This window comes from Heterocephalus glaber, unplaced genomic scaffold (genome assembly GCF_053883595.1).
Source record: "Heterocephalus glaber isolate CG9 unplaced genomic scaffold, H.glaber_assembly_v1.0 deba00001733, whole genome shotgun sequence".
Classification (NCBI taxonomy): domain Eukaryota; kingdom Metazoa; phylum Chordata; class Mammalia; order Rodentia; family Bathyergidae; genus Heterocephalus; species Heterocephalus glaber.
This window is the reverse complement of record NW_028258444.1, coordinates 11,773,243-11,845,331: the sequence shown is the minus strand read 5'-3', so window position 1 is coordinate 11,845,331 and position 72,089 is coordinate 11,773,243. Positions and strand designations below refer to the sequence as shown.

General features: G+C 37.9%; 2 pseudogenes; one reads left to right on the top strand and one right to left on the bottom strand.

Annotated features, from left to right (window-relative positions):
• Positions 1-23,930: 23,930 nt before the first annotated feature.
• LOC101720742 (calcyclin-binding protein-like) lies at positions 23,931-31,026 on the bottom strand (annotated as a pseudogene).
• Positions 31,027-32,364: 1,338 nt separating this feature from the next.
• LOC101721086 (general transcription factor IIE subunit 1-like) lies at positions 32,365-52,027 on the top strand (annotated as a pseudogene).
• Positions 52,028-72,089: the final 20,062 nt, after the last annotated feature.

Genomic DNA, 72,089 nt, shown 5'->3' with positions numbered 1-72,089 from the left:
TTCCTAAAACCAAGCCTCATCTTCACACATGAACTCAGGATTCCTAAACTCCACTTAAAATCTCTTCCTGAGTGCACAACAGGTGCCTCAAACCCACTAAGTCCAAAATTAAAATCTTCATCTCATTTCCTAAACCTTGTACAAATATCTATCCAAACATCCTACCTAGAAAGAGTGCCTCACTGTTCTATCTGCAACTGCTCACTCACCAAGCTGTTCCTTTCCAAATATTTATCTAATTCATTCTTATTCCACAGTCCTCAAAAGAGCTCTGTGGATTCCCTGAGTCCTTGAGTCCCTGGCCCTGGCCCTACAACGTTGCAGTGACCATCTACACCTATGCTCTCATAGTCCATTTGTCCCACAGAATCTACTTCAAAACACAAATATGTCTCTCCCATCTTAAAGCACATCAACGCCTCCCTAACATGACATAGTAAAGAACAAGACCTTTATACAATATTTAAAGTCCCTCATGATCTGGCTGCTACAGAGCAAGTAATATTTAGTGAGCTGCTTTCTGTGCATTTCTTCAGCCTCCTTCCCCACTTCTCATTCTAGTGAAGTGCTCGTAACTTTGTATGCTGTTATCTGTCTCCATACCTTTGTTTATTCTCTTCCTTGTCTTTTTCTTTGCCTTTATTTTTATTCTAATTTTTATTATTGGAAAGGCTCAGCTTATTCTAGGCCTCCTTCTTCTCAATTTGTAGAACAAACTTCACCTTGACCCTAACGTATTACATTAACATCATCTGTTTATATTTGAATTCCAGGAGTATCAGAACTCTGTTTTAACTAATATTTTTATCTCCAGCACCCATAATTTGCTTAGGTTATTTGTGATGAAGAAAAAACACTGAAAACTTTTGATGTAACCATAGATGGCATGTAGCAGCACCCCTTCTCACTGGAATACATTCTAAGGCAATGGATAGGAGGTACCAATACCTCAAATAGTACCAATCCCTATGTATTTGTTATGGCTTGTATCTAGATAAACCCCCAAAGCCTCATGTAGTCATAGGTGGAGCTTTTTGGAGGTAAGTGTGAGTGGCACCCATCAATTGACTTATAGCCTAGATAGAACATAACAGGACAGAAAGAAACTACTGAGGCCTCTACCGTTTCTGCTGCAGCTTCTCTAGCTGCTGCTGCTGCTGCTGCTGCTGCTGCTGCTGCTGCTGCTGCTGCTGCTTATTGCTTTGCTATCTCCTGCCTGCTTTCCATGGACTGTTTCTCCTCTTTGATGCCCCTCTGCCATGTCACCCTACCTTGGAGCCAGCTGACTATGGATTGAAGCCTCTACAAGCTGTGAGCTGAAATAAACTTTTCCTCCTTTAACTTTGGGTGTTGAGTATTTTGTCTCAGCAATAAGAAAAACAACTAAGATAGTATTCTATATTTTTCTATATGTATATACTTATGATAGTTTACAAATTAGGCACAGTACGAGATTAGCAACAGCTAACAATAAAATAGAACAACTGTCATAATTTACTGCAATAAAAGTTATATGAATTCAACTTCTTTCACTCTCTCAAAATATAATTTTTGTTTTCATTCTTGAGAAGGGGTACATCCTTCCACCTGTACACTACACTGACTTTGTCATAAACCTTACAGCATTGCCACTTAGTACCAGAGTTCATTTGTCATTACATGTTTTATGCCCTGGAGTCTCCGTGAACTTTTATAAGCACAGGTTCTATTGGTTTCAATTGATGATTTCTGTGGATGGTGTCCTTTCTCCCTAGTCAACTTCTTCAACTCTGCAGGAAAAATGGCAGCATCAACTTCATCAGTAGATGCTGCCTATCAGCAATTTTTGTATTTTTCCATGCAAACTTATTCCCCAAATTGTGTGACCATCCCTTACTTGCCCCAAATGGCTTGGTGTCACTCATTTTAAGGGTTCCCTTGTTTAAATTTTCATATAGGCTTGATGCTTTCTGGCACCACACATTGCCATCCATTGGAACATGTTTCAGTTCATGCCTTCTACCCATAAATTTAATGTCTTCCATCTTAACTAAGCACTTATCAAGCTCTGTGGCCATAACTGATGTAGTTACCAGTGTGACAACAAAACCAGGACAAATTTCATTTTCCTTTCTCACTATTTCAGATAAAAGTTTTATTCTTACTGTACATTTCACCAACTCCAGCATACTACTTTCTTTCCTTCCTCATTGAGAAGGAAGTACTTTACAGCAGCTCTTTGACATAAAGTGACAGTATTACTAGTTTTTGAGGCCATTATTAAGTTAAAAATGGTTGCTTGAGCACAAGCACTACAACATTGTGAAAGTCAGACTGCTAACGGAGTCAAACACTGAATGACTAACAGGCAGGTGGTGTATATAGCATGGATACACTGGATAAAAATATGACTCATGTCCCAGGTGAGACAAAGTGGGGTAGGGTACTGCATGATTTTTTTGTGCTATTCAGAAAAATTTAAAACTATGAATTGTTTGAGGTTTTTCCTGGAATTTTCTACGCAACATTTTCAGACTACAATTAACTTCAGGTAAAAACTGCAGAAAGCAGAACAGCAGAAGAGGAGGGACCACTCCAATAAATATCAATAAAAATGATCCAACTATGGTTATGAGTAACTGTTAAAACTATAAGAAATTATAAGAAAAAGAGGCCAGACCCAAAACACTGTATACTGTATCATTCCATTAACAAGACTTTTCAGAAAAGGGAAAAACCACATGGGTAGAAAGAAGATTATTATTTGCCAAGGTCTTGGAGTAGAGGAAAGTGAATAACTCCAAAGGGGATTGAGGGGAGTTTGGTGGATGATTCAATTGTTCCATATCTTGAATGTAGTAACAATTATATAAATGTGTATGTCTGATTAAAATGTATCAAAGAAAGCACTTTAAAAGAGAGAAATTTATTATATATAAATTATACCCCAGAAAATGCTATAATAGAGAAAAAAGCAATATATTTGGGGGGACTTAAAAGAAAAGACAAAAAACTATGATTTGAGAAATCAGAGAAGTCCTCACAAAGGAAAACAAATAGCTTTTGAATAGTTGGAAAATGGGAGGTAAGATACTGTGTGCTGTTATTGAAAATATCACCATTTGGTTGGGGAACCATTATATTAATACCTTTATTCACTTGATTTCCTTGTGATAAGTTCAAAACATAGTCCCACCCCATGCACATATATACTTACTAACTACAATTAACTGATGTTTCCGGATTCTTTTCTTGGCTTTGAATCTTGATGAGGTAAGTGCTGGTTAGTTTCCAAACCAATGTTCTTAGATCATTTTCTAAACTTCTCAGTAAACAGAAGAATACCCAGGCAAGTCATAGTTTCAACACAGATCTTATTAACTGATTAAAGAGATGCCTTAAAATAAAGAAGTAGAGTATAAATTTTCTTTAGTTTTACAGAGAACAATCTGTGCAAGGCACAGCTAAATACACCACAGATGGCCCCAAACTATGACTCTTTCATTTAGAAAGTTGAATGCCTCAGAAGAACTACATCAGGGAAGAATTAAAATCCTGGGACACAAAATTTAAACAAAGCATTTTATGAGAGTAATACTGCCTAGGCAACCAAAAGTCTTATTATACTGGATGATATTTTCTAAAGGGAACACAAGGGTGAAAAAATGCCTGATTGCTCTTAGGATCTTCCAAAAACCTTAAAGGAACAAAATATTGTAATAAGTGCTGCTTGGCCCAGGAGTCATTCTTTCTTAGGAACCAGCAATGTGTTCTACGCTGATCAGATTAAATCTAAACTCTTAACCCCAGAATTTGTGGCGTCCCTTCAGTGACCCCTATAGTATATCTAACATGATTGCTGTCTAGTGAGTTATACTCATAGGCACCATTGGGCACCAGGAAATGGATGAATCCCTGCTCCCGCTCTTGGATCAGGTTTCTCCAAGACCTGCTCATGTGAGTATGAAGTAGCCCAGTTGTAAACCCACAGAGGCCCCTATTATGAACTTGTTGAGATGACTCCAGCGGGTGCTGGTGATGCCACCATATGGTTCCTATTTTAAATCAGACAATCTAAACAAAACCTAGGATTGGTGAAAATGTGTCCAGCGATTTCAATATAAAATAAGAGTGAAGTTTTTAATTTTAGCTATGTAGATCATTCCTCAGATTAACCCCCGTTCACTACCTAATAGAATTTTTTTCACTCCTACCTCTACATTATTTACTACAACCCTTCTGTCATATCTTCATATGCTTATCTTATGTTGTGATACGGATTATTTTAAAATTGTAAAATTGTAAACAAAACTGATAATGTTTTAAGAAGCATTCAATTTTCTTATATTACTATTAAAAATAGGTAAGAACTGTTTCATTATTTGATGTTAAAATATAAAAGTTGAAATTTGTTACTGAAATGTTTAAAAGTAGCTATTACTTACATAAGTATAGACTTCATAACAATGCCACAAAGAAAAAAAAAGAATTACTAAAAGTCTGATCAATACAGCCAAAGTGAGAAAAGAACCAAAGGGAAGAGAGCATGCAGACATAATTAAGATGTCAGAAGTGAACCCACGTATATCAGTTACCCTGAGAAAAGTGAATGAGTTAAACTCCTCTATAAAGTCAAATTCTCTCTCCTCTCTCTCTCCCTCTCTCTCTTTCTCTCTCTCTCTCATTTAGACAAATACAAAACAAACCACAATCACATGGCATTTACAAGAGACACTCAAGATATACCATTACAGTTACAAATTCCCTATGAGGAATGTGATCATTATGTATATCAAAATTGTACCAATAAAATTTTAAAATAAAAGAAAGAAATACCCATATTAATACCAGAGTGAGCAGACTTCAAGTTAGAAGTATTAAATGAAGAAAAGAATTATTTTATGCCAATTAAAGGAATAGTTTACATTGAAGATGTTACAGAACTAAATGCTGATGGGAATGAAAATGTTCACATGGAGACATGTAATGCAGGGCATATCACAAAGAGATATCTACAAAAATCCTTGCATGACAGCAGAAAAGATAGCCTTCCCATCTGAGCTGCAAACCTCAACAGACACAACTAAAATAAAACATAAGGCAATGAGAGACCTCTAAAAATACATAACTCCCCCAAAACTAACCCCACAAATATTAAAGTTGATGTAATTCCAGACAAAAATAACCTAAACTAATCAATGACTTCAAAGAAGATACAAATAAGCAGCTGAATGAATTAAAGAAGATAATGAAGATATGAAAGATCACTTTAATAAGGTGGGAGAAGTTCTGAAAAAAGAAGCAAGCAGAAAATCTGGAAATGAAAACCTAAAAAGTATCAAACGAAAACACTCAGTTGAAGGTGTAGGAAGGAGTTGATGACAAGGTGGAAGTGCTAGAACACTCACACAAGGTTAAAGGAAAAATAATAAGTACTAAATGGTCTATGCAAGCATCCTTGAACAAATATGACAGAAGTAATTTAAGGCTATTAAGCATAGAAGAAGGCACTGAAAAGCAGGCTAACATCTTCAAAAATCTATTCACTGAAATTATAGCAAAAACCTTCCCCATACTAGAAATTAAGATGGATATGCAGGTCAAGAAGGCATTTAGAATTCCATATAGACACAACCACTGAAAAGAATTTCCCCACAACACATCATAGTCAAAATGCCAGAAATTCAAAACAAAGAAACAATATTAAAAGCTGTTAGAGGCTCCCAAACCACCTATAAAGGAAAATCCACCAGAAAAATGGCAGATTTATCAACAGAAGCTTTAAAGATCAAGAAGGTCTGGAATAAAGTCTTTCAAACCCTGAAAGAAAATAACTGCCAACCTATATTACTGTACCCTGCAAAGCTATCCTTCAAAACTGAACAAAAGATACCTTTTGTGATAAGTATCAACTATAGAAATTCATGACCACCAATCCAGCACTGCAGAAAATACTTAGGAAATCCTAAATAGGAACCAAGAAGATGACAACTACAAGACAAGGAGAAAGAGTAAACTCACTTAGAGAGAAGATAAAAAAAACAATAGAAAGAAATCAAACTTCAAAACAGCAAAATGACAGGAATTTAATACACCATTTAATAATAATGTAAATCCTCTCAACTATCCAATTAAAAGACACAGATTAGCAGACTTGATCAATAAACAAGACTCACTTGTATGTTGTCTGGAAGAAACACACCTCATCTGCCAAGCACAGACAAAGTGAAAGAATGGAAAATGATACTTCAATAAGCTAGATTCCAGACATAAGCAAGAGTAGCTGTATTCATATCTACCATGGTAGAATTCAAACCAAAACTGGTCAGAAGAAACAAAGAAGGCCACTATATAATGATAAAGGGAGACTTCACTGAAAGATAACAATCATAAATATATATGTTCCAAACATCAGCACATCCAACTTCATAGAACAAATATTACTGGACATTAAAGGACAGATAAATACCAAAACAATCAGAGTGGAAAACTCAAACACTCCACTATCATAAATAGGTAGGTCAACTAAGTGAAAAAAAACCCAAAAATCAGAGTTAAACTACACTATAGATCTGTTATTGTTTAGGTTTAAAATGTCCATCAAAAGTCTCATGTGTTTGAAAGGTGATTGTACAAGGGGGACATTAATCAGTGGCTTGATCCATTGATGAGTTCCTGCCTAAGTGTGCTGTTAGGAAATGGAGCCTAGTTGGAAAAAGTATGTCAATGGGAGCATGCCTTTGAAGAGTATATCCCCCTCCCAACTTCTCTGCTTCCAGAATGCCATGGTTGACCACCTTTTCCTCTACCATGCCCTTCTGCCATTCTTCTTCTGTCTTGGAGCCATATGACCGTGGACTGAAACTGTGAGCCAAAATAAATTTCTCTTCCTTTAAATTGAGGGGATTGTGTATTTTGCTTCAGCAACAGGAAAGTGACTAAGATAAGATCAACTGGACTTAGCTGATATATATGTTTCATCCAACATCAGCAGAATACATTTTCTTTTCAACATCCCACAGAACCTTCTCCAACACAGACCATATTTTAGGCCAAAAGTAAGTCCCAATAAATAGCAAAAAAAATTCAAATATTCTCATTCATCCTATCAGATAACAATAGAATGAAATAGAAATCATTAGCAACAGAAACTAAACAAACATATAGAGATTGAATAATATACTCTTAACAATCAATGGGTCACTGAAGAAATCAAGGGAGAAATTTTTAAATTCCTAGAATCACATGATATTAGAAATACTACATATCAAAATCTTGGTTCTGCTGCCTGCCTTGCAAGTGCAAGGTCCTGAGCTCAATCCCCAGTACAAAAAAAAAAAACAAAAAAAAAAACAATGGGACACGATGAAACCAGTTCTAAAAGGAAAGTTTATAACTCTGAGTGCCAACATTAGAAAGACAGAGCAAGCCCAAATAAATAATCTAATGATGGATCTCAAGGTCCTAGAAAAGCAAAAACAAACAAAACCAAAACAAGTAGAAGGAAAGAAATAATAAATGTCACAGTGGAAATTATTGAAATTGACACTAAGGAAACAATACAATGGATTGGTAAGAGTTTGTTCTGTGAAATGATAAACAAGATTGACAAACCCCTAGACAAACACACAAAAAGAGAAAAGGCTCAACTTAATAAAAATAAGAGACAAAAAGATGAAATTACAACAGACAGCACTGAAATCCATATTGCAACAAATCAGAGAATCTAGTAGATAAATTCCTAGACATTTATGACCTACCCAAATTGAGCCAAGAATATACAAAATCGAAACAGATCACCAACAAGCAATGAGATTGATGTTTAAAATTTTTTCAAGTAGGAAAAGCCTAGGATCAGATAGATTTACAGGTGAATTCTATCAGATCTTAAGAGAAGAATGAATTCCAGTGCTCGTCAAACTCCCAAATTCATCCCATGAAGCCAGTATTACATTGATATTGAAACCAGATAAAGACTCATTAAAAAAGTAAAATTGCAGACCAGTATCTTTAATGGTCATAGATGTAAAATTTCTCAATAAAATTTATACTAACAGAATTCAACATCACATTAAGACAATAAAACATTATTACCAAGTTATTTCTATCCCAGGAATCCAAGGATGGTTCAACATACATAAATCAATAAATGTAATACAACACATAAGTGGAATAAAAGATTTTTTAAATCACACAATCATCTTCAAGAGATGCTGAAAAAATCTTTTAACAAAACCCAACACCCTTAGGGCTGGGGATTTAGCTCAGTGGTTCCACCACCTGCCTCACAAGCATAAGGACCCAAGTTCGATCCCCAGTACCAAAAAAAAAAAAGAAAGAAAGAAAGAAAACCCAACACCCTTCATAATAAAAGTCTCAGTTTTTAAAAAAATTGCACAACTAAACAAGGAGATTAAAGACATCTAATATGAAAATTTAAAAATTGAAAAAATAAATTGAAAAACATTAGAAAGGGAAAGACATCCCTTGTTCTGGGGTTGGAAGAATTAATATTGTTAAAATTGCCATACTACCAAAGGCAATCTATAGATTCAATGTGATCCTTATTAAATAACAAAAACATTCTTCACAGAACTAAAAAAAGCAATCCAGAATTTTATTTGAAATCAGAAAAGACCCAAAGCAACTGTGAACAAAAAAAGCAATGCTGGAGACATCACTATACCAGACTCCAAGCTATATTATAAAGCCATAGTAACAAAAACAACACAATATTAGCACAAAAACAGAAATGCAGACCAAAGGAATAGAAGACAATGAAATCAACCCAAGCACCCACAACCATCTGATTTTTCACAAAGGGGTCAAAAATATAAGCTGGAGAAAAGATACCTCTTTAACAAATACAGATAGGGAAACTGGATATCCACATGCAGAAAATTGAGACTAGATATCTCTCTTGGACCTTGTACTAAAATCAAGTTAAAATCAATCAAGGACCTAACTATAAAGCAAAAACTTTAAAATCTCTGTAAGACAGTGTAGTGTAAATACTTGAAGCCATAAGCTCAGGCAGACTTCCTGAACAGGACTCCAAAAGCAAAGGAAATACTATCAAGAATCAATAAAAGGAACTACTGTACATCAAACTGAAAAGTTTCTGCATGGCAAAGGAAGCAACAGAGTGGAAATAAAACCCACTAAATGAGAGAAATTCTATACAAGCTACCCTTCTAATATAGGATTAATATCTAGAATATATAAAAAAACTTTTAAAAACTAATCCCTGTAAAACAATGAATCCAATAAAAAATAAAATGGGCAAAAGAACTGAATAGGTGCTTCTCAAAGAAGGTCAAATGGCCCAAATTTATATGAAAAAGTTTAACATCTCTCACCAACAAAGAAATGCAAATTAAAACTGCACTGAGATTCCATCCATCAGAGTGGCTTTCATCAAAAATACAAAAAAACAATGAATACTGGCAAGAATGCTGGGTAGGGAGAGGGATTCCTACATTGTCAGTGAGAATGTAAACTAGTACAACCACTTCGTAAATCAGTATGGATATTTCTCAGAACGCTAAACTAGAAATACCATTTGATCTAGCTATAACACTCTTAGGCATATTGTCAAAAGAATTAAGGACTGCATAATACAGGATGCATGTTTGTAGCAGTGCAACTCACAATAGCTAAGCTGTTAAAACATCAATGGATGAATTGATAAAGACAAATGTGCTGGGGCCAGAGATTTAGCTCAGTGGTTCTGGTGCCTGCCTCACAAGCGCAAGGTACTGAGTTCAATCCCTGGTACCAAAAAGAAAAATGTGCTACATATACACAGTGGAATGTTACTTAGCCATGAAGAATGAAATCACACCATTTGCAGGAAAATGGATGGAAACAGAAACCACCATGTTCAGTGAGATTGGCCAGACTCAGAAAGTTAAATATCAAATGCTTTCAGAAAGTTAAATATCACATGAGAAACCTAAAAATATATAAATTTATACATAAATTATTAAAATAAAGGAGAGAAAACAGGAAACAAGAAGATAGACTATTGGAGATGAGAAAGGAGGAAAGTAGGGGATGAAGGGAGGCAGGTGAGTGAAATTAAGATATATTAATCATACCAATTTCCCAAAATAAATCACATTATCATATAATGTTACTATGGACTAATAAAATAATTAAAAAGAAAAACTTTGAAAATTTCAATAGCTACATAAATTGGCCTCATTATGTGACTTTGTTAAAAAAAAGTTTTAAAATGTTTTATCATTGAGTAAATATGGCATTGTTTCTCTGGTGTGAGAAACCAAAAATTTAGATTAAGCCAAAAATGTATAATAGATATTGTGAAATAGAAATAAAATGTTCAGGGCCACTGAAACGCAGCCAGTCCCAGCACCCACAAGGAAGCTCCCCGCCTCCATCCGAGGCTCCTAGGGCAGAGAAATTCAGCCAATCCCAGCACCTGGAAGGAAGCTCCCTCACCGCCATCCCAGGCTCCGAGGGCAGAGAAGCTCAGGCAGTCCCACCACCTGGAAGGAAGCTCCCCACCTCCATCCCAGGCTCCGAGGGCAGAGAAGCTCAGCCATTCCCAGCACCTGGAAGGAAGCACCCTGCCTGATCCCAGGCTCCAAGGGCAGAGAAGTGCAGCCAGTCCCAGCACCTGGAAGGAAGCTCCCCCGTTGTGATCCCAAGCTCCTAGAGCAGAGAAGGTGAGCCAATCTCAGCACCTGGAAGAAAGCTCCCCACCTCCATCCCAGGCTCCTAGGGCAGAGAAGCTCACCCAGTCCCAGCACCTGGAAGGAAGCGCCCCTGCTGCCATCACAAGCTCCTAGGGCAGACAGGGTGAGCCTCGTGGGCACCAGAAGCAACCCCCCACCGCCCCGTGGAAATGAGAAGACACATAAACAAGCCTCAAAAACAGAATTCCAGATCACGAACAGCAACCCCAAAGGGAAACAAGATGGAACAATCTGATACTCAACCACCTGGATTCTCTGAACTGGCAACAAAAGAGGATCTGGGAAAAATGAAATCAGAAATAATTACTCAGATAACAGCAAAGATTTTGCTCATGCTGCAAGACATGATTAATAAATCTAGAGGACACAGATAAAAAAATAGAGGATCTGAGGAACATGATGGAATCCCAAAATAGGAAACAAATGGAATCCATAAAACAGATGCAAACAGATTTCAAAGAGATTAAAAACTCCATCAAAAGTCTGCACAGCAGAATGAACCAATGTGAGGATAGAATTTCACATATGGAAGATAAGATTGCAATTAGTGACCAGGAAAAGAAAAATTGCTTTAAAATTGCAAGGGAACACGAGAAATCAGTCCAGCAGCTGTTAGACAATGCAAAGAAGAATAACATAAGACTGATTGCAGTCAATGAAAAAAGAGGAGAGAGTGCAGATGTCATAAAAAAAACTGTTCACAGAAGTGATGGCAGAAAACTTCCCAAGGAGGGGAAAAGAACTTGACATACAGATAAGTGAGGCATATAGGACGCCAGCTAACCTTAATCAAAAGAAATCTACACATAGGCATATAATAGCTAGGATTCCAGAAATCCAACAAAAAGAACAAAATTCTACAAGCAGTGAGAGAAAAGAAACAAATCACATACAAAGGAAAGCCCATCAGAATCACAGCAGACTTCTCAATGCAAACCCCCAAGGCAAGAAGAGCTTGGAGTGATGTATTTCAAGCCCTAAAGGAAAACAGACTCCAACCCAGACTGATGTACCCTGCAAAACTCTTTCAAAATTGATGGAGAAATAAGATACTTTCATGATAAAGAGCACCTCAGGAACTTCATGAATACCAAACAAGCACTCCAAAAAATTTTAGACAATACCCTAGGAAAAGACAATGAGGATCACAACCCCAGGAAACCCAGCAGAATGAATCCACTGGGTGTGACAAATTAAAAACAAAGGGGGAGAATCCAAAAAAAAGAAAAAGTCATGACAAGGCTTTTAAAACTTTTATCTTCATCTCCCTAATGAGTGTATAATTTAATCTTATTATTGTACTGATTAGTAGTTTTCTGATTCTAGAGTTGCACACCATTCCTTGTGCTATACTGGCTATTTATCATCTTCTTATGCCTACATTTTAATTGGGTTGTCTATTAATGAGCTCTAAGAATTCTTTATATATCCTGGTCATAGGTTATATACATTGCATATACGGTCTGTTTAAGGATTACTTTTCATTTCAATGATGTCATTTAAAGTTCTAAATTTTCATGGAATCTCAGTTATCAATTTTTTTCTTTTATACATCATGTTTTTTTGTATCCTAGGTAGCTCTTGCCTACCCTGAATTCATAAATATTTTCCCTTATAATTTCATCTTAAAGTTTTATACTTTTAGGCTTTCTTATTTGGGTTCATAGAACCCTTCAAGTTATTTTCATGTATGGAAAAAAAAGGGTTGAGGTTAATTTTTTATATACAGATACCAGGTGTTCTAGTGTCGTTTGCTGAAAACACTATCTCTTCCTCGGCTCTTGAATTGAGTTTATATTCTATAAAATGCTAATGTTAAATAATCTTTCAAAACTCAGTGGACCATATATGTGTGGTTCTATTTCTAGATTCTCTGTTTTATTCAAATGATCTATATGTCTTTCCTTACATCAACACTGCCTTGATTACTGTAGCTTTAGAAGAAGTCTTAAAATTAGGTACTAAATGTCTTCCAAAACTGTTTTTGTTTCTGTTTTTGTTTTTAACTTTTCTAGGTCCTTTGTACTCCTACATAACTTTTAAATTTCAATATCCAATTCTTCATTTATAGCAAGTATACACAGACCTGAATTTTTATATATACCTCGTGTTTTCTAATCCTGCTAAATTCAAATACAAGTTCTACGGGCTCCTAGAGATTTCTTAGTATTTTCTCTGTAGATGATCATTTCATCTACATATAAAGATTTTGCTTCTGCCATGCCAATCCTATCCCAGGTGTGTCATTTTATTTCCAGACTATTTTGGTGGGGCCTAGGTTTCAAAGTTTAATGGACAGATAAAGAGTAAGCATATCTGCCCTTGTTCCCCACCTTAAGGAGAAAGCATTGTATCTTCTCCATTCATATAAGCCATTCCCACTGGAAGTATGGAGTACATGTCTTTAATCTGTTGAGAAGGTTCTGTTCTACTTCTAGGCTCCTGATAGCTTTTACCATGAACAGCTGTAGAATTTAGTCCAATATTTTTTTTTTCCAACTACTGACGGGATCATATAGTTTTTTCCTTTCTTCTGTTAAAATGATGACTTTTAGGGGTGGATCTTCCAATGCTGAACCAATACTGCCATCCCTATAACAAAACCACTTTCTACATACTGCCAGATCTGACTTCTAATAGTTCATTTTGTTAAATAAATTTCTATCTATGTTCATACTTTTTTTCTTCTATTATCTTTATCCAGTTTTAGGATTAGCACAATGTTGAGTTCCTAAAATGAGGGGAAAAGTGTTCCTTCTGTTTTCTGCTTTAATTGTTTGATATAATTTATCAGTTAAAATGTTTATGAGCCTGCTGTTGTCACATAGGTAGGTTTTCAAGCTAGGAATTACTTTCTTTAATAGGTGCTATTCAAATTTTGTATTTCCTCCAGGATCAGTTTCATTAATTTGTCTTCCAAGGTACTTCTTAGAAGTTGTCAAATTTCTTTCAAAAACAATTTTTGTAATATGGTTTCTATACCCTTTTAAATTCTGTAAAATCTGTGGTAATGTCTCCTAGATCTTAATATTTTAATTTTAAAAATGTACAACTGAAATTGTGTAACAGGAAGAAAAGGTCTAAAGGAGCAGGGGAATTGGGAGGGGTAGGGGAAGGGAAAAAGGGGAAAGGAAAAAGTATGAGAAGAGGAAAAAAATGGAAACAAGGTCTTTGCAAATAAGGAAGGGTGGAGGGAGTGAAGAGAGGCCAAGGGAAGGGGAAAAAAATAAGAAACAAGATACTCATGTAAAGGTACAAGATCCCAATGATGAATGTAACTGTATTTTATACCTAAAATGTACCAATAAAGTTAATGGGGGAAAAAAATAAAATGTTCCAATGGGAACTGGAACCAGGGAGGAGGAAGGGAGAAAGGAAGAAAGGGAAAAGAAAAAATAAGAGAAAAGAAAGAAAAAATGGAAACAAAGCTTTTGTAAATAAGGAGGGAAAGAGGGGAAAAAAGAATCAAGTTACATCATGTACAGGTACAAATTCCCTATAATAAATGTAATCACAATCTATATCTAAAATTTATCAATAAAAGAGTAGCAGAGCCCTGCCCAGCAACCAGGAGGTGAGCCTTTTGGCACACGGTACTCTAGCACCGAATCACCTCCCTGCAGACAGGCAGTCACCTGGTTCCACACTACAAAGACTCAGAGGACGCCAGACCACCAGACCAAGGTACTGAGTCCCGCTGCTCCCAGCTCAGAGGTAGGGGCTTCTGAGCCGTCGTCTCACTGCTCCTGGTCCAGAGGAAGGGGCTTCCCAGTCACCATCCCTCCCGCTGCTCCCAGCCCAGAGGAAAGGGCTTTTGGGGCACCTTCCGTCCAGCCGCTCCTGGCTCAGAGGAAGGGGCTTCCGGGCCACCATCCCTCCCACTGCTCCCTGCCCAGAGGTAGGGGCTTCTGAGCCACCATCCTACTGCTCCTAGTACAGAGGAAGGGGCTTCCCAGCCACCATCCCTCCCGCTGCTCCCAGCCCACAGGAAAGGGCTTTTGGGTCACCATCCCTACCACTGCTCCCGGCCCCTGTCCCACCTCTCCCACCTCAGAGGAGGTAATCCCTGTAGGTGCTAACAGCCTCCCGCCCCAGTTGAAATGAGAAAACAAGTAAATAAGTCTCAAAACCAGACTTTCAGATCACCTACAGCAACCCCAAAGGGAAATGAGATGGAACACTCTAATACTCAACCACCTGGACCCACTGAACTGGCAACAAAAGGGAATCTGGAAAAAATGTAATCAGAAATAATTTCTCAGATGAGAGGAGAAATTGTGCTCTTAGTGCAAGACATGATTAATAAATCTAGAGAGGAGCTCAGGAACATGATGGAATCCCAACATAGGAAACAAATGGAATCCATAAAACAGATGCAAATAGATTTCCAGGGCATGAAAAACTCCATTGAAAGTCTACACAGCAGAATGAGCCAATGTGAGGATAGATTTTCAGATACAGAAGATAAGATTGCAATTAGTGACCAGGAAAAGAAAAATTGCTTCAAAATTTTAAGGGAGCATGAGAAATCAATCCAGCAGCTGCTAGATGATGCAAAGAAGAATAACATAAGACTGATTGGACTCAATGAAGAAACAGGAGAGAGTGCAGATGACATAAAAAATTTCTTCACAGAAAGAATGGCAGAAAACTTCCCAAGCAGGGGAAAAGAACTTGACACACAGATAAGTGAGGCATATAGGACTCCGAATAGGCTTGAGCAAAAAAAATCTACACATAGGCATATAATTGTTAAGATTCCAGAAACACAACAAAAGAACAAAGTTCTCCAAGCAGTCAGAGAAAAGAAACAAATCACATACAAAGGAAAGCCCATCAGAATCACAGCAGACTTCTCAACACAAACCATCAAGGCAAGAAGAGCTTGGAGTGACATATTCCAAGCCCTAAAACAAAATAGCATCCAACCCAGATTGATGTACCCTGCAAAACTATCTTTCAAAATTCATGGAGAAATAAGATACTTTCATGACAAAGAGCACCTTAGGAACTTCATGAATACCAAACCAGCACTCCAAAAAATTTTACACAATATCCTAGGAACAAACATTGAGGATCACAACCCCAGGAAGCAAAGCAGAATGAACCCATCTGGCATGACAAGAAATTAAATGTAAAGAGGGAGAACACAACAAAACGAAAAAGTCATGGCAATGACAAGTCAGTAAGTTTCAGTTATAACCATCAATGTGAATGGTCTCAATTCACCAGTCAAAAGAAATAGACTGGCAGAATGGGTCAAGAAGCAAAATCCAACAATATGCTGCATACAAGAAACACACTTAATTCAAAAGGAAACTCATAGACTGAAAGTTAAAGGGTGGAAAACAATACTCCATGCAACAGGAACCCGAAAAAAAGCAGGAGTAGCTATCCTCTTTGCAGATCAAGTAGATTTCAAACCAACACTGATTAAGAGAGACAAAGAAGGACACTACATCCTTGTAAAGGGAAGAATCCAAGAGGAAGAGATGACAATCTTAAATATCTATGCACCAAACACTAGTGCACCCAACTATATAAAACAAATACTAACAGACATGTAAAGTCATATATGCACTAATACAATTGTAGTGGGGGAACTCAACACCCCACTGTCACAAACAGATAGATCAACTAGACTAAAAATAAGTAATGAAATACTAGAACTCAATCGAACTCTTGAACAAATGAACTTAACAGATGTTTACAGAGTCTTCCACCCCACAAAATCACAATACACATTCTTCTCAGCTGCACATGGGTCATTCTCAAAAACAGACCACATACTCACACACAGAACATGTTTAAATAAGTGCAAAGGAATTGAAGTTATCCCCTGTATATTATCAGACCATAGTGTGATGAAATTGGAGATCCATAGCAAAAGAAACTCAAAAAATTTCATAAACACGTGGAAATTGAACAACACACTTCTGAATAACCAATGGGTCACAGAGGAAATTCAAGAAGAAATCAGACAGTTCCTTCAATTAAACGATAATGACAATACAACATATTGGAATCTATAGGACACAATGAAAGAAGTTTTACGAGGGAAATTCATAGCAGTGAATATACATATTAGGAAAACAGAACGAGCCCAATTAAACAACCTGATGCTGAACCTCAAGCTTCTAGAAAAAGAAGAGTAGGACAACCCCAAAGCTCATACAAGGGAGGAAATTAAAAAGATCAGAGGAGAAATCAATGCAATGGAGACTGAGAGAATGATACAAAAAAATCAATGAAGTCAAGAGTTGGTTCTTTGAAAGTATCAACAAAACTGACAAACCTTTAGCCAACCTTGTCAGAAAAAGGAAAGAAAAGGCCCAAATCCATGCAATTAGGAATGAAATGGGTGAAATTACAACAGACCCAGAAGAAATCCAGAGGATCATCAATACCTACTTCCAGAACCTATACGCCAATAAGATGGACAACACAGAAGAAATGGACAGATTCCTACACACACATGAATTACCAAAGTTGAACGAAGAAGACCAAAAAATTCTGAACAACCCAATATCAACCAATGAAATTGAAAATGGAATTAAAAACTTATCAACTAAGAAAAGCCCGGGCCCTGCTGGCTTCACTGCTGAATTCTACAAGACATTTAGAGAGGAACTGCTGCCACTACTGTTTAAACACTTCAATGAAATTGAAAGGGAAACAATACTCCCAAATTCATTTCTGGAAGCAATCATCACCTTGATCCCCAAAGCAGAGAAAGACCCAACTGAAAAAGAGAACTACAGGCCAATCTCACTAATGAACATAGATGCAAAAATCCTTAATAAGCTAATGGCAAACAGAACGCAGAAGATCATCTCATCAAGAAGATCATACACCCTGATCAAGTGGGATTCATCCCAGGGATGCAGGGATGGTTCAATATACACAAATCAATCAATGTAATACACTATATCAATAGAGTCAAGGACAAAAACCATATGATTCTCTCCATAGATGCAGAATAAGCATTTGACAAAATCCAACATGCATTTATGATAAAAACCCTACAAAAAATTGGAATAGATGGTCTCTACCTCAAACTGATAGAAGCCATCTATGAAAACCCAACAGCCAATACCATACTAAATGGTCAAAAATTGAAATCGTTTACACTAAAATCAGGAACAAGACAAGGATGTCCACTATCACCACTCTTGTTCAATATAGTTCTGGAAATATTAGCCATGGCATTTAGACAAAAGAAAGAAATAAAAGGAATAAAGATAGGTAATGAAGAAGTCAAATTGTCATTATCTGCAGATGACATGATACTCTATATAGAAGACCCCAAGAACTCCACCAGAAGTCTTCTAGACTTAATAACCAAATTCAGTCATGTAGCTGGTTACAAGGTCAACACACAAAAATCAATAGCTTTCCTCTACATCAATGACAGACTCACTGAGAGAGAAATAGGACAAATAATTCCTTTCGAAATAGCATCCAAAAAACTGAAATACCTAGGAATCGTGCTAATGAAAGAAATCAATGACCTCTTCTCTGAAAACTATGGCACTCTGAAAAGAGAGATTGAAGATGATATCAGAAAATGGAAAGACACCCCCTGCTCCTGGGTAGGAAGGAATAATATAGGGAAAATGGCCATACTTCCAAAACTGCTATATAGATTTAATGCAATTCCAATTGAGATCCCAGCAGCATACTTCATAGACCTAGAGAAAACAATCCAAAAATTCATTCAGAACAAGAAGAGACCCAGAATAGCAAAAGCAATTCTAGGTAACAGAGACATGGCAGGGGGTATCACAATCCCCAACCTGCAACTACACTACAAACCTACTGTGATAAAAACAGCTTGGTACTGGCAAAGAAATAGACCTGAGGACCAGTGGAAAAGATTAGAAGATGCAGAAACAACGCCAGACACACTCAGGCATCTCATCTTCGACAAAGGAGCCAAACACCCTCAATGGAGGAAAGATAGCCTCTTTAATAAATGGTGCTGGAAAACTTAAGCTTCAACTTGCCAAAGATTAAAACTAGACCTGTATCTTTCACCATGCACTAAACTAAAATCAAAATGAATTAAAGATCTAAATATTAAAATAGAAACTCTGAACGAGTTGGAACAGAAGTTAGGCAGAAGCCTTGAAGGCATTGGTGTAGGAAAAGATTTTATGAACAAAACCTCAGTTGCCCGTGTACTAGCACAAACTATCAACAAGTGGGATCTCTTCTTATTAAAAGCCTTCTGCACAGCAACAGAAACCACCAGCAGTGTGAAGAGACAACCCACAATGTGGAAAAAAATCTTCACCTGCTCTTCCTCACACAAAGGTCTACTATCTTGAATCTATAAAGAACTTAAAAAGATCAGACCTCCCAAATTTAAAGACCCAATCCCAAAATGGACATCTGAATTGAACAGACATTTCTCACACAAAGAAGTAGAAATAGCAAATAAATACAGGAAAAAATGTTCAACATCACTGGTCATTCAAGAGATGCAAATGAAAACAATGCTGAGATTCCACTTCACTCCAGAAAGAATGGCTGCTATCATGAAATCAACCAATAACAAATGCTGGTGGGTTGTGGGGAAAGAGAAACCCTGCTCCACTGCTGGTGGGAGTGTAGACTGGTGCAACCACTGTGGAAATCAGTATGGAGATACCTCAAAGAACTAGGACTAGAAGTCCCATTTGACTCTGCTATTCCACTGCTGGGGATCTTCCCCAAAGAATTAAAAGAATCATACCACAGTGATATATGTGTGCCCATGTTCACAGCAGCACAGTTTGTAATAGCTAAAACTTGGAAACAGCCCAAATGCCCATCAACTGGAGACTGGATAAAGAAAATGTGGTTTTTTTATAAAATGGAGTACTACTCAGCCACAAAAAATGAGAAATTAGAGACATTTATAGCTAAGTGGATGCACATTGAGGTCATACTCTTAAGTGAAATAAATAGGACACACATGAATAAATACTGAATAGTTTCTCTGGTGTGAGAACCTGAAAGTGTAAATAACGACTAAATATAAAATAGGTAATGTGAAATAGGAAGAAAAGGGGCAAAGGGGAAGGAAGTGGGAGGGCTAGGGGAAAGGATAGAAGGGAATGGGATTAAAATGGAAAAATAGAAACAGAATCTTTGTAAATAGGGAGGAGTGGAGGGTTTGAAAGGAGGGCTGGGCAAGGGTGAAAAATAAGAACCAAGAGAGACTATGTAAAGGTGCAAATTTCCAATGATGAATGTCATCATATTGTATACCTAAAATGTACCAATGATTAGAATGAATAATCGATAATGTAAAATAGGAAGAAAAGGTCCAAGTGGGTAGGGGTAGTGGGATGGGCTGGGGAAAGGAAAGAAGGGAAAGGAAAAATGATGAGAAATGGAAAAACTGGAAATAAAGTCTTTGTAAATAGGGAAGGGTGGAGGATGTGAAGGGAGAGCTAGGAATGGGGAAAAAATAAGAACCAAGATGCATTATGTAAAGGTACAATTCCCAATGAGAAATGTAACTGTGTTGTGTACCTATAATGTACCAATAAAAGAATTTAATAAAATAAAAAAAAGAAAAACCAACAGCCAATATCATACTAAACGGTCAAAAACTGAAATCCTTCACACTAAAATCAGCAACAAGTCAAAGATGTCTTCTATCACCACTCCTGTTCAATATAGTTTTGGAAACATTAGCCACAGCAATTAGACAAGAAAAAGAAAAGGAATAAAGATAGGAAATGAAGAAGTCAAAGTGTCTTTATTTGCAGATGACATGATACTCTATATAGAATGCTCCAAGAACTCCACCAAAAGTCTTCTAGACTTAATAACCAAATTCAGTAAAGTAGCTGGATACAAGGTCAAAACACAAAAATCAATAGCTTTCCTCTACAGGAACAACAGACTCACTGAGAGAGAAATAGGGCAAGCAATTCCTTTCACAATAGCATCCAGAAAACTGAAATACCTAGGAATCACCCTAACAAAAGAAATCAAAGACCACTTCTCTGAAAACTATAGCACTCTGAAAGGAGAGATTTAAGACTATATCAGAAAATTCAAAGACATCCCTTGCTCCTGGGTAGGAAGAATCAACACAGTGAAAATGGTCATACTTCCAAAACTGCTATATAGATTCAGTGCAATCCCAATTGAAATCCCAGCAGCATACTTCACGGACCTTGAGAAAACAATCCAAAAACTGATTTGGAACAAAAAGAGATCTAGAATAGCAAGAGCAATTCTAGGCAACAGAGACTTGGCAGCGGGTATCACAACCTCCAATTTGAAACTATATTACAAAGCTACTGTGACATAAACAGCATGGTACTGGCAAAGAAGCAGACCTGAGGACAAGTGGAACAGATTAGAAGATGCAAAAACATCTCCAGACACACTCAGCCACCTCATCTTTGACAAAGGAGCCAAACACTCTCACTAGAGGAAATATATCCTCTTTAATAAATGGTGCTGGAAAAATTGGGTTTCAACTTGCCAAAGATTAAAACTAGAACTAGATCTCTCACCATACACTAAACTAAAATCAAGATGGGTTAAAAGATCTAAATATTAAAACAGAAATGTTGAACCAGCTGGAGCAGGGGTTAGGTAGAACTCTTGAAGGTACTGGTATAGGAAAAGATGTTATAAACAAAACCTCAGTTGCCCATGAAATAGCACAGTCAAAAAGAGGAATCCCTTCTTATTAAAAAGCTTTTGCACAGCAAGATAAACCACCAAGTGTGAAAAGACAATCCACAATGTTGGAAAAAATTTTCACCTGCTGTTCCTCAGGCAAAGGTCTACTGTCTAGAATTTATAAAGCACTTTAAAAAATCAGACCTCCCAAATTTAAAGACCCAATCTAAAAATGGGCATCTGAAAAGAACAGACATTTCTCAGACAAAGAAGTAGAAATAGCAAATAAACATATGAAACATGTTCAACATCACTGGTCATTGACAAGATGCAAATGAAAACAACTCTGAGATTCCACCTCACAAAAAAAAAAAGGCTGCTATCATGAAATTAACTTGTAACAAATGCTGGCGGGGCTGTGGGGAAAGAGGAACACTGACTGCTCCACTGCTAATGGGAGTGTAAACCTGTCCAACCAGTGTCCATACTGTGGAAATCAGTATGCAGACACCTGAAAGAACTAGGACTGGAAATCCCATTTGACCCAGCTATTCCCCTGCTGGGTATCTTCCCCAAAGAATTAAAAGAACCGTATGACAGAGATATATGTGCACTCATGTTCATAGCACCACAGTTTGTAATAGCTAAAACTTGAAAGCAGCCCAATTGCCCATCAACTGCAGACTAGATAAAGTGTGGTTTTTTATAAAATAGAGTACTACTCAGCCATAAAAAATGAGAAATTAGAGACATTTATAGCTAAATGGATGCATATTGAGGCAATACTCCTAAGTGAAATAAATAGGACACACGTGTAAATACCGAATAGTTTCTCTAGTGTGAGAAACTGAAAGTGCAAATATGGACTGAAAGGTTTAATAGATAATGTGAAATAGGAAGAAAAGTGGTGAAGGGGAAGGGGAAGTAGGAGGGGTAGGGGAAAGGAAAGAAGGGAATGTAAATAATATGAGAAAGAGAAAAAATGTAAACAAAGTCTTTGTAAATAGGGAGGGATGGAGGGGTTGAAGGGAAGGTACCAGAAGGGAGAAAAAATAAGACCCAAGAGAGATTATGTAAATGTGCAAATTTCCAGTGATGAATGTCATTATATTGTATACCTAAAATGTACCAATAAAATTAATTTTTAAAAAAATAAAAATAAAATGTACCAATAAAATTAATTAATACATTTTAAAATGTTTAATTATAATTAGTAACATCACAGCAATATTAAATAACTTGAGCTATAAAGAAATAAAAATTATTAATATAATCTGTTTAGAGAAGCAGTATATTTTCTGAGTAGGAACCTATCAAAAAGTATGACAAAAGCTACCCTCAGAGGAAAATTTGTGGCCTTAAATCTTCTATTAATAAATAAATATAAATGAACAAAGTGTTTTATTCAAAAGCTAAAAACTTAAATTATATATCAAATCTTTGATCTCTCGCATTGGCAAATATGGAAAAGAATTAAAGTACCTATTATTGGAAACTATAAAAGTACTATTTGTGAACATATAATTAGGTACAACTATACTGTATTATAATTTGCCAATGAGCATCAAAATCCCTAGCAATCCACTGTTATAAATTTACTCTAATGTTGTATTTGCTTAGAGATATAGCTTAGTATTTAAACCATAAAGCCTACACCTATAAAGAGTTAAATGCTTAACAGGAGAAAAAAGCTAATGCCAAGAACAAAAGAATAAGGCAACACTGTTCAATGATTCAGGGACCTATTATTATAGTTGTTAATGTACCATGGTTATACTCACATTCCTCATGGAGCCAGGACTACAGAGGGAAAGTTTTTGTTGTTTGTACCCATAAGATTTTTTTTTACATAAAAATCCAACTTTATTGAACACAGAAATAGATGGATTTTCAAATTAATTATTTTTGCTTTATGGTTATTAGTATCTCATCCATGGTAGAACTTACTAACTGCTACTATATGAAGATGCTTGTCTATTCTTAATTCTATATTCATAAAAAATATATTTAAATCTAGAGGGAAACATTTGTGATTGGCTTATTGGTGCATGGTAATCCCTGGTATCTGCACTGCTCAAACTAGTAATAGGGGATCATCCATGCTACAGCAAATTTGAAACCCAGGCACAAATTTGAATTTTATACAAAAATTCAGTTTTACTCTTATTCTTACATTAGTGGGACCTGACATCTGTAACTTACAGGCAAGCAAATACCTTGGTTTTCTACCTCCTACCTGAACAAAAACAAACATAATGTATTGTTTTCTTTAGACAAGACTTGGGGGGTTTTTTGGGTTTTTTGGTTTTTTTCACCAGGGATCAAACTTGGATCCTTGCACTTGTGAGACAAGCAGCAGAACCACTGAGCTAAATCCCCAGCCCCAAGACTTGGTTTTTATATTTCAATGAGAATACCATATAACCCTTCCTTAAATAAAATAACCAGGGTAAAATGAAACCATCTTTGGAGGAAATGTTTAATATGCACATCTTATTTAAATAAATCCTCCAATAAGAAATGGAGAATTCATTGCCTTTACTTTGAAGGCTTTGTAGTTCTCAGTCAAATTTATATGTGCAGCTCGCCAACATTCCCTTATTGGAAATAGCAGTATTTCCATATAATAGTTCTCCAAAAGGACTTAAATGTCTCAAAATTCTGTGTCTCCTTTGGCTGCTTCTCTCTGGATTCCACCCAGGCTTTATTAATGGTTTGCTTCATATCATCATCTCCATTTTCATAAATTTTCTTTAGAACATTCATTAATCCCTCACTAGGATCTGTTTCAGCATCGTAGGATGGCTTGTCCTTTTCTTTGCATTCTTTTTCAACCTGAGTCAAGTATTCCCATCGTGTGTTTTCTGCTTTCTTTCTACATAGATAAGAACTGTATCAGTCTTGATTTTTTTGAACTGCCTTCCACTGAGATGGGTTTTAAGAGATTGTTCACAATCCTAGAGTAACTCTTCCCATTTAGATTCTTTACCAAAAGATCAAATGACCCCTCTGTGAAATGCACCTGCACATTCTCAGCAGGAACTTGATGAACTCCAGTTAAGTTAATATAGATTTTCACAAACTTATCTGACTGATCCATCCATAATCACTGATTTTCACAGTATATCCTGTTGTGACGGGAGCAACCACAGCAGCTGGGTTTTCATTGCCAAGAAATTCTGGTTTCTTTTGTGATTTTTGTTGCACCTTATTCTTTATTTCTGTTTTGATCTTGGATTTTTCAGCTGTCAGGGCATCTCGTACTCTCTTCCTAGTGGCCTTTTCCAACAACATCTTTACCTCTTCTAGATCATTCTGCAACTAGTTATGTTAAAATGAGAAAGGATGATCTTGGTAACAGTGGAATGTTCCTGGAGATAAGTTTCTCATTAAGTTTTGACATGCTGCAGACATCACGCGCCTCTGTAGACATAAGATTTTTAAGACTGACCCCTGTCCCCTGCACGCCCGACCTCAGTCACTCTAATGGTGACAGAAACAAGGGCTAGAACATTGTTCTTTTATGAAAATTCCTTCCTATCTTAAAACCAAGGCTTGTCTTAGCAAAAAAAAGTCTCCCAAAATCACATTAACCTATGGTAGGTTCCACTAAAAGTAGTACCTCACATATCACTGGGCACAAAGAGGCGCATGACATCATCTATCACTGGGCTTCCTTCTTTATCCTCATCCAAGATAACTCCAGCGTCAGCCGTTGACACAGCTCTCCAGTGGAATCTCACAAGACCCCAATTTCTATTTCTTTATGCCTTCCCCTGGAAACCCCATGCCTCCAACAGACAGTCTACTCTTCTTATTTCCAATCCTGCTCTCTAGATACTTCTTATTAAACTCACACTACTGTGAGCATAATGAAGTTATCTTATAGACTGCTTTGTGACAGTGGTCAAAGTGATTACTGGCCTTTAAGGAAAGAATGGAAATATTCTTAGGTGCCTGAAAACCTAAAACATAGAACATGGAGTAATGTCATGCCAGTTACATGCAGTTATAGGAAATCTTTTTTGTTTTTGTTTCTTTTATTTTTTTTTTTTGGAACCAGGGATCCAACTTGGGACCTTCCGTTTGCTAGGCAGGCAGCAGAACAACTGAGCTAAATCCCCAGCCCATGGAAATCACTGAAATCTTCAAGCATTATAACTTCACAGCAGAAACTGAATCAATAGCTCAACAGACAGGTGGATGGGTGGATAGATAGATGAATTCTATAAAAGAAAATAAATTTGATCTCATTATTCATGTTTTTTTCTCAAATTTTCCAGCATGTTTCTATTACCTTCCTAAAGTGGAACTGTGATTAAATACACAAGATAATTTTAGATGAACTTTCAAAATTGTATAAAGTGTGTTCTGGCTTATTTATAGAGTTCTGTTTAAGGATATAAGCAGAGGCCTGAAAGAGTCCATTGCATTAAGAAATACTCATTTATATCTAGTGAAACTCTTTTTTTTTACTTTGGTATTACTTAATTGTGCTTCTCTTTCAGCTCCACCAATGGGCTGTTTAGCTCTCTCAAGCCATCTTCCTTTCATCTGCTGCAAGACCTTGAGTTAACTGAAGTATTGCAAAGGATATTGTAGGCATAAAATTCTAGTCATTCATAATAAGGCATACATTTATTTTGAAAGATCACAAGTTTGAGCCAAACCTGGGCAACTAGTAACTAAAGGAGATCCAGCATCAATATTAAAAAAAAAATTTTAAAGGGCTGGAGATGTAACTCAGTGTGAAAGCCCGGGGTTCAAGCCCCAACACCACCAGAAAAAAAAACAAAACTTATAAACACTTTATGTTTGGGGCCATACACTAAAGGGACCACAAACGGGCTTGTTCTCACCCACTTGTGTGGAGATGTACATTCTGGAGAAAGACTGAAAAACCAGCAGAGCTAATAATGTGAAGGAAGTGATCTACTCACACTGGAGGCAGAAGAAAAAAAAAAAAAGACAAGTCATTGCCAGTTCCCTTCCTAAATCATCTGATAAAGGATTCCAGGTCAGGGCCGGGGATTTAACCCAGTGGTTCCAACGCCTGCCTTGCAAGTGCAAGGTCCCAAGTTCGATTCCCGGTACCCAAAAGAAAAAAAAAAGGGCTGGGGAATTAGCTCAGTGGTTCCACCGCCTGCCTCGCAAGTGCAAGGACCGGAGTTCGATCCCCGGTACCAAAAAGAAAAAAAGATTCCAGGTCAAGGAATTAAAGAGAAAGATCACCATCATAAATCCTTTCTGAAGGAAACAGATTAGAACAAAGGGAAAGAGAAGGAGGAAGGGAAGGGGAAGGAGAAAGGAATGATCCCCTCTTGCCTGCCTTTGACCAGGACTTGGTGCTGTGGGGCTTCCTAGAAGTCACTAAGCAAGTAAGATGCTGTGCAGGGACTTTGGAATTCATGAAAGAACAACTGCACAAGTACTGGTAGTGGGAAAGGCAAGCTGTTGGATAAAGATAACAGCAATGGCTGGGAGCCTTTAGGGACAAACGGGCTTTGTCATCACCCGTGGGGCACAGCCAGGTTGCCCGCTCACTAGACAGCTGCTGTGTCACAAGGCTCTCCCTGCTTCTCTTCAAAGATTGTCATATACCTCCTGTGGTCCAACCAAGCAATTCTGTGAGTTTTACAAGGAAGACATAAGATATATTTCATACTCACAAAGAATTTAAGAGTCTAATTTTCCACAGCGGAAATCTCTTAGACTTTGAATTCTACCTGATGTACCAGAAAAACTTTTTCGACGATTTGTAACTATTTTCTCTAATATTTTGTTTTTTCTCCTGCCTTCCAAGAAATTAAACACTCACCTGATCCAAAGGTTATGTTAACTTGGACCCTGAATCTTCAGATCAACACTTAGGAATTTTGCTCATCTTGCTTTTATAAAAAGTAATAGAAGGAAAACCTCAAATCTCACACAAGGCTTTTACTAGTCCCATCCTCTGTCTTTAAATCACTTATAACTACTGCTTAAGTAAGTATCTGGATGCAGAAGTTTCAAACAATGGGTCTTTTTAATTTCCAGTGTGTGTGTTCTGTGATATGAAACCCTAACATTTAAAAAGTTACCATGTATTATAATACACAACTCAGCTTTTTTATGTTTAAAACATTCCCCACATTCCAGAGTGCTAATTTGAGGCTAAAGGCCTGGAAAATGACTCCGTTAACCCTTTCATTGACTTGAGCCTATTTGATATTTCTGGTGTCTTTAACTGTATTTTCATCACTGCATCAAAATCTTTAAAAACTAAAGTGGGATAAGGAAAGAGTACTAAGAGTCAGGCACGCTGGTGAGCTGTGTTCCCAGAGGACATGGCCCACTGCTGCCTTGTGAGGCCAACCGAGAGGAGCTGGAAAGCAGGGCTTCGGGCTGGGAGCACTGCAGAAGGACACTGCTGGGACTCCTGTGGAACAGCAAACAGGATCCCTGACAGGTGACCACTCTGGCATCATCCAAGCTTCTCCTTCCTGAAGGTTATCACGATGAGAAGAACCTACATAAGTAGCTAATTTGAAGTTACTTGGTTAGATTTACTGACTTTTCTGTCCAGAGCTTAATGATGTTACCTTTCATCCTTTAAACAGCATTTTTAATTTTTAAAGTAGAGGTCATTCAAAGAAAGCATGTGGGGCCTTTTCCACTTTATGAAGCTCAAGTGGAGAGAAAAAGTCAGTAAAGCACTCAAGGGAAATTTGCTTTTAAAAGTCACTGGTTTCCTTTATAAGACTACTCTCTAAGTTAATTCCAACAACTTCTTGCGTGAAAATCATGTTATATTTGGGAGGGGGACAGGATTGCCTTTGTAAGTCTTCTTTTGAGAGAAATTTAAGTGTGCAAACATAATTCCCCCTTTTCCTCTCTCATCCCAAAGTAGATGTTTCCTCATACTACACAGGAAATCACAAAATACTCAAAACAGTTTGCATATCTTCTTGAAATCCACTGTACAAACTCCACGGGTGCTTGCTTGTACATTGTCAACCAAGGGTAAATAATACTTAAATAGTATCCACTTTCTCAGCCAGGAGGGCTATTTCACTACTAGAATCCCCTTCCAATTTGACTTAATTATGTTCTGTAATGCTATTGGCAACATTAAGTGTGCTGTAAAATTGGAATTGTATCTTAGTTCATGTTCATTAGCTCCCCCCGCCCCCCACTTGCTTTCTGAAAAGCTTTAGAAAGATTTCACACTCTTGTGGTTTAAAGAAATACTTCACTGAATACTTTTCACAGAAATACTTTTCTGGAACAATCCTAAAGCTGGGAATGCATTGGGAGCCCCTTACGTAATAATATCAGTGCTCTAACTTTTTTCAAAAGCAGCTCATTAAATCACATTTCTCTTTTATTATTAATGTCCTTTCTTGTTTATTATCCACATATATTTTAGCTAATAGACTGCTTTAACCATCTACAAGCATCAGGTTCCCTGAGATAGACTTCTTAAAAAATATAAATTTAAAACACCGGTAATGTATAAATCATATCACTGGAAAAAAATATCATAGATTGATAGTGCTGAGGTGGGTTTTCTATGGCAAAGACAGTTTAGAAGGCCCAAAGGAGCATGGAGGTTTATTCATAAATCCAAGTGGAAGTAATTGAAACAATTTAGTGGCAGTTTTAAAACAATAGCTTCTCTTGGAAGTACTGCAATTGTCTTTCATGGTAGATTCATTAGCCAGCACTACATTTTAATCACTCTTCTTCAGGGACCAGCTTTAGCCAATTAAAAATGATTTATGATTCTGGGTCTATATGGTAGTTGTTTTGGAAAGAGTTCATGTGTATGAACATTTCCATCTGACTTTGGACTGAAAATTTTCAAAATCTCCATACTCTGGTTGACAATGAGAGGTGAAAAAAATTTAAGAGCCTGATATAATCAACATAAACGTTCTGCTGAATCCTTAAACCGGAGTACATTCCTTGCTGTTAAATCTTTGGAAACACACTGCCACTCACTCCACACATTTGGGCTTCCCTGTGGGTCTGAGCTGCCCATAAGTCTCTTGTTTGTTTGATATCAAGAGTAGTGACAGACCAGCTTGAAATCTGAATTAATTGTGAGTTTTTCAGTTGATGCTTGAGTGTGGATGGATTACAATATGTTGTATATATCCTGAGTCTTAAATCTGCCCTTTAAAATGAAATAGAGAAGGAACAAATAAATTTTTTAAACTAAAAAATGTTTTGAACCAAAAATATTTTGCTCTAAAAAAAAATGAACTAGGGCCAGGGATTTAGCTCAGTGGTTTCGCCGCCTGCTGCACAAGCGCAAGGACCCGAGTTTGAACTCCGGTAACAAAAAAAAAAAGGGGAAAAAGAAAAAGAACTAAATGAATGAATGAGCTCAAAAGAATTCAGTAAAGTAACCCTTAGACTTAAGGCACCTTTTTTAAAATGAAAAAATATTGTTGTCTGAAATACTTAAATTCCCCTTTCTCATAACTCTTCATTTTCAGCCATTTGTCCTTTACTGAATTCTTCCTTTATCTCCACCTCTTCTCTGTTTCCACTGGCTAGGGCCGTATTCATCAAGTCCAGCTTGGAGCTCTGCAGTGGCCAGGGAAGCAGTCATCATCATATCACTTGTACCTTCCCCTCTACCCTGCACTTGAGAGCTACAGATCCCTTCTGGAACCTGTCGCACAGTTCCAGCATCCCCCCCCCCTCCTTGTATATCGTGTGGGAGGCCCACAGATATGTCTCTGGGCCACAAGCAGCGACAGCAGCTAAGTAGGTCAGGGCCATGTCACTGTCACTCCAACCAGGGCGGGTTCCTTTTGATCGGTTAACACGTTGACACTTCCCATTGAGAATATTGACACTTTTACTTTTATCTAGCTAATATACTGGCAAAAACAAACTCATTTAAAAAATATTACACAACCTTGAAAATATCTAAAACCAATAACCTACATACAAAATAGAGACAGAAAGCATACTGTTCAAGGCCTCCGTGGGCTAATCTTACTCTACCAATAGAGGCAGCCTCGCCGTGACAGTAGGGTGCAGCTCTAGGTCTGATTGCTCGGCCACAATCCAAGGCCCACTTGTGCTAGCATTGTGAACTTTATTTAAACTGCTACTTCTCAGAGCTGCCAAACACTTCATATGGAAAACAGGGCTGCTGATACATACCTAGATGATAAGGCTGCTGCAAGAAGTAAACAAAATTTTATGTACATGAAGGACTTAAAACAAAATCAAGGCTCAGTGATGGCCATCGTGATTTCCTTCAAGCCTTTGATTCTGTTCATCCCTAATGTGAACTCTGCTGCCAGTGAACAGCCTTGTCATTATTTCTCCAATACCCCTTAGGTTTCATTTATACTTCTTTTCCTAGGTGTGTATCTCCAAACTAGAAATACTCGCATTTTTGAAAGGTGCTGCTTTACAAGCAAGAGTGAAAGGGAAATAAGGGAGGATATTCAGGAAATACCCTTTAAAGCGTCTTATAAGTATAGTCTTATCTTTGAATTTCCTGTTTCACTGTTCACTGAAGTGTCGTATTGAGAAATTAGTGCTTTGCTGCAATGGTGAGGTGGGCTAAAGAAACAAATATAAAACTGGGAGATACTCGTATTTTTATCAGCAGAAACCCAGTTCCTTAAGAATCCCTAGGCACATGTGAAGAGACACCACCCCAAAGCTAAGTGCTTACCAAAGTCATTCTGATCTGGAAAATAATTTAGATTTTAAGAGTGAGTGCTGGTTATTGGTTTGATGAAACATTAAAGATCCCCTGGCCTCTTCCAAAGAATAAGAGATGAATTTCACTTCTGAGCCAACTTCTTCCCCTATGTGTTGATTTTCTTCATAATGTGTTTTAATATTTTGATATGCTTCCCAGGGCACTTTGAGAAGGATGGTATCTTATAAACATAAAATAATATATGTTAACAATGATATTCTGCTTATAACTACCCATTTAGTTTTCCTTACCCTTTGTAAGAGCATTCTGAATCGTGATCCTGAATTGTGATCCTTAAGAGAAGTGTAATGAACCACAGGCACGTAGGGTTACAGTAGGTGCATTTGGGAGTGGGAGAATTGTGACCTCCCTAACTACTACACTTAAATTATTTCTGTTTCAACGTGTTAATCAGTTTTACAAAACTTCAATCTCCCATTCCACACTAGCTCCTTTATTCAGATTTTAACTTTTGTACAATTTGTGGATAATCAATTATAGTTCTAAAGTTAATATTTTTTCCAGTTTTCCATTCTTTAGTAATCATGGACATACCCTATTAATGGGTCTGTCAATTCCAAAAGCTAGTACTTAAAGGGAAGGGAGAGATTGTTGCTCTGGCTCTGACAGCTGTAACAAGAGCACCATGGATTTCCTACAAATATACATCTGGCTTCTTGCCCTTGTTGTCCAGGACAAATCAATTCCAGGAAAATATGCATCGTCTTGGAATCTTGGGCTGTGTATAGAACTGGGTTGGCTTTTACTCAGCCCTTTCTATACTCAGATGAAATGTCAGGATAGGACATAATGCTCTATTTGTCCTTAGATCTTTCTTAGTGCTCCGTACAATGAAAAGATGAAAAGGGGATTATAAATCAGCTGCTACTTAGTACCAAGCATTGTGTGATCGTCTGGGGATTTAAAAGTACAAGAGCCCTTGCCCTCGAGGAAGTCACTGTTTGCTAAAGGAAACACACTCATAGACAAATGGATAAATTCACCAGGCTTGGTTACTAACTGAGCAGAACAAACTAAAGAAGACATTTACTAAATAGCCAGACATCTTATCTGAAGGAACTAGAGCATCCCCCAAACCCATGGGAAGCGCGCCCAGACACACTATACTTGGTTGCATGAATCAAGAAAAAAACCCAACATTCATAATTCTGATAAACTGAGGCAGAAAACATTCATGATTCAGGTAAACTGAGCCAGTCTTACAGACAAGCCCATCCATTTACAAGTAAACAGTCTATGATGCCCCATCCTAAAAAAAATCGAGTGAAGCAATGATGAGAAATATTCCTTGTCACTATGAAGGTATGTATAAAAAGAAAGGACTCTGACTCTGGTTAGTGAACTGTAGTGTGCATGCTGCCAACAAGGAAGACATACCACAGCGGGGGATGAGAGACTGCAACTGAGACCTTGCAGCATGCCTTAAACATCCCATATACTACAAAAATGCAAAATAAGAATCAGCCCTTGTTCCAGTTAGTTAGGATCTCTTCATACATGAAGTTAAAGTTGAGAATACTTTAAACTTCAGCTGAATTATTTAAATAGTCACATGATGATAATAACAGCATACTTATGGATGAGCATTATTAATTGTTGACAGATATTCCCAAGAGGAAAGAAAACTGCCCTGGAGGGTCACAAACATACTCACAGTTCTTACTGCTCACTTTGTGCAGGCTCTATAGATTTGCCTAAAGATGTGTAGAATTTCATGTAGCTTGACAGTTCCCAGAGGGTTCTCGTGTATATTGTTGATTCCACTCTGTATGTGATATAACATTCACTTACAATTTTCTTCCTGAACATCTTTAGAGGCTTGGAAAGACTATAAATATTTATTCTTTAAAGACAAAAACTACCCACTTTTGTTCAAAAGACCTCTCTTTGAGAAAGTCTCAAACATCTGTTCAGGAAATCTTTTAGCCAATTTGTAACCTAACACAAACTATAAAACACAAATACAAACACATAGAGAATGGTATCATCTGTAAAGGAATAGGATGTGTAGAAGATATTGGAAGCCAGAAACTGTATGTCTTGTATCAATTAGATGTTTGGTACCAAAAAACATAGCTTAATCAGTTGGACACTTTTATTTGTTTTTTCCAAACTAAAAGTTTAAAGATAGGATGGTTCCAGAGTGGATTAACTCATCAGTTTAACAACATTCTCTATCACTTCTCAGCCTTTTGGCTAAGATCAAGTGTAGTTTAACAACATTCTCAAGAACCTAAGATTTCTCAGCCTTTTTGGACTGATTTCTCCTAATGGGCTATCTTTTTCCCTCAGTCTTAGGTCCTCACGGTTACAAGCTGGCTGCAGCTGCTCCTACTTGTGCTTCTACCCATCAATGTTCAGAAAAGGAGGAAAGAATTAATCTCCTTCCTACTTTACTTCAGAACAAAATACACATTTCCAGAAGTCATTAGATAGAATTATTTTTTTCAATTACTTAAATTCTTTTATTGGTACATTTTAGGTATACAACACATTTACGTTTTTCATTGGGAACTTGTACCTTGACATGATGCATCTTGGTTCTTATTTTCCCCATTCCTAGCCCTCCCTTCACCCCTTCCACCCTTCTCTATTTACAAAGATTTTATTTCCATTTTTTCCATTTCTCAGCATTTTTACTTTCCCTTCTTTCCTTTTCCCTGCCCCTCCCACTACCCCTACCCCTTTGGACCTCTTCTTCCTATTTTGCATTATTGATTATTCATTCTAATCATTGGTACATTTTACGTATACAATACAATGACATTCATCATTGGAAATTTGCACCTTTACATAATCTCTCTTGGTTCTGATTTTTCACCCTTGCCCAGCCCTCCCTTCAACCCCTCCATCCCTCCCTATTTACAAAGATTTTGTTTCTATTTTTCCATTTTCTCATATTAATTCCATTCCCTTCTTTCCTTTCCCCTGCCCCTCCCACTTCCCCTTCCCCTTTGCCCCTTTTCTTCCTATTTCACATTATCTATTACACGTTTTAGTCCTTATTCACACTTTCAGTTTCTCACAGCAGAGAAACTTTTCAGTATTTATACATGTGTGTCCTATTTATTTCACTTAAGAGTGTGGCCTCAATGTGCATCCATTTAGCTATAAATGTCTCTAGTTTCTCATTTTTATGACTGAGTAGTACTCCATTTTATAGAAAATCCACATTTTCTTTATCCAGTCTCCAGTTGATGGGCATTTGGACTGCTTTCAAGTTTTAGCTATTACAAATTGTGCTGCTATGAACATGCGTGCACATATACCACTGTGGAATGATTCTTTTAATTCTTTGAGGAAGATACCGAGCAGGGAAATAGCTGGGTCAAATGGGACTTCCAGTCCTAGTTCTTTGAGGTATCTCCATACTGATTTCCACAGTCGTTGCATCAGTCTACATTCCCAGCAGCAGTGGAGCAGGGTTCCTCTTTCCCCACAGCCCTGCCAGCATTTGTTATTGGTTGATTTCATGATAGCAGCCATCCCTTCTGGAGTGAGGTGGAACCACAGTGTTGTTTTCATTTGCATCTCTCAAATGACCAGTGATGTTGAACAATTTTTCATATGTTTATTTGCTATTTCTACTTCTTTGTCTGAGAAAAAGACCCATTTTTGGACTGGGTCCTTAAATTTGGGAGGTCTAATTTTTTTTAAGTTCTTCATAGATTCAAGATAGTAGACCTTTGTCTGAGGAAAAGCAGGTGAAGTTTTTTTCCCACATTGTGGGTTGTTTCTTCACACTGTTGGTGGTTTATTTTGCTGTGCAGAAGCTTTTTAATAAGAAGAGATCCCACTTGTTGATTGTTTGTTCTAGTTCACGGGCAACTGAGGTTTTGTTCATAAAGTCTTTTCCTACCTTATCACCACTCTTGTTCAATATAGTTTTGGAAACATTAGCCATGGCAATTAGACAAGAGAAAGAAATAAAAGGAATAAAGATAGGTAATGAAGAAGTCAAATTGTCATTATTTGCAGATGACATGATACTCTATATAGAAGACCCCAAGAACTCCACCAAAAGTCTTCTAGACTTAATAACCAAATTCAGTCAAGTAGCTGGTTACAAGGTCAACACACAAAAATCAATAGCTTTCCTCTACACCAATGACAGATTCACTGAGAGAGAAATAGGGCAAATAATTCCTTTCACAGTAGCATCCAAAAAACCGAAATACCTAGAAATCATCCTAATGAAAGAAATCAAAGACCTCTTGTCTGAAAACTATGGCACTCTGAAAAGAGAGATTGAAGATGATATCAGAAAATGGACAGATATCCCCTGCTCCTGGGTAGGAAGGATTAATATAGTGAAAATGGCCATACTTCCAAAACTGCTATATAGATTTAATGCAATTCCAATTGAGATCCCAGCAGTATGCTTCATAGACCTCGAGAAAACAATCCAAAAATTCATTTGGAGCAAGAAGAGACCCAGAATAGCAAAAGCAATTCTAGGTAACAGAGACATGGCAGGGGTATCACAATCCCCAACCTGCAACTCTACTACAAAGCTACTGTGATAAAAACAGCATGGTACTGGCAAAGAAACAGACTTGAGGACCAGTGGAGCAGATTAGAAGATGCAGAAACAACGCCAGACACACTCAGCCATCTCATCTTTGATAAAGGAGCCAAACACCCTCACTGGAGGAAAGATAGCCTCTTTAATAAATGGTGCTGGAAAAATTGGGCTTCAACTTGCCAAAGATTAAAACTAGACCTATATCTCTCACCATGCACTAAACTAAAATCAAAATGGATTAAAGTTCTAAATATTAAAATAGAAACTCTGAACCAGTTGGAACAGAGGTTAGGTAGAACTCTTGAAGACATCGGTGTAGGAAAAGATTTTATGAACAAAACCTCAGTTGCCCGTGAAATAGCACAAACAATCAACAAATGGGATCTCTTCTTATTAAAAAGCTTCTGCACAGCAACAGAAACCAGCAGCAGTGTGAAGAGACAACCCACAATGTGGGAAAAAATCTTCACCTGCTCTTCTTCAGACAAAGGTCTACTATCTTGAATCTATGAAGAACTTAAAAAGATCAGACCTCCTAAATTTAAAGACCCAATCCCAAAATGGGCATCTGAAATGAACAGGCATTTCTCAGACAAAGAAGTAGAAATAGCAAATAAATACAGGAAAAAATGTTCAACATCACTGATCATTCGAGAGATGCAAATGAAAACAACACTGAGATTCCACTTCACTCCAGAAAGAATGGCTGCTATCATGAAATCCACCAATAATAAATGCTGGCGGGGCTGTGGGGAAAGAGGAACCCTGTTCCACTGCTGGTCGGACTGTAGACTGGTGCAAGCACTGTGGAAATCAGTATGGAGATACCTCAAAGAACTAGGACTGGAAGTCTCATTTGACCCAGCTATTCCACTGCTGGGGATCTTCCCCAAAGAATTAAAAGAATCATACCACAGTGATATATGTGCGCCCATGTTCATAGCAGCACAGTTTGTAATAGCTAAAACTTGGAAACAGCCTAAATGCCCATCAACAGGAGAGTGGATAAAGAAAATGTGGTTTTTTTATAAAATGGAGTAGTACTCAGCCATGAAAAATGAGAAATTAGAGACATTTATAGCTAAGTGGATGCACATTGAGGCAATACTCTTAAGTGAAATAAATAGGACACACATGTGTAAATACCAAATAGTTTCTCTGGTGTGAGAAACTGACAGTGTAGATAAGGACTAAATGTAAAATAGATAATGTGAAATAGGAAGAAAAGGGGCAAAGGGGAAGGAAGTGGGAGGGCTAGGGGAAAGGATAGAAGGGAATGGGATTAATATGAGAAAATGGAAAAATAGGAACAAAATCTTTGTAAATAGGGAGGACTGGAGGGGTTGAAGGGAGGGCTGGGAAAGGGTAAAAATAAGAACCAAGAGAGACTATGTAAAGGTGTAAATTTCCAATGATGTATGTCATTATATTGTATACCTAAAATGTACCAATGATTAAATGAATAATCAATAATGTAAAATAGGAAGAAAAGGTCCAAAGGGGTAGGGGTAGTGGGAGGGGCAGGGGAAAGAAAAAAAGGGAAAGGAAAAATGATGAGAAATGGAAAAAATGGAAATAAAGTCTTTGTAAATAGGGAAAGGTGGAAGGGGTGAAGGGAGGGCTAGAAATGGGGAAAAAAGAAGAACCAAGATGCATTATGTAAAGGTACAATTCCCAATGAGAAATGTAATTGTGTTGTATACCTAAAATGCACCAATAAAAGAATTTAATACAAAAAAAAGAAGTCAAATTGTCATTATTTGCAGATGACATGATACTCTATATAGAAGACCCCAAGCCCTCCACCAAAAGTCTTCTAGACTTAATAACCAAATTCAGTAAAGTAGCTGGTTACAAGATCAACACCAAAAAAAATAGCTTTCCTCTATACAAATAACAGACTCACTCAGAGAGAAATAGGACAAATAATTCCTTTCACAATAGCATCAAAAATCTGAAATACATAGGAATCAACCTAACGAAGGAAATCAAAGACCTCTTCTCTGAAAACTATAGCACTCTGAAAAGAGATTGAAGATGATATCAGAAAATGGACAGACACTGCCTGCTCCTGGGTAGGAAGGATTAATATAATGAAAATGGTCATACTTCCAAAACTGCTATATAGATTCAATGCAATTCCAATTGAAATCCCAGCAGCATACTTCACAGACCTTGAGAAAACAATCCAAAAACTCATTTGGAATAAGAAGAGACCCAGAATAGCAAAAGCAATTCTAGGTAATAGAGACATGGCAGGGGATATCACAATCCCCAACCTACAACTATACTACAAAGCTACAGTGATAAAAGCAGCATGGAACTGGCAAAGAAACAGACCTGAGGACAAGTGGAACAGATTAGAACATGCAGAAACAACTCCAGACACACTCAGCCATCTCATCTTCGATAAAGGAGCCAAATACCCTCACTGGAGGAAAGATAGCCTCTTTAATAAATAGTGCTGGAAAAATTGGGTTTCAACTCGCCAAAGATTAAAACTAGACCTGTGTCTCTCACCATGCACTAATCTAAAATTGTAATGGATTAAAGATCTAAATATAAAAACAGAAATGCTGAACCGGCTGGAACAGAGGTTAGGTAGAACTCTTTAAGACACTGGTGTAGGTAGAATTATTTTTATGTCTTATGGAACAAGAATTATGTCCCAAGGCCATTCCCAAACCAGTTAGTACAAACATGTTGGAATTACAAGATTAAGTTTGGACTAATTACTATTTAACTTACCAGGACTGGAGAATGCTCGGAGTTCTTAGCTGACCAGCACCTGGACAAAATTAGCATGATGTGGAAACAGCTGTTGGATAAACAACCAAGTGTCTATCACACCAGAGAATTCAGGTGCTCCAACTTTGTTTTTCACCCAGCCTTCCTGATGACCACTTTACCAGGCAGTAAAGGGGGCACTAGTAGTAAACAGTAGTTACCACTCTATGGTCATTGAGCCCAGGTTCAAATCCCAACTCTGTCATTTTAGCAAATTATTAACCTTTCTGAGCCTAAACTTCCAAATGTGCACACTGTCAGGAAAAACAAATAGTATCTAAACCATAGTGAAGCTGTGGTTAAATTAAATAATGAGTGTACAATATTTAGCTGACTAGGACCTGGTATCAATAAAGGTTAACGAATGTTATTAAAATAATCTCCAGAAACTAACCCTTAATCCCTAAAAGATTTAAGAATCCTCGTTTTCACACTGCATAGAACAAAACAAAGCAAAACCTCAAAAGTGTAAGGCCACCAAAAAAAAGCCTGAGGTAGGTAAGGTAAGATAATATACTTTAATTGTATCAATAAAAGTACATCAGTGCCTAAACAAGCACTTGACTTTTAAAATCATGTCTGACCTTTGAGCATGTAACCATTTCATCTACTGCAAGAGACAAAAAGAAAAGCATATTTGGCAAGGATACAACAACGTGGATGCATTCAAGAATAAGTTATATTTTTGGAAAATATAGAAGGGCAATATTGTATATTTCAAAATCAAATGTGTTGGGTTTTAAATGGATCTTTCTCGCCATATTCATTGTCTAACTGTGATCCTTTATTCATTTGGTGAGTACATTCCATTAAAATGTCTAAAATCAAAATCTTTGTGTATTACTGGACAAGAGGAAGGGAGAGGGGGAGGGGATGTAAGGGAGAGTCATGGGGGAAAGGATATGATCAAAATATGTTATATGCATGTATGAAAATACCACAGTGAAACCTAATATTTTGTAAAATTAACAGGCACTCATAAAAATCTATTTTAAAAATTCCTCATGTCTCCCTTTTCGTTCTTTCTCCCAAACATATTTGCCAAGAGACTTAAACATGTGAACAGGAATTTGTAAGCCCAGCTTTGAAATTAGTAACACCTTAAGTAAGATACCAGATACTCAAACACAATGCTTTCAAATTTTATCTTTGTTAATTCTCAAAACTAAGGGTTCCCTAAGATATACTTGGAAGGCTTTATACCATCATCTTCACAATCTTTGCCATATACTAGATGCCATTTTTTATTATAAAGAGCATTTCATTTGCTTGGCTAAGTGGTTTTGTTCTAATTTTAAGTGGATTTGGCACCCTAGCAAAGAGCTAAAAATGGTCTGCCAATCAAAACAAAAAGATGAACAGGTCTGATATGCACTACCCACGAGTTACTCTTCTATAGGACCAGCATGCTGTCACCTCTCCGATGTGTGACCAATATAAACAAGAATTTTAATGACATTTGTAAATCTGATTTGTATCCTCATTTGAATGTCTGCTGAGAAACAGTCCAATGCTGAACTGTTAGAACTTCAATATGTTTCTGGTTTGAATATGACAAATGAAATAGCAAATCTCCCCTCACTTTTTTATAAATCCCTGAAGCAATCTATGAAGATTGAAAAAATTATTTTGGAGTTTTTCATAAGCTCCTTATGAAACTTATTCTATAAGTTTTCTTAGTACTTAATGGAGCTCTTAAGCCAGATGGATAGGAAGAAAATCTAGAAAGAAAACACACAAACTCTGTGACAAAAGTACATATTTCTGAATCATGCAGTACAACATCCAGGGTTTCTTCTAACTTGTGAATTTGTCATATGGGAATAATAAGGAAAAAATTCCAAATACAATCTTTATGGACTCTTTGTCTCCAGCAGCCTAAAACGTTAGTCCATCCTTACAAAAAGAAAAATTCTGAGGACAACTAATATAACATCATAAAGTTAATATATAAGGAAACTTAGTCATTAATCAAACACGGAAGAAGACAAATACTATTTTGTATATAGAGTAGACAGTTGAGAAACTTTAGTCACTCTATGTAGAGGTAGTATTCATCTAACACACAAACAAAATTGGGTAAAATAAAATCAATACTACTTAGAGCAAGATTTTAAAATGACACCATCTAGGCCTGTTCTTGTTTAAGAAGGTCAAAAGAAAAGATCTATAATAATTCTTTGGTTTTTCTTTAAAAGGCTTTTTTCCTACTTCTTTGTTCTGCAAGGAGAAAAACAATAATTAGCAAACCACAGATGAGAGTGAGTTCTCTCATTTAACACAACAAAAGATACCACCCAAGACCACAATTGCAGGCATCTCCACTTAACATGCCCATTTCTCCCTTGCTTTTTTGAAAACTCCAAACCTCAAGGAAAATGAAGTTGTCACTTGAAGTGCCTCAGGAAACAAACTAAATGAGACCCACTGAAAGAGTCTGGAGGATATTATCAAGTTATCCCATTCAAAGAGACATTAGTACGGAACATCAATTCTGTGCAATTTTCTTGGCTATGCTGTGGGGAAAGAAAAGTGTATGAGTAATCCTTTACTCCTAGGGGACTTTACAAGCAATATGGGAAATAATAGCAGTATATAAAAATAAATCATATACACAAATAATAAAAATTTTGCAAAGTTTGTATAAAGTTTATTATGTCTTTTTAACGAAATTTATTTTGTCTCCCTTTGGTTTTAACTCTCCACTCTCTCAATCATTGATAGCGGAAATGAAAGCCTTTCAGCACTAACAAGGAGCCTGGAATAAATACAAAGAATTTTCCTTTCAATATCAGATTCCCCACAGAATTTCAGCTCCATGGGGAGGGGTAGCACAAACATCTACAATATTCATGTCATTTTCCTTAAAACCTAACAAAATGCCCCAAGGCTAGCAAGTGGTCAATGAAAATTAAGTTGTTGTTCTGGTCAGATAATTCTGTGGAGATATCTGGGAAAATCAAAAAAGTTGAGTGAAGGCCGCTCATATTCATGGCTCTAACCCACTTTGTGGGGAAGGGAAAGGAAAAACAGAGCTCCAAAGAACTGAAGGTAGTAGATAGATAATCTCATAAATGGATCTGGAGATACAATGAAACCAAGGAAGCATAAAGAGGTAAAATTGGAAGACAGCACTAAGTAGGTTACCTGAAGAAAGTGGAGAGCAAGAGTGAGGTTATGGGTAAAACAGGAAAGCATGTACATGCCAAGAGCGCTGCTATGGCCAGACGTAACTCACCTCCACCTGCAAACAAGGCAGGCCCCAGTGGGAGGAGAACAGGTGTCAAGAAGGCACAATGGAGCAAGGCCTGGCTGAGAAGAGGACTATCTTCCTTCCCGCCCATTCGCCAGAGAATATTCAAGCAGAATCTTCTGCAGACCCTAGCCACTCTCCCTGTTCCAATCACAGTCATCCCTTTTGACCTCCCCCTGCATTTCCCTTATCTCTACACTATAAATAAACATGCTGTCTTTGGCAGCCAGCCCTTTTATCCCATCAGGAGAAGAAGTTTCCATCTGGCCCCAGCTCTATCAGCTTTATCGTTGTCTTTGTCTGTCTTTCTTAATCTCCCACCTTCATTTCTCACCCTTCAGCAATGCAGGCCATGGCATGTGTAGGAAATATTACAGGCCAGTTAAGGGAGACATGGGGAAATGTCTGAGACAGGTTGCTGCTGTCTAGGTGAGAGATGCGTGCATCATTAAATAGCTGAAGACCAAATAGGTACTGATAATCATTTTATAACTTATCCCATATCAGATCTAAAAGCATTCTCTAAGAGTCAAGTGGCTTCAAACACATCACCTGAAAAATATTATGAGAAATTCAGGAATGAAATGACTATTTCAAAATAAATATATCAAGATCAATAGCATTCATTGGAATAAACAATACAAAATATTTCTATTAAACTGTCTTAATCAGCTTTCCATCACTGTGACAAAATACCTGATACACACAACTTAAATGAAGAGAGTTTTCATTTGCCTCATGGTTTCAAAGGATTCAACCCATGATAAAATGACTCCAAGACAGGAATATCATGGCAGAAGGGAGTGGTGGAAAAAAGCTACCCACCTCATGGAACCCAGGAAGCAGAGGGAAAGTCAAGAGTCAGAGAGGAAGGCACCAGGAAACGGATACAGTCCTTACAGTCACATCCCCATGATCCACTCCCTTCAATGAGGAAATTAGATAGATAGATAGATAGATAGATAGATAGATAGATAGATAGATGCAAATATTAACAGAGCGGAAGAGACAAGTAGGGGACTTTAATACCCCAGTATCACCTGAGTATCCCTCTAGACAGAAAAGTCAACATAGAACTGTGGACTTGACCAAGGCACTCTACCAACATGTACAGGACATTTCATCCAACAGCAATAAAATACATGTATTTCTCCAGGGCACATGGACTATTCTCCAGGACAGATCATATATTTTTTACATGACACAAAATTAGGAAGATTTAAAATCATATAAAGTATCTTTTCTGATCCCAATGGCATGAAACTAGAAATCAATAACAGTAAGAATTTCAAAAAATTCACAAATACATGTAAGTTGAACACCACATACCTGAACAACCAAAAGTGAAATAGCTTGAAATAAAATGAAATTAGAGCATACCAAAACATATAGAATACAGCAAAAGCAGTTCCAAGAGAGATGTTTATAGCAATAAAACATACATTAAACAGAAAGATGACACAAAAACAACTTAACTTAGTACTTTAATGAATAAGAAAAGAAAAACTAAGCCCAAAGTTAGCAGAAGAAAGGAAACAAGAGGAAAAATAAATAAAACACAGAAAAACAAAGATTAATGACACTGGGAGTTGATTTTTGAAAAGATAACCAAAACTGACAAACCTAGAGAAAAAAAAGACAGGAGATTCTAATAAGTAAATTATGAAATTTAAAATGAGACATTACAAGATTTCCACAAAAATATAAAACATCATTACAGAATATACAAGTAATAGCCATAAATTGTATAACATAGAAGAAATGAATAAATTTCTAGACACATACAACTTAGCAAGACTGAATCATGAAAAATAGAAAATATGAGATCAATAACAAAGAGATCTAATCAGCAAAAAATTGTCTCAAGTCAAAGAAAAGTCTGAAAAGATGATTTCATGAATGAATACTGGAAAACACTTTAAAAAAGAATGAATACCAATTCTTCTCAGACTCTTCCAAAAAATCAAAAGGATGGAAATACTTCCAAATTCATTTTATGAGTTCACATAAACCCAATACTGAAGCAAGAAAATGACTACAAGAAAACTACAGGCCAATATCCCTGATGAACATAGATCCAAAAGTCCTCAACAAAATACTGTAACCATATTTAATAACATTTTGAATAAATTATGCACAAAATCAAGTGAAATTTGCAGGGATCATTCAACATATGAAAAACAATAAAGGTGATGATCATATTAGTAGAATAAAGGACTAAAACCATATGATCATCTCATTAACTCTAGGAAAAATATCTAACAAACTTAAATATCCTTTGTGATAAAAACTCTCAACAAATAGAAGAAAGGTATCTCAAGATAATAAAGGACAGATGGCATGCCCACAGCTAACACTGTACTCAACAGTGAAAAGCTGAATTCTTTTCCTCTAAGATCAAGAACAAGACAAGAATTGCCACTCCATTCCCACGTCTGTTAAAGACAGTACTAGAAGTCCTTGACAGAGCAATTAAGAGGGAGAGAAATGCATCCAAATAGGAAAGGAAGAAGTGAAATTATCACTGTTTGCAGACAACATAATCTTCCTATATAGAAAAATCCTAAAAATTCAACTCCTAAAAATCTCAGAAAGATTCAAGCAAGAAAACTGTTAGAAATAGCAAATAACGTGTAGACATAAAGTTCCAAGATACAAATTGAACACAAAAAATAGCATTTCCAGACGCTAAGAGTGTACCATCTGAAAAACGTCAAGAAAACAATCCCAGGTATAAGAGCATCACAAAGAATAAAATACTTAGCATAAAATAACTAAGGAGGTGAAAGACACTTCCAGACTGACTTTTTTGGAGTGGTTAAGGTAAAAGAAAAAGACAATAGAGCCCTGACCTAATAATCTTGGGTAAAAACCTTAATAATAACAACTAACATTTGTCATATTTTGCAGTTTTGTCATATTTTCTATGTATTATCTTATTGGGTTTGTTGTTGTTGTTGTTGTTGTTTTTGATAGCGGGGATCAAACTTGGGACCTTGTACTTGCGAGGCAGGCGCCAGAACCACTGAGCTAAATCCCCAGCCCATATGTATTATCTTATTTGAGCTCAATTATAGCTGTTTAATACCTTTCAAAAACACTAAGTCTCAGAGAGGTGACTCACCCAAGGTCACACAGCTAGAAAGTAATGAAGGGACTTGCACCCAGATCCAACTTATTGTCACATCCTATTTTTGGATTCCATATGCTGTTTCCTAGCACCCTCTCTTCCAGTCCAGAAATAAAGAGGAAGAGGAAACAAGAAGCCTGTCTCATCTGAGCCTCCTGACTGGACTTTCACAGAGAGGACATTTCCCATTTTCCCATAGGTCGCCATTACCATGCAGGGACTTTACAGTGCAAGCGGGCTCCTTGTCCTGAATCTCTCATCCCCATGCACAAGCAACGCTGCTTTCTGGAAGTTTTCTATGAAAGTATTTATAATGTTGTACTCCAAATTTAAACAATTTTCATCTCCTATTGTCATCATTTGCTCTTAGGTTCAATGGAAGAATAAAAATTTTCAATTGTGGCCATACAGTTTTTTGTTTTTCTGATTTCTTGTTTTGTGGTGATAGGAATTAAGCTTCAAGGCTTCATATGTGCTATACAGGCTACCACTGAGCTACATCTCCATCCCTTTTTCGTTTTTATTTTGAGATACAGTCTGGGCTCGAATGGTGGTACTCTGCCTCAGCCTCCTAAGTATCTGGTTATTACAGGTGTGCACCACTAAGCCCAGACCATGTAGTTCTTTTGAAAAATAAGACGTCAATACTACCGGCAATACATGGGTGGGTGGATGGATGGATGAAGAATTAAACTTGGAACAGAAATCTGTATATATATGGAGAGAAAGTAAAATTTCAGGCTACTTTTAAGGTATAAAAATTCAGAATATAAATTATAGATTTCAAAGTGAAAGCTCCCTTGTTTTTACTTAGAGTACTAATGACAAAACTTTTGACAAGCCAAAAATTACAAGTAGTTAAGAATTTATTATTATGGTGTATTTTTACTTAAAACAATTTTTCCTTATTGAAGTTACATTTCAATCTTCTCTCTTCATTGTTTCCTATGGCATTAATTTAGGAAATAAATATGTGCAATTATAAGAAGTAGCAGAACTGCATATTTTAATTTTTATAGATAATGATAGATTTATAATCTTTAACATAATTTTATAACTTCTATACTAACATTCATCTTTGAAACATTTTGTAAATACTGGGGCCTCAGATTTAGCTCAGTGGTTCTGCCACATACCTCGCAAGGGCAAGGTCCTGAGTTCGATTCCCAGTACTAAAAAAAAAAAACATTTTGTAAACATTGACTAATTTCTTTTGTTTTCTTAAGTTTAGGAGTTGGACTTCTTTTTTTTTTAATTAATTTCATTGGTATATTTTAGGTATATAATGATAATCATCATTAGGAATTTGCACCTTTACATAATCTCTCTTGGTTCTTATGTTTCCCCCTTCCCCTGCCCTCCCTTCAACCCCTCCATCACACCCTACTTAACAAAGACTATGTTTCCATTTTTCAATTTCTCATATTAATTCATTCCCTTCTTTCCCCTAGCCCTCCCACGTCCCCTTCCCCTTTACCCCTTTTCTTCCTATTTCACAGTATCTGTTATACCTTCTAGTCTTTATTTACACTTTCAGTTTCTCACATTAGAGAATCTATTCAGTATTTACACATGTGTGTTCTACTTATTTCACTTAAGAGTATTGCCTCAGTGTGCATCCATTTAGCTATAAATGTCTCTAATTTCTCATTTTTGATGGCTGATTAGTACTCCATTTTATAAAAAAAAAAAAAAAACACACATTTTCTTTATCCAGTCTCCAGTTGATGGGCAATTGGCCTGTTTCCAAGTTTTAGCTATTACAAATTGTGCTGCTATGACCATGGGTGCACATGTATCACTGTGGTATGATTCTTTTAATTCTTTGGGGAAGATATTCCAGCAGGGGAATAGCTGGGTCAAATGGGACTTCTAGTCCTAGTTCTTTCAGGTGTCTGCATGCTGATTTCCACAGGGGTTGCACCAGTCAGCACTCCCACCAGGAGTGGAGCAGGGTTCCTCCTTCCCCACAGCCCCACCAGCATATGTTATTGGTTGATTTCATGATAGCAGCCATTCTTTCTGGGATGAGGTGGAATCTCAGTGTTGTTTTCACTTGCATCTCTCTAATGACCAGTGATGTGGAACATTTTTCATATGTTTATTTGCTATTTCTACTTCTTTGTGTGAGAAATGTCTGTTCATTTCAGATGCCCATTTTTGGATTGGGTCTTTAAATTTGGAAGGTCTGATTTTTTAAAGTTCTTCATAGATTCTAGATAGTAGACCTTTGTCTGAAGAATAGCAGGTGAAAATTTTTTCCCACATTGTGGGTTGTCTCTTCACAGTGTTGGTGGTTTCTCTTGCTATGCAGAAGCTGTTTAGTAAGAAGAGATCCCACTTGTTGACTGTTTGTGCTAGTTCACAGGCAACTGAGGTTTTGTTCATAAAATCTTTTCCCACACCAGTGTCTTCAAGAGTTCTACCTAACCTCGGTTCCAGATGGTTCAGCGTTTCTGTCTTAATATTTAGATCTTTAATTCATTTTGATTTTATTCTAGTGCATGGTGAGAGGTTGAGGTCTAGTTTTAATCTTTGGCAAGTTGAAACCCAATTTTTCCAGCACCGTTTATTAAAGAGACTATCGTTCCTCCAGTGAGGGTGTTTGGCTCCTTTGTCAAAGATGAGGTCGCTGAGTGTGTCTGGAGTTGTTTCTGCCTCTTCTAATCTGTTCTGGTCCTCAGGTCTGTTTCTTTGCCAGTACTGTGCTGTTTTATCACAGTAGCTTTGCAGTATAGTTTTAAGTTGGAGGTTGTGACACCCCTGCCATGCCTCTGTTGCCTAGAATTGCTTTTGCTATTCTGGGTCTCTTCTTGAACCAAATGAATTTTTGGATTGTTTTCTCAATAGCAGTTTTGGAAGTATGGCCATTTTCAGTATGTTGATTCTTCCTACTCAAGAGGAAGGGATGTCTTTCCATTTTCTGATATCATCTTCAATCTCTCTTTTCAGAGTGCTATAGTTTTCAGAGAAGAGTTCTTTGATTTCTTTTGTTAGGTTGATTCCTAGGTATTTCAGTTTTTGGATGCTATTGTGAAAGGAATTATTTGTCCTATTTCTCTCTGAGTGAGTCTGTTACTCGCATAGAGGAAAGCTATTGTTTTTTTGTGTTGATCTTGTAACCAGCTACTTGACTGAATTTAGTTATTAAGTCTAGAAGACTTCTGGTGGAGTTCTTGGGGTCTTCTATATAGAGTATCATGTCATCTGCAAATAATGACAATTTGACTTCTTCATTTCCTATCTTTATTCCATTTATTTCTTTCTCTTGTCTAATTGCTGTGGCTAATGTTTCCAAAACTATATTGAACAGGAGTGGTGACAGTGGACATCTTTGCCTTGTTCCTGATTTTAGTGTTTCTTTTGTTATTGATCTCCAATTTCACCACACTATGGTCTGATAATATACAGGGGATAATTTCAAATCCTTGGCACTTACTTAAACATGTTCTATGAGCGAGTATGTGTTCTATTTTGGAGAATGACCCATGTGCAGCTGAAAAGATTGTGTATTCTGAATTTGTGGGAGGGAACATGCTGTAAACATCTGTTAAGTTCATTTGTTCAGTAGTTTAATTGAGTTCTAGTATTTTGTTGCTTATTTTTGTCTAGTTGATCTATCTATTTGTGACAGCAGGGTATTGAGGTCCCTCACTACTATTGTATTAGTGCTTATTTGATTTTTCCTGTCCATTACTATTTGTTTTATATAGTTGGGTGCACTAATGTTTGATGCATATATATTTATGATTTTCATCTGTTCCTGTTGGACTGTTCCCTTTACAAGGATGTAGTGTCCTTTTTCGTTTCTCTTAATCAGTGTGGGTTTGAAATCTACTTGATCTGCCAAGAGGATAGCTACTCCTTTTTTGGGGGTTCCTATCGCATGGAGCATTGTTTTGCACCCTGTAACTTTCAGTCTATGAGTTTCATTTTGAATTGTGTTTTTTGTATGCAGCATATTGTTGGATTTTGCTTCTTCACCCATTCTGCCAGTCTATTTCTTTTGATTGGTGAATTGAGGCCATTAACATTGATGGTTATAACTTCAACATATTGACTTATCATTGTCATGACTTTTTCTTTTTGTTGGGTTCTCCCCCTTTACATTTAATTTCTTGTTGCGCCAGATGGGTTCATTCTGCTTTGCTTCCAGGGGTTGTGATCCTCAGTGTCAATTCCTAGGATATTGTGTAAAATTTTTTGGAGTGCTGGTTTGGTATTCATGAAGTTCCTAAGGTGCTCTTTGTCATGAAAGTATCTTATTTCTCCATCAAGTTTGAAAGATACTTTTGCAGGGTACATCAATATGGGTTGGAGGCTGTTTTCCTTTAGTGCTTGGAATATATCACTCCAAGCTCTTCTTGCCTTGATGGTTTGTGTTGAGAAGTCTACTGTTATTCTGATGGGCTTTCCTTTGTATGCGATTTGTATCTTTTCTCTAACTGCTTGTAGAACTTTGTTCTTCTTTTGGGTTTCTGGAATCTTAACAATTATATGCCTATGTGTAGATTTTTCTTGATCAAGGCTATTTAGAGTCCTATATGCCTCACTTATCTGTGTGTCAAGTTCTTTTCCCCTACTTGGGTAGTTTTCTGCCATCACTTCTGTGAATAGTTTTTTTATGTCATCTGCACTCTCTCCTGTTTCTTCACTGACTCCAGTCAGTCTTATGTCATTCTTCTTTGCATTGTCTAGCAGCTGCCAGATTGATTTCTCATGGTCCCTTACAATTTTGAAGCAATTTTTCTTTTCCTGGTAACTAATTGCAATCTTATCTTCTATATCTGAAATTCTGTCCTTACATTGGCTCATTCTTCTGTGTAGACTTTCAATGGGGTTTTTAATCTCCTGGAAATCATTTGTATCTGTTTTATGAATTCCATTTGCTTCCTATGTTGGGATTCCATCATGTTCCTCTGTTCCTCTCTAGATTTATTAATCATGTCTTGCACTATGGGCACAACCTCTATTGTTATCTGAGAAACTATTTCTAAATTAATGGGTTTTTTATTGGAAAAAAAATTACGATTAGCATTTACAACTTGGAATGGATGTAAATTGTAATTTCTCAAACTGCAATGTTGATGGTTGGGCTGATGTCCACAGCCACAGCCTACTCTGCTGGCTCCAAGTTATGGTTCAGAAGGTTTTAAAAACAGAGTCCAAAGATGCTCCCTTGTAAAAGATTTCTTATTAAAAATTTGTGTGAGCGTGACAATCTGACACCCATTTCACTAAGTACAATGCAGACATTGTTAAACCAACATGAGCAGGCATGCCACCACGTTGTCACTGTCACCATGGGTCAGAGCACAGGGATGTACAAGAGGACCGTCCTGCTACTGGGGCTACCTCTCAACAGTTTATCCTTCACCCATTGAGAAATTATTTCTGATTTCATTTTTTCCAGATCTTCTTTTGTTACCAGTTCAGGGAGTCCAGGAGGTTGAGTACCAGATTGTTGCATCTCATTTTCCTTTTGGTTTGCTTTAAGTGATCTGGAAGTATGGTTTTGAGGCTTGTTTATGTGTCTTCTCATTTCAACTGGGGATGGGGGGGGCTGTGCTTCTGGCACCCGAGCAGCTCACTTCCTGGGCACTGGGGGTAGCTCTGCTCCTAGGCACTGGGAGTGGTGGTACTGTGGCCAGGAAGCCTCCTCCTCAGTGCTGGGGACTTTCTCTATTTACCCTCTGACCCAATAATCTTTCTAGTAGGGGTCTGCTTGTAGAGGCTGAGAAGTCGCATCATAGTCCATCTGTGACATGCAGAAGCAGAGAAGTTGGTGATATAACTCAGAGTCCAAAGTCCATAGAGTTCCATACAGGTCTGTATCAGGAAGCTGAAGAGTCTGTGCTGGAAGCCAGGAGACAGATGTCCAAGGTGAAGGTGAAAACTGGAGCTCCTCCAAAGAAACAAAAGAATGACTAATTTCTATCTTAAAAAATTTCTCACAAATTATTCAACAAGTAAATTCCTCACACCCTATTGACACTTTATATATGTTCCATTAACTATATAATTGTATTTAAATAACTTTTAAAATTGTTCAGAATAAATCTTACTACTATATCTTAATAAATTGGAAATGTTTATCCCATTGCTCCTTTGCTTCTCTATTTGTATGAATATAATAATTATCATTTATTAAGCCTTTATGATCTTCCAGATGATATACTAAGGACTTTACATACATTAGCTCATTTAATAAATATACAGCTCCAGGTACAGATGGCGTGGGCTTCTGCAAGCCGGCAGTTGAGTAGCAGAGGGAAGCTGTAGTGCGGGAGTGTTCCTGGATTCTCTTCATATAAATAAAGTTGAAATTTGCTGCTAAAGATGGCAGACCCAGATGTCCTCACTGAGGTTCCAGCAGCATTGAAGAGGTTAGACAAGAACTTTCTGCTGTACATTTTGCCATACAGAGGTAGAAGAGGGTGAATCAGCGATGCCCAAAAAAGATGCACATACACTTTTGGCAAGGTTTAATAAACAAATTGAGCCCATTTATGCATTGCTTTGAGAAACAGAAGATGTGAACTTGGCCTATGAAATACTTGAGCCAGAACCCACAGAAATCTCAGCCCTGAAACAGAGCAAGGACCAAGCAGCCACTAGTGCTAGAGCTGCTGGTCAGCCAAGCCGTCACCACCGGGAAGCGTGGACCACCAGAGGAACCTCCTAGGAGGACTTATATACACAGAATGTTGTCATTAACATGGATGACCAAGAAGATGTTCATCGTGCCTCCCTGGAAGGGAAATCTGCCAAAGAGAGACCCATATGGCTGAGAGAGAGCACTGTCCAGGGGGCATATAGTTCTAAAGAGATGAAGGAAGGTGGCATAGACATGGATGCATTTCAGGAGCATGAGGAAGGCCATGCAGGGCCTGATGGTAATGAGGAGGTCATGTGAGCACTCCTCATTCATGAGAAAAAGACTCTCTCTGACACAGCTGGCTCCATGGGGGCAGCTGCTCCTGTTACTGCCACTAATCCCAGTGACTCAGAAAGTGAGACCAGTGAGTCAGATGATGACTCTCCACCCCGGCCAGCAGCTGCTGTGGCTATGCATCATCAAGAAGAGGATGAGGAAGATGACAATGAGTTTGAGGAGGTAGCAGATGACCCCACTGTCATGGTGGCTGGCCATCCATTCTCCTACAGTGAAGTGAACCAGCGGCTGGTGGCCCAGTTGACACCAGAAGAGAAGGAAGCATACATACCAATGGGACAATGCATGTTTGAGCACCTCTTTGAATGAGATTTCCCTGTCTTTCCCTCCTTTCTGTCATGCTCATTTCAAAAAGAAATTCCCTACCTTTGAAGAAAAATATTTAAGTGGCTTTCGTGCTCTTTCTATAAAGCACCTGTTAATCTTCCACAAAGAATAATGAGAGGAGAAAAAAAAAGAAGAAGAATGGGAGAGAAAGTTTGATTTTAATGCCAGAACTTGCCAGAAAGTTAAGTTGGCCATAAGCATTCCCTTCTCTACTATTACTATAGTATTAATATGTTACTGTATTTCCTAATCTGATTTTTTTCTTTCCTTTTTAAGATGACCTTTTTGCCCTTCTGAGATGAATGAGGGAAGTAAATTCTTTTTGCCTACCTACAGAAACCTACTACTGTTAGTAACAGTAATTCACAGATAATATCCTTTTTATTTATTCTTACCAAGGATTCCAAACAGTTCCTTATATCGTCCCTAGACAAAGCAGCTTGCTGATAGGCAAATCACTGATTGGGGGAAAGAATCTTAAAATTCCATATTTCCCCAAATTAAGATTGGGATCAACACGTAAGGGAGTTGAGAATGTGTGCAAAAGAGCGATGGATATGCCTGAACCTTATGATTAGTGTATAAATCAGAATTTGTGTCTTCAGAATGTACTGACTGGTAGATTCTATTGTTTTGCTCAATACTTTTTGGTTTGGATTTTGGATGATACACAACAAAGTATGCTTCATAAAGTATTCTTTATGAAGAAATTAAAGAAAACATGGACACAGGACAAGGAGTCCAAGGAAAGGGTTGAAGAATGAAGAACATTGGAAAGAGTGCCTTAGAACTGCCTGTGTCTGTTGTGTTTTGCAAGTCTTTTATGTAAACCTGAGACAGCCTCACCTCCACTATAGACTTCTGGTCAGTCTATAAATTAAGGAGGCCATCCCAGCAGAAATCAGCATAGAACCATTGATCATCTTCCGCCTTCAACATCTTTTGAAGGCTTTTTTTTTAGGGGGGGGGGTCACTTTTGGTCCTTGTCAGTCATGGTATTTTAGAGTGTATCCTATATATTGTTGAGCGTTATATCCTCAAGAAACATAGTTTGTTTGGGTTCTGATGTGTAGCATGATATTCCCAAATGCAGAACTTTAAAAATAAAGGACAATTGCATTTCTTACAATATTTTTCTTGCATTGTAATTTTTAAGTATTTATTATTTTGTAGTACATGTGTGAAATTAAGTTAGCACCTTAGAGTATCTGAGCCTTGTATGAAGTGATGTTTCATTTTCTTGGGTGTATTAATGACCAAATATTGACAATAAATCTATTTTATACTAACTGAAATTTGTTAATTTTTAACTCCATAACATCACAGAGCATAATTAAAATGTATATTCTTCTCATTAAAAAAAAAACAAAAAATAAAATAAAACAAAATAAATATACAGCTCCATAAAGCAGGTATGTTGTTTTATTTGTCATTGTTATGGTATCATCATCATTATTAATATGTCTATTTTTTACAAGCAGAGATATTGAAGCTCGATATCTTGCAAAAGATGGGAGAACTCCAAGAGAGAAAAACAGGTTGTATTAGTCAGATTTGCATTATTTTAACAAATACTAGAGATTATCAGCATAGAAAGAAAAGAGGTTTACTTTGACTCACAGTTTCAGAGATTTCAGTCCATGGCAGCTTGGCTATTGTTTAGTGTATCATGGCAGGAGCCTGAGGTAGAGGAGGCCTCTTTATATCATGGCAGCCACAAAGCAAGAGAGAGGGGAGAGGCTGGGCTTCCTCAAGGACATGCTCCCATTGACCTTAACTTCCTTCTTGTAGGCCCCACTTCCTCACAGCTCCACCACCTCTCAACAGTGCTACAAAGCATAAGCCAGCCCTTTGATACCTGGGCCTTTGGGGGACATTTAGGACCTGAATCATAGCACAGGTCTATCTGACTACGACCCCATTATTCTAACCACTATGCCAGCAGTCCTTAAACTTTGACAGGTGTCACAATCACTGATAAAAACACAGGTTTCTGGGCCCCACTCCAGTTTCTGGCTTAGCAGGTCTGGAAAGAGTCCCAAGAACTCACATTTTTAATGAGTTCCCAGGTAACATGAATGCTGCTCAGGGACCATGCTTGGAGAACCTCTGCAGTATTGTACAATATTTGGCCCTGCCAAATAAATAATTTGAAATAAGAATGTTTGTTTCTTTTTATGGATATTGGCCAATGTCCTTCTGAGGAGAGGGGGCAGGGTTGTACAAGACCAGGTGCTAGAATTCCTTGCAGGCATGTTTCACTGAAAGAAGAGGAAAAATATTATATATATATATATTTTTTTTTTCTGTGTAAGATTATTTTCTCAGAGACCCTCCTATCCTCACTTATCAAATCCAAAGGAGAAATATGCTCTCCCTCCTCAATTCATGTTATGCTCACTTTTCTCTGATAAGCCTTTAACTGTTTCTTTACCTCTCTGAGTACAAGAACTTTTATATGTTCCCTTCCTGAATTGCATCCTGGGACTTTCCCTAACCCAAGTCTGTTGCTGATGTTCCACAGCATGTGTGAAAAACCAGCAACAGCAAGGATGTTGGCACCCTCACACAAACCAGTGGGGGCTCTGTCCTGGTAAAGAACATGAGTTTGGTCTTCACCTCAAAGGTTGGAGAACTGAGCTCATGATTTATTGCTATGGCAAAGTTGTTTACGCTAAAAAATTATGCCAAGTCTTAAGTTTGGAACAAGATTTTATGGGCCAACTAGTAAATCATGTAAAATCAGAGTTTAAAATGGAAAATGTTATTCAGACTAATTATGGGTTGTGCAATTGGGCATTGCTGTAGCAAGCTTTATTTAAATGTTATCCCAAATGAGGCCCGCAGAAGATCACATGTGCTGTAGACATGGCCCAAGTCTTTGGTCAGCACATGGAGGGAGGCCCCAGTAGCAAAGGGGTGTGCCTACCAGCAACATCCCTGTGGCCTTTTCCTCATTAGTCAAACACCCACAGAGTGAGCCTTTTCAAGCTATAGGCAAATGGCAAAAAATAATGATTTTTAGGGTGAAGAGAAAAGGGGAGAAATTAAGAAAAAAAATCAGAAGAAATAACTCCTAAGTCAAGAAAAAGGATATCTGGTGGGGAATGTTTTCAAACACATTTTGAACAAAAATAGACTCACAATGAATTCAAGAAGTGAACACATTTAATTTCTGGGATGCAAACAAATTAAACGTATAAAAACTGTTTTCTATAGTGGCCACAGTTGATATGATTGTAATGATAGGCGGTTATACTCGCTCAACTTCATTTTAATTGAAGTAATAGCTTCATGAACAAATCCTAAAGTCCAAGATGACTGATTATGCTCTGGGAGATGAAATGAGTTCTAAATTTGAGATGTTCTTTCCTTTGCTTAAAATATACAGGTGGGGTCTTTGCTCATAATTTTAGTCTACATTTCTAAATGTTATAGAATAATGAGAGGCTGCATTGAACATGAGGAGAGAAGCTGCTATCCTTTGGATATGGTTGAGTGTGGCCCCAAAAGACATGTGAGGAGCTTAGCTCCCAGCATGATGGTGTGAAGGGGTCAGATTCCTCAAGAGGTGAGGCCTAGAGGAAGATGGGCACAACAGGATTCCACTGCCCCGGAAGAAATTAATGCTAATCTCAAGGAGAGAGTTAGTTCTCCTGAGAAGACATTTTAAAATAAGGCCACCCTACTTACTTGACCCCTTCCACATGTGGCTCTACTTCCTTTCCATTTCTCTGTCATGTTGTAACCAACCTGAGGACTCTCATGAAATGCCAAACAGATGTTGAGGCAGACCGTGGACTTTCATCCTCCAAAACTCTGAGCTAAATAAACCTCTTTTCTTCATAAAGCAACCAGCCTCTGGTATTCTTTTTTATAGCAACAGAAAATGGACTACCACAGGAGCTTTGTTTTACAAATGCTTGAAGGGCTAATATTCTTTTAAAATCCTAATATTCCTTTGAAATCCCAATATTCAAGGCAAACTGTAGGAAGGCACAAAGCACTAAAGTTTTTCACCCAACAGGATATATTATCCAACTTCTTTCCTGTGGCCACTTTTTTAAAAAAAAGAATTAGCAGGGATCTCCATCTTCATCTTCCCATTGAATACCTTAATAAGATAAAAGAATATATACTCAAATGAAATGAAGTTAATGCGCAGTTCGAAAAATGAAATTAAGTTACTACTCTACTCTACCTCAGTATATAATAACATGTACTTAATAGAAAATGAAAACTGCAGTCAGGCACACAGCACAATCTAGCACCAACACATTCAAGTTTCAAATACAAATTCAAACTAGAGGTGGTAAGATACTCAGTATTTGACTTGAACATTTAATTTGAATTTTAAAAAATTATTATGATGCCTTTAATTTTATAAAGACAATTTACTTAAATTGGGGAGACGATGGAAGTGGGAAAAAGGGTTACTTTCCCACCTCTATATAAAAATACACTTATTAGTAATATAAGGGAACCCACAATTAAAATCCAGAAAGAATTATCATTAACCTTATACCTGACAGTATTAGCTTTTCCACAAATCCACTCCTTTTTTTCAATTACCAATTTGATTGCTTGTAGGTGCCAGGCACAGTACAAGATGGATGAGATGCAATATTTGCACTTAAGAAATCTACCATCTTGTAAAGGAAAGAGATAATTACTCATATACTTCTCCCTTGCCTGATGTACCCAGATATTTACAGTTACTTGAAGGCCAACGTCACTTTACACCATGAGCCCAGATCATAGCCTTCACTCTGGTTAAGTAAGACTTGTTTCCTTATTTGTTTCACACTAGGCCACTCTGATCAGCAGAGCCTTGATTTACCTTATTCATCTACCTGGATTTCAGGCATTATGCCTGCTTTCTCAATAGGATTACCTTTAATCCTCTAGATACACTATGCAAATTTCTTCCCCCACTCTAGCTGGATAATGACTATCCCAAACCAGTTATCCATCCCTTTCTCCCAACACCACCCCCAAGTATATTTTTATGACCAAAGCCATATAGTAAATGGTCATAGGAAAAGACAGTTGTAGTCCATCCATAAAAATGGAAGCTAATTCTAATATCCTGTATTCAGAATATGTAGATGGACACAGCACATCCAGGTAAATGAAGCAGCATTAATTAAATGTATTTATTAAATGTGTACAATAAAAATTGCCTTGGAGACCACCTATATCCAAAGAACACCTTCTGAAACAGTTAAGGCCTCTAAGTGTATAGTTTATTTTAAGCAGAGTAATGTGTTTTGAACCTGCCTTAAGAGGCCACCTGTCTGCAAAGAACGCAGGCCCCTTACCCAGTGCACTTTAAAAAAAAAAAAAACAAACTTTTAAGAAAAAGCGTTATAGAAAATATATTGCCTAGCCAGCTCCAGCGTCACATATGCCTGTCTCCACAAGAAATGCTTTTCATAAAATGACCCCATATGGGGTTTTAAGCTTCCCCACTGAGCTCTCAGACCCCTGAGTACTGAAGGGGCAGGCTCCCAGCTGTTCTGCTCGATGAGCTGCTGCCCAGCCAATTGCCCTGCCTCAGGCTTAATGGTTCACAGGGAGGCTACACTCAACTTTGTTGCAGGTTCTCCAAGATCACTCCAGGAAATCCTTGAGATAATTTGAGGGATGTTCAGGGCCAACTACATTGACTCTAGCATAATTACAGATTATGAGGCCCCAAAGAATCCATTCATTCCACTATAGAGAGCACTGTTAAACTGAAGACCACCTGCCAGAAAGACCACTTCATTTTGGAACCCAGGGTGGTCTCCATGTGCAGATTTCATAGTTTTACATTATGAGCAACAAAAGGTTAAATACAAACAAAAGATTGTGCTGGGTGGCAATGAGCAGTCAGCATGTTTGGATTCAGGAAGAAAATTTCATTTACAGAAAAAGACTTCACGCAGTGTACAGCAGCAAACAAGAGCAAGAAACAAGCTTTTCTACCCTCAGAATCAGTTGTTGGGGGGGGGGTGAATTTTTTAAAGGGTGTGAGTTGTAGAACAATGCACACAGCAGGTCTTCCCTGTTCAAGGGTTGCTTAATAGAAGGGGGTGTTGCTCAGTGACAGGGCACTGATCTAGTATGCTTGAGATCCTGTGTTCACTCCCTACCACTGGCAGGGGCTGGGCTGTCCTGTGGATTCAATCCCTACCACTCCAAAGAGAGGTGGGGGGAAGAGAAGAGGAGGGAGGAGAGGAGAGGGGAGGGGAAGGGAGGGAAGGGGAGGGGAGAGAGGAAACAGAGAAAGAAAGGAAGAAAGGAAGGGAAGGAGAAAGGGGGAGGGAGGGAGGACAGATCTATGCCCCAAGTTAAGGACTCGGGCTTGAGCTTCTTAAAAAGAGAAAGAGATACTTACTGAAGAGCCCAACTCTAGATGAGAAGTATTTCTGTCTAGTAACCCTTTTGACAAGTATCTTGGGTGCTACTGACCAGTGGAATACCACACAAACACACAGGTAGATGTTTAATAGGCTATAACCTTTAAAAGCAAAGATAAATGTGATTGCAGATACATACATATAATAATAAGCCAATTTAAATTAATAAATATCAAGGGAGAAGTGACACCTGAAAGTGGTCCTTTTGAATCTGGAATGGGCACACCTATTTAAAAACAAAACAAAGGGCCTGGGATTTAGCTCAACGGTTCCCTGCCTGCCTCGCAAGCACAAGGTCCAGAGTTTGATCCCCGGTACCAAAAAAAAAAAAAAAAGAGAATAGGAAAAGAAATCTTGTTAAGAAGTCAGTGGGATTCTTGGGGGGGGGGGGGGTTGTTTGTTTGTTTGTTTGTTTTTGGTACCGGGGATCAAAGTCAGGACCTTGTGCTTGGGAGGCAGGCAGGGAACGACTGAACTAAATCCCCAGCCCTACCATTCTCTTTCTCATTATCCAAGCTTGCATAAAGTCTCCATGGAAGAAATGAAGTAATCCATTCCTTCCAGGCTGCCAGCATAAAGAGAGTTATCCACCTCAGGTTGCTGGGAAGTTTATCTTTCTCCTTTGGGCTTGCTGCCTGGGGTTCTGTTGAGCATATGGCCAAAACCACTTCACTGTGGCTGGGATGTCATACCTAAGGTAGCCCAACATGGGAGATTTTATAGCTGATCTTTGCACATTGTTAACAAATACTGTGAAATCCAGTAACTCTGCTCCTAAACAGCTGTAAGAATTCTTTGGCTTCTAATATTTCATCCTAAATGAGGAGACTGGTTAATGAGATCCAATCCACACAGGTTCTGAAAACTTAATTTTGAAGTTATAGACCCTAATAAATATATATTAGCACCTAGTTGATTCACTGTCTATATTTTGCTTTCAACAGTTTAAATTGCATACCTTCCTCTCAGCTTGGAACCAGGTGATTTATTCTGGTAAATTAATGGTTTTTAAAACTTTTAAAACATACCATAACCTTTTTGCTTTATTTGAGATGTTCTTTGTTCACCATTAATTAGCTAATAAAACTCAACCTTTTTAATTTGCTTTTTGAATATGGTCCTATTTTCTGAAATAAATGACAAGCCACAATTAAATGTTTATAGAATAGTGTTTGATAGATATGAGATATTCTGACTTTTGTTCCCTTCCAAAACAAAATAAAAACAATAACAACCAAAATAATCCCACCACTTAACTAACTTACCTGCAAGGATATCTTAGTAACCAAAGTCTCAAATGCTGTAAGGCATATTTGGAGGATTCCTTAGCAATTCCCACTTCAGAAATATCTCTCAAGTTCTTAACAGTGGCTTGGTTTTTCAAAAATCCCTAGGCACTTCCAAACAAGTTTAATCTATAAAAATTTTTTTCCAGTGTAATGCTCTCACGTAAGGGATGAAAACAAAAAAAATCTAGCTAGATGAAATGCCTTGCCTAAAGTCAATACTGTTCAGTAACTACCACACACATTTATGATGTGCCAGGCTCTATACTAAATACTTAAAAGGATTGTTTCCTATGTACCTCAAAGCAGAGTTAGAGAAAAGTATAGTTATCTCTCTGTATTAATTTTCTATTACTGCCAACAAATTGCCACAAACTTGGTGGCTTAAAACAAATACCAATTTATCATGGCGTGGTTTCTGTGGATCAGCATTCCAGGGCATTTTCGCAGAATGTTCAGCTCAGGGCTGAAATCAGTGTCAGCTGACTATATCCAGAGTCCACCAGGGGCAAGAGATGCTTCAAAGTTTGCAAAACTGAAGACCCTATTTTCTTGCTAACTTATTAATTTAGGTAGAAACTGGGGTTCTATGGTTGGCTGGTTGATTGGTTGGTTTTGTTTGTTTGGTTGGTTGGTTGGGTTTTGGCCTCAGTACTGGGCTCCAACTACCACTGAGCTACAACCCCAGCATTTTTTATTTTGAGAGAGGGTCTTTCTGGTTGCCATGGGAGACTCAAACTTGCAGTGCTCCTGCCTTAGCCTCGCTAAGTGCTGGATTACAGGTGTACACCACTGCACCCAGCTTTCTTTTCATTTTTTAAAACCGCAAGAAACTGCAGCCCACACAAACTCTAAGTTAGAGTATCTATGAATGTGTTTGTGTCACTGGATTTTCTTTATAAATATCTACTTTTTCATGTGTAAGATACTGCTACTTCCTGTTAGCACTGCTATTGTTTAGGAGCATATTCTTATTTCTAATATCATAGAAAGTTATCTACCTCACCATTTAGTACATACTCAATTCCACACTGCTTGAAAAAACCAGAAAGGATAGATCCCAAGAGTTTATGGACATATAGGACATACATTAAATAAACAGGAGAATAAAATTATAAAAGCATTATGTAAATTAATGTAATATGTGCTTTTAAAGATGTCAAGAGAGGAAAGCAGAAGTTTCAGGATAAGGAAATATCACATATCCTGATATTTCCTTATCCTGAAACTCACTGCCTGCTCTTTACCAGCTCTCACCCACTCATCCAACTCCTGCAACTGAATCCAATTCATCTGTCAGATCTTGGGTTAGGTATTATCCCTTTCAAGAAGACTTTCTAAGTCTAGGTTAAACACCCCTCCTAAGCATCTGTACTTGCTCCAACATGGCACTTATTACACTGTATTACACCAAATATGTTTTTCAAAATTTCCAAATACTCAAACTGTAAAAAAAAAAGACGCCCAAGAAGGATTTCTGCCTTGTTCTCCACTGCATCCTCAGCATGTAGTACAGCATCTGGCATGTACTACACACAAATTAAATGCACATTAAATAACTGAGTTAAGTTGGGCCTGGAACCCAGGGGAATCTTGTGACCCAATCGGGCAGAAAGGGAGCAATCGGTTCTTTGATCAATCCAGAAACTCCTAAGACTAGAGATGGGGTTCAAAAATTTCCATTAGCTGTATTCTATTTATTGACACACTTGATTCAAATCATTTGGACAAACATTGGCACCTGCCACCTAACGGCAGAGACTGCCAGTCGATGGAGCTTGGCAGAAGTGATCTGGGACTGCAGTGCTGCTGATGAGATTATACCTCCATCTGGCCTTTATGAGAGTCATCAGTCCATTGCATTCCCTTGAGAGCATCCCTCCTTCTGAAAAGAACAGTCGCTAGTGACCTCACACCTCCTTGGTGAATAGTCAGAGCCATAGCATGGTCGGTTCCCAATCTCTAAACAATTTTTAAACTAACCCCATTGTGCCTCACAATTCTGTCACCACCAGAACCCTGACTCTCAAAGGTCATCCATCATCGCACATCATCTTCTACTACCAGCCAATTCCCTTTCAGCCACCCACTAGCAAGGTTGTGTCCTTCATACTATCCCAATAACTGCAGTCCCTCTGAGATCACAATTTCAAGCATCCCTCTCTGACAACCATCTTTGAACCTCCCATCTCACTTTTTCTATTAGTCTCACTCCAGTAATTCTTCAAACATATGGAGATCTCCAATCTATTACCACATTGTTCCATCTCTCACCTTTTATCTTCCTAGCTGTACCGTAAGGCCTAATATTAAGGCTCAGCATTATGTGTTGCCCTGGCAGCTGGGGACAATCTGGAGAAGCCTGAATGGCCCACATCCAAGCTCCTCTCCCACTCTCCTATGACAGTTAAGTCCTCTCACCAAAGAACATTCTATATTATGAGGACAAAGAACAGCTCCTGCTTACCCCTGAGGAGCAGGCTGTAGGTTCCTATGGGCCCGCAGAATTATGCAAATCACATCCTCCAGCAGGAACTAGGAACACTGTCACCTACTTGAAACTACAAAGTCAGCCTCCTTCAATCCAGGTTGTTTATTCTTTTCCCAGTTCAAACCCTATGCAACCTGATGTGATGTCCAGTGTTCTCCTTTCTTAGGCTATAAGTAGATGTGACTAATAAACTATTGTCAATATCGTCTATCTAGAATTTGATGTCATTTGATCAGCCATTCCCATCACCCTAGGATGGGAATTCCTTCCTCACGCAGAGGGTGAAGAGGACACACACAAAACGTCAGCCCCCATTACCCATCCTAGATTCCGTGATTCATCATTATAATCATCGCTCAAACATTTCCAACTCCCCATCTCTCACCCCACTATCACGCCCTAGAGAAAGCACATCTGCTTAACCTCGACGCATTATTCCACATCTGTAACAAAAATTCTCTATGAAGAAGTTGAAACAATCATATTCTGTGACCTGCCTTTAAAAATCATGAGCACAAGTGTTAAATGAGTATTCCACATTGCCTGCAATTGGTGATTTCCCACGGAGGTTAGTATTTCACCATCATAGCCTCCAACACCCAGCCTCCCCTGCACCCAGCTCAGCACACTCCAGCCACACTAACCTGTGAAGTAGTTGAAAGGGTTTCACCTCTAGGTCCTTCTATTGTAGTTAGGTAAGTTAATTAAACATCTTGTAGGCAGTTAGACAGGGCCTCCCTTAAGGTGCCAGCCCGTAAGGCCCCAGTCCTCAAGATTCCTGCCCTCCAGGAGCCAACACTGGCAAGGAACCAACATGAAGAACAATTGAGGCACATTCACTGGTTAGCATTATAAAAAAAAGGAGGCACTACTTCCCCTGGGGGTAGACAGCAGTGATTGATATTCTAAATGGAAAATTCCTTGTATGTGACTTATTTTCCCATTTGATCCCCATTTAATCAATATTACCTGGGTGACTGTACTTGTAATCTTATTGGTTGGTCATGGTTTTGTCCCACCTCATGCCCACTTTGTAAATTTCCATTGGGTCTTATGATTTGTCCCACTTTGTACCCACCCACCTCACCACATGGCTTTGCTGTATAAAACATCTTTGAAAAGTGGGTTGAGCGGGCAACCCACTTTCTGGTCCCCCTTCCATCTCTCTTAGACAGAAGCTTTCTTTCTCTCAAAAAATTTTTCTTCCTCTTAACCTCCATTGTTCCTATAATTCATTCTTTGATTTTAGAGAACACGAACTCGAGTTTCAGATATCTAGTAGGTTTGGGAGTTACAACTCTTCCCCCTGTATCATTTCTACATGCTATTTTCTCTACCCAGAATCTTCTCCCTCAAAATACTTGCATGACCACTGCAAGTACTAAATTGTCTCAAATGCTACCTTCTCACAGAGAGGACCTCCCCCAACTATACAAGCTGTAGGAAATCCTTGCCTACCAATTCATTTTATCACATTTTCCAATCATTATCTGAAATTATCTGTTTACTTTTCTAAATAGTCTGCTTCCATGCCATCAAAATGAAGTCTTCATGGGAGTCACATATTGATCACTATTCTAAGACTCTAAAACAATTCAAGTCATATACTGTATGTATTTATCAAATAATGGTTAGGAATCAGTCTTCACACAGAACAAAAGGGAGAGCAGAAACACTTAAGTATTTCATATCACATCATGACAATGCATTTATCTATCAGCCTGTCAATCTTATTTTTTAAATGGACTTTCTCATATTTCACTTACAAACTAAGAGAACTTCATTCAAGCAAATTGTCAGTCTAAACCATTAATCATTTGTCTTCCTAGAATTCTCAAATCTTCTAGAGCACTATACATTATTATTGGCAAAAAGCCTAAATAAGAGTTTGAATTCAGACCTTAACCAGTACCAGTAAAACTAGATATAACCTATGCCTTCCATCATGTTTATCTTACTTAATGGTGATTGACATAGTCATAAGAAGATGAAGTAAATGAAGTTGTCTAAAATAAATTAGGTTTCCTTTAAGTTCTTAGTCTTATCTCTTATCAGAAACCAATATTTTCAACTCTCTATATTTCTCATATTACCTTGAACTGGTTAACTCTCCATCTGTACCACTGTATGCCAATATATTCTGCTCAAATTCATGACATGTGATTAAGTATAAGGGAGACTTTGGGGCAGGAAATAGTAGGCAAGGCCCCCTTAATTCCATGACCATTTCATGGTGCCAAGTACTCTTTTGGGTTCTAGAGGGATTCAAAGAAGAGGAAATAACATTGTCTGCTCTTGAGGGGCTTAGCGCCCTCAGAAGCCTGGTTTGATACAGGGCATCATGGAATAAACCTTTTCACTGGGGTTACTGAGTTGACTATTGATCAACAATTTGATTCAAAAGCTATATATCTGATGATTGAAAGTTGGAACAGCTAAAGGATAAGTAGCGCTTGATGCCTATAATTTACCAACTGAAATCAACTTATCTTTTTATACTTTCTCCTAAAGAACTTATGAGAACAATCTTTTGTTTAGGTTTAGACCTTGGCTGATGCTAAAAATTGTTCTGTGGTATTTGTAGATTGTTCTAATGTTATTTTTCTACTCTGTGTTATCTAAGAAAAAATGATCCTAATCCGTTATAATTTATGTTACTACCATTTGTATTATTGGGTGTATACATCATTTGTGTTGCATATTTGCTTGATTATAATATAAATATAAACAAGTAAAATTCAATTTATTCAGTGAGATTTTGATCCAAATCTTAGTGTCCAATAATTCAAGTTCCTTTTAGATGCCAACTACCAGCAGACCAAAATTGATAGGCTCATGTCATGTCAAATTCTTCCTAAAGCTCAGTAGCTATCAGTAGCTAAAAGTATTTTGTAAGCATTCTTGAAATATTTTGTTAAAATTCTTTGGGGAGGAGAACATGAGAAGGAAGGCTTTTTACAGAATTAGACAAGGGAACAAAAATAAGACTCGGTTGCTTGGCCTCTGTGCCAGCACATCCTGAAGTTACATTGTTGTCTCAAGAATGCTTTATCCTTCACACCAACCTCAGCCAGGCCCTGGTTCAATGATTCCACAAGCCAATTTATATTGGACATATGGTTCCATCTTTGGAACATAAGGACCACAATGGCTCACCAACAATGCAGACTTTCATTCTTCAATGCTTTAATGAATTAAGGTAGAATGTAGATATTGCTTTGCCCAGTGCAGGTGTCTACTTAAACCTGGGAATATTTCTTGTTGCTTTTCCTTAGTGAAAGTACAACAGCAGTAAAGGAAACCAAGGATCAGTAAGACAACTCTTTTTCAAAAAAGAAGAACTTCTTTTACTTCTCTGTTTCTCACATATAAATCTCCGCTGCTGAGGTCCTTGGGAAGAGTTCATAAAAGTTAAGAGAATAACTAATAGGTTTTAACTTTCATGCTAAAACATTGGTGCTTGCAGCTTGAATGATGTGCTGAGAAACAGATTTACCATTGTGGGGCTGAGCACTGGACTCTCCTTGATCCACATTACCCTTGAATGGAGTCAGCATTAAATTGAAAACAGCACCTCAACCCACCAGGCAAGAGGAACCTCCGAGCCCCAGAGTCTCCCTCTCCACCTCTCCTGCTCTCCTTTCTGTGTATATATTCCCTGTTAATCTTATGGCCCAACCCAGACTGCAAGTTCTTCAGAAGTCTTGCTGACTTCGCACATTACTTCACTACAGAACCTTTATTATATATAGTGTATTGTTGCATAAGTTAGGATTTTATTAGCTAACTTATTTTCTAGCAAAACCCTAACTTTAATGAAATGGATGAGATCTTGTATTTTCTTTATACAGTGCAGGGTCCGCTACCCTGATGGCTGCACAATACATGCTTTGTAAAGAGCTGATCCTGTTACTGAAAGGTAAGTCTTGTAAAGTCAAGCTGCTGGCTAGTTGCTCTCAAAATTATCAAAATCCAGCTCATCTTAATATGATCATGGACAGAGCGACTGAGAGACAAGTTGTAATAAAAAGAATAATACAGCTTATCTTCTCAAAGAGGTTGATTTAGCCAAGTAAAGATAAAGCAGAGTAATCTCACTTTGAAGTTAAGGCCACATTTTGCACTGACGTCAAAGGCTTTGCTTATAGGTTCTTTTCCTTTTTCCCCTGCTACCCTGACCTCACAGAGACTCCCTGATCATTTTCCTTGTGACTGGGATCCCTCCTGTCTGCCCCTTCTGTCATTGATGGACATAAACCAGATGTAACTTAGGGCTCATGGACCCCAGGAATAAGGACTAAGGTTTACCTCCTGCAGGAAGAAGAGCAGTTCCTCTCAGAGCAGGAATCCAAGGCCAAGGTGGGTAACAATGCCTCTGCTAGAGCACTGGGGGGAGGCTTAACCATGATGGTGGGCAGCAATGGGCCCCTCATTGGGCCCCTAATCCTATTGGATAGGCAGAGAGTGTTGCTGTTGTTGTAGTTTTGATTTCATTGTCCTTTCTTATCCTCAGCATTGTTGCTTTAAGAATCCAACTTCTTCTGCTAGTTGCTATCACTTTTTATGCAGAACTTGCCCTGTCACTGGGTCCCCTACTCATGATGCACCCCTCTGCAGATGGTCTGCTCCCCGCCCTGTCAGCCATCCAAGGCTGAAATGGTAGGAACACAGTTACCAGGTCTGACCTCCTCATAAGCTGGCTCACACCTACCAGAGGCAGCACCCAAACAAATTTTCTTTTTCTTTACTATTTATAAACCTTATAGGACCCATTGATGATAGCTCACTTTGAACAGTATCTCTGACAGCTTCTGGACCCAACCATCTCCTTGCTGGTCTTTGTATGTTTCTCTCCAATTTACTACACCCTCTTCTGTCCTAATCTGAAACTTTGGTCGATTTAAAGCTTAGTACCATACCTAATCTTCCTCTGTTTCTGCTGTCCTTTCTCCTCCTTCTTTCTCCTCTTTTTTTCCCCTCAAGTCATTGTTTGCCACAGAAATTGCAGTAGCAGAAGAAAATCCAGCAGAGGCTGTTTTTATTTTAAAAAGAAATAACTGAAGTCTGAGAAGTGAGTGGGGAGTGAGGTGGATGACAGATGAGGAAAAATAGTTTCTGTAGTGCAGCAACAAAAAATGCCAGGACCTGAGATGCTGAAGAGAAGGACGTGGGAAGCAGGTTAGAAGATCTTTCTAGGCTTCCGTGTGCTCCAATATGGAAGGTTAAAATATGGAAGGTTAACAAACAGAGTTAAAGGGACAGATTTCTTATTTAGTAAAAGTCAAGCCAGTATCGTTAATAAAAGGCTGCTCAATATGGTTTTTATACAGAGCTCCAAATTATTCTGCAATTTGCAGCATTAATATCCAGGCAAAGAAACCTCATCTGTAGCCAACAATTGTATCATGCTCTCATATGTATATAGGCATGTGCACTGTCAAAAAATCTGGTTCTTTCATCTCCACAAGTATTTTTACCAAATCAGTACTGTTCATCCAAATGCTTTGTTCTGCCAGTCATAAACAGTGTCTGGGTAACTCCTTGCTCTACGTTCTCTATCTGTGGAACTGCTCCCGGTCCTTGGCCAGCTTGCTTTCATTCCTAATACACATCTATTTACCTGAGCAGTTATACATACTTCACTTCCTGGTTCGTCCCATTAAAGACAAAATTGCATGGGACATGATGAGCTGCAAATTTTATCCTGATATTACTGTCAGCAGGAGAAGGAGATTGCAGGGAAAGTCTGAATCCCCAGCTCCCCAAAGACAGGGGTCAGGGGGTGGGGGAGATAAATTTTTTTTATTATTTAATTTTTGAAGAGTTAGGCTGGGGAGGGGGGAATCCTAGGTCATCACAGATTGTTAATTAGCCTTTTCCAAAGGAAATGTAAGCCTCTTATTTTTATAATATGACTTAGTTTCCCAACATTAGAAAAAAACAAGCTTCTTATCAGGATCCTACCCTTCTACCACCACCAGAAGATAGAGGCCCTGTGTACCTTGCTGTTTCCATTTCAAAGAGATGATTCTCAGGTTCATCAGAAAGTCATCCCTGAGTTGCAAAATGGACAAGGGAGTGGGGCAGATTTGCATAAATCTCAAAGAGGCAGAAAAAAGATTTACAGTCACAAACTTTCTAAAGGAAATGCTCTATGAAAAAGGGATAATAAGGACCTAGAGTTAGGATGGAATCTTATCTACAGCTTAGCTAGCCTGAGGATAGTATGAAGTCTATTTTGGTGAAGTCACTACAGGGGACAATTTTGCTAGATGCTTCTGTAGCTCTAAGGCCTAAGAAGTAGCCACCTGTGCTCCCTGGATTGTTGCTTTCCTTAACAATACACTGACTCTGCTGCTACTGTCACCCATGTCCTGTCAGCCCTGACTCCATTCAGTTGTTAGTTGATTAGTTGTTTAAGATCTACTTTGTGAAAGAGCTATAGAAAGAAATAAGAGTTACAGGTGGCTCTCAGCTGACAAAGCTTGAGAATCTCCTGCCCTGAACTTTTCACGTGAAATTCTTATGTCCTCATCTGTCCTTCGTCCTGGTGAGCTCCTTTTGGGTCACTTTGAAATAAAAAGCTAAACATTAAAATAGTGTTCATGAGCTTTTTCTTGCCATTCTGATGAAAGATCAGGTAGGATGAGGCTATAGCTTAAAATGAATTGATGAAATAAAATAATGAGGCTTGGGAATTATCTCTTGATACCAATTTTCTATATTCTTTCATTCTTCCCACCCTAGTCATTTTCCTTTTCCTGTTACAATAGATAATTGAGAAATGAAATACACAAATTCTGTTATCTAATTTTGAAAAAAGAAGAGGAGGTTATATTATGACAAGGAAGGAAAATGTCCTAAAAGCATATTTTTTCATTCTAGAATATCATCATTTCTTATCCAAACACTCTGTCAAGAATGAGTTTTTTACCCATTTGTCTGACTTCTGTCTCGATCCATCTGCCACTTACAGGTGAAGAGACACTTACTTGAGTCCTAGTTTATGTCTAATTTCAATAGTAAGAGGAACTTTTTCTGATGTTGGGTAAAGAACTTCAACCTAAAATAACTGAGAAAGTTCCATCGTGACAATAAAATCAATTGAATTCCAATTCCCAGAGTTTGTTCCACTTTCCCTATGATTTTTCACATTGCCACAGTTTCTTCCTTGCTCTTTCTATTTACCTAATAGCCTAGGAATACAAGGCTCTGAATTGTAGTTCAATTTAAGATATCTCCTTGATAAATGTGTTTTGATACATTGAACCTGCCTTTCTCCAGAGAATCAGACAAATAAACAAGCACAGTTGATTAGCTGGAATTTACTAAACTTTTGCTTGATGACTTCTCTTAAGCTCCTCCAATACTCAAACGCACTCAGCAAAAATATGGTGAGCACTGAGTCAGTGCCTCAACTCATACAAAGGAAAAAATGAAACCTGATTTCTACCCATCAGAAGCAGACAGTCCAGCTGGGATTGATTTCATTGCCAGCATGTGCAAAGCCCTGAACTAATCTGTCTTCACATATATTAGGGTTACATGACAGTACAAGGTAGAATACAGGGTTTAAGAGAAATGTCTTTGGATTCAGGCCCTTGCCCCAAATCCTCTTCTGATTTTCTAATTTAATTTCATTCATGTCCCATGAAAGGCATAGCCCTACTTTACACCATGATCCTACCTGTGCCCTCCCCCAAACCCATGCAAAAATTGCTTGGATTAGTTGTGAGCATTTGATCATTATAAAGAATCCATAAACCGGGAGAAGTGGATCATGTTCATCTTCCCTCCTCCTTCCCTCTCTTTCCCTTCCTCATATTTGAACTGAGATACAGAGGCTATAATCAAGCTGTGGTGGACCCATAAGTTCACTTACAGACAGTACAAAGGCAAGTGTGAGGAGGAGGCAAAAGAGAGAATAAGAGAACTAAGCGTTGTTAGACTGCAAAAGTGGCTGTGATTCTCCCCATCCCAGCCGGCAAGCACCTCTGCAATGTGACTCTGCAGCTCCTCACAGCAAGGTGAAGTTCATTTTCCTATCCACTGAACATAGACTTGGTCTTATGACTTGTGTGGGCCCTATAACAGAGGCAGAAGCTTAAATGTGCATGGATTGGAGTGTACCTTTCATCTCTTGCAGTCCTCTGGAAGCCTAGGTCACCATGGGAAGAAGCCCAGGAGAATCTCCTAGAGGATGAGAGAGCATGAGCAGAGATGCCTTGCTCCACTGAGGCTTCCTTCCCTAAGACAACCCTCACGCAACTGCCAATGATGTTTAAGAGCCCTGCCCAGGTGTCCAGCCCCCTGAGCCACCATCTTCCCACAGAGACAGTGGGAAATCAGCAGTCAGTGCAGATTTGAAGAACCTCCCAGCTGACCCACATAATCAGGAGAAATAATAAAGACCTGTTGCTTTAAGTAATTTAGTTTTGGGTTTTGCTGAGATTACGTGGATTCGGCACTGTTTGTCACTTAGTATGTTTTCTATTCAGAAATGGTGCTACTCCCATCTGGTGGGCCTGTCAAGCACATGACCCCCACTTTTTCACCACAAAGGTGTGCCTGTGACAGAGGCTGGCCTAATAAAGCCCCTCATTGCCCTGGAAACAGTAGTAGCCTATGGCCCAAGAAAGAACAATGGGAGTCCTTTTTCAAAAACTGTCCTAGGCGCTAGCAAAAGAACACTGTATGATTCTTTCCCTTTGAGCATGGAATCTATATTCGTTACCACCAACTAAGATTTAAGCTAAAGGCAGAGGGGAGGGAAAGACAGGGGAGAGGAGGGGGGGAGAGAAAGGAGAAAAAAAGAGGAAGGCAGGGAGGGAGGAAGAAAAGAAGGGAAGGAAGCAAGGTTGGTTGGCTTGCCACAAGATGGGAAAAATCAATTTTCTCTGACATGATATGAACTGGACCTAACCACATCTGAAGTTCTCAGATTTCACAGACACTATTATGTTTAAGCTAGTTTAAGGTGGGTTTCTGACACACCTCAAAGAATCCTCAATCTGCCTACAATGCCATTTCTCTTCATTCTGATTACAGTACAAAATATATACAATCTCTGCTTCCTCCGTTTCACAGAGGTGAAAGGTGCGGTCTCTTGTGTTTCTCTCTCAAGAGGCCAAGGCATGAAAGACAAAGTCATGACAGTACTGGGGTACTAATGAGGTAGACACCTCATGGGCAGGGGTGTCATTAATAAATGATAATGATATATTACCTCTCTAAGGAGTAGGCAGACAGATCTTTCTCAAATGGGAAAAGGATCAAGAGATAGAGAAGGGGAGGGAAAGGGGAAAAAAGAAGACATGTTACGTACATGTAGCAACTCCACACAAAGAATGTAAATAGTATGTACTACAGACATGTCTATAAAAATAAAACAATACATTATCTCTGAAGAAAAACAATAAAAAAGGGAAAATATGATGATGATGATTAAAGCAGTTACTAAATTTACTGATTTGGCAGAAATCTGTGGTATTTTAAAAACACTACCATTTCCAAGCTGATATCCATTGTACTTGGCAAATAGTGATCTTTGCAGTAAAGAAGTTGGCTTGATTTTCCCTTTTTACCTTAAAATTGGCATTTGCTGTAGAAGACTGAGTGGGGACATTTGTTGTTTGGACCACTGCTCATGCCTTCCATTCTCTTCGGCTAGTGAATGTTGGATCCCCTTGAGAAATTACCTCTGTGGGTGGGATAGGCAGTGCCCTAGTTGAGCCAGCAAAATGCTCCTCCTGGCAGCTCAAATACTGCACAGAAGTACACAACAATAAACAACTTTGTCTCATCACTTTGACAGGCCCATTTTGACAAAACCTTCAGAGAGTTTCTACTAACTCACCCCAAAC